Source organism: Lathyrus oleraceus, chromosome 3, assembly GCF_024323335.1.
Source record: "Lathyrus oleraceus cultivar Zhongwan6 chromosome 3, CAAS_Psat_ZW6_1.0, whole genome shotgun sequence".
Classification (NCBI taxonomy): Eukaryota; Viridiplantae; Streptophyta; class Magnoliopsida; order Fabales; family Fabaceae; genus Lathyrus; species Lathyrus oleraceus.
Genome location: NC_066581.1, coordinates 465871997 through 465944085, shown reverse-complemented (window position 1 = coordinate 465944085; position 72089 = coordinate 465871997). Strand labels below are relative to the sequence as shown.

Below are 72089 nucleotides of genomic sequence, written 5' to 3'. Positions count from 1 at the left end.
CAGCACTTTTCCCAAACAAATCCTTACCTCTTAATGTCTTCAATTCCTTGCGCAACTCAGAAAACTGATCCTTCATTTCGTCCATTTTCTCGTAAACATCTGGACTCTCAGACGAGTCAGAGTGATGAATGGTATCCTCAACACGAGGCAAGGTGTGCACAACAAGAGGTGGCACAGACATGACCGGGCTAGATGCCGGCATGGAAGCAAAGGTAGGCGTGAAGCCTTCAGGCATGAAGTTGGACGGTACTCCCCACGAGAATCCGGAAGACATAGCAGGCTCAAAGTGAGCGGAAACAACAGGCATGGTAGAGGTAGCCACCTCTAAAATAACCGTCCTCTGAGGAGGAGTTGCAGGCGTTGGAGAAGATTGGCTCTGAGCAGCCAACACTGACTCCGTCATGGCAGTCAGTCGGGAAATCTCGTCCTTCAGTTCTCTTTTCTCTTGCTCGAAATGTTCCATGATTCTGAGATGATTAGCGTGGGTGTTGTACCGATGAGTCAGCTTGGCTTAAGCACAAAAGAACACCAATGAGACATTTGGCAAAAGAGAAACCTACTTATGCAAATGATGCATGAAATGCAATGCTTGTTTATTTATTTTTATTTTCAAGGAACTTACTATATCATTTGCAAATACACATATTTATAAATAATTGCAACAATTTGATATGACGAAAAATCTCTTTTATTTATATAATTTGGAAGGATTACACTAAGTCCAATTTCAGAAACCAAATGAAAAATACAAGAGAAAAGGAGACTAGTCATCCTAAGGATCCCTAACAACAATGTCAGAAGATCTGGCTGAAGGCGCGTAATTCCTTCCAATGCGTCGAATCTCGGTCTTGGAAGAAGCCTTCATCTGAGTCTTCTCGAGGACAAGCTGATCAACAATCTTCTTCCAAGCAACGGAAGGTTGAGGCATGCTAGAGGAAGATGAAACCTCCGACATTCTCTTTCTCTTTGTCACTCGGTCTTCAAGTAGCTCAATAAGTGCATCTTTGTCCTTAGCCTCCAAATGTAACTCTTCATGCCTTTTGCCTAAAGCACGAAAACACTCTTCCCACATATCCTTCTCTTGCTTCATCTTGGTGAGTGTGTCTTCCAACTCCTCTACATCTTGGTTAGGAAGAGTTAATTTCTCAACCACAACCATATACATGGGTCTTTCACAAGGATAAGGCATCTTCAACTCCAAATCTCCCTTCTTCACCTATAGAGTGTAAGCTTTCAAAGCTACACAATTGCACGGACCAAGCTCGAATCTTCCTTTCCTATGCACATTATGCCAAGCATGCACAATCTTCTACTTCAAATGTTGGGGATCTTTACCCTCATGATAGAAAAGACCTTCTAACAAAGTGTTATTAGGTTTGTCTCTCAAGGGGAACCCAAGTTGACGACGAGCCAAAGAATGGTTGTAGTTAATTCTTCCTTGTGTACCAATGAGAGGCACATTAGAGAATTCACCACAACAATCAATAATGTCCAAACGGCCCAAAGAAGGATGATACCAAACTATATCATCATTAGTGAGAGACATAAGTCTCTGAGACCATTGTAGACATTGTTTGTTCTCCACAAAAGTAGGCGTCTGAGACAAGTTCGAAATAAACCACTTGTACAAAAGAGGAATGCAACAGACAATAGTCCCTCCACCCTTAGAATTCCTTAGATGCAAAGGGAAATACAGATCACCCAACAAAGTAGGCACAGGATTCCCAATCAAGAAAAGTCTAATGGCGTTAGCATCAACAAACCGTCAATGTTAGGGAACAAAGCTAATCCATAAATGAGCAACACAAAGATAGCTTCAAAAGCATCCACACTACCGACCTGAGAAAAAGAAGTAGCGTCCTTGATGAGGAAATCAGATGGAAACCCAAATAATCCTCCTTTCTTCACCCAATGAGCCTATATCTTAGACTTCTTAAAGTGAAGAGTTTCAGCAATAAGATGAGATCTGGGAATCTCTTCCAATCAACTAAAAGGTACTCTACTAGAAACAGGTATCCCCAAGATATGAGAATACTCCTCCAATGTAGGCACAAGCTGAAAATCTGAAAAAAGTGAAGCAACGGTAGAGAGGATCATAAAACTGCACTAGTACACTCAAAAGTCCTTCAACCACATCAGCAGACAAGATAGACAGAAGCTTCCCATGGTGTTGTTTAAAGTCCAAGGGATCTAATACAAAAGATGCTAGCTTCCTTAACTCTTTCAAGTCGGGACATCTGAAACTGTACTTCTTAATGTTCCTTCGTCCATAATCCATGGTTTGAAAATATTTGCAAATAATACCTCAGTTCCTTGAAATTTTCGTGTGATGAATGTTATGATGCGCATGAACGCATGAATGCAACAATCACAAATAAGGGGTCACACACAAGGCAAATAAGAGATAGTAATGCCTAACCACAAATACTTGTGTGACATTTCCAAATCCAAAAGGGTCTCCACTGAGTAGATGGATCTCAAGCCAACATGTTAAGGACTACTCCATACAAGTCGAACATGACTATACCATCCTCTTATCTTAATTGCACTCAAGTTCGGGTTAGAACTTATCTCACCAGTCAGAGATCACCAAGCACAACTAGAAAATTATATCACACAAATATACATACATCACATATATATAATTATATACACACAAAAAAGTAGGCTAAACCCACTAGAGACTACTCCCCAGCAGAGTCGCCACTTAATTTCTGTCGCGGTAAATTCATGATCATCAAGCTATGGATAAGCTAGATGTCAAATAACAAGATTCGCCACCGGTCTTTTATTGTTTCCAAGGGGAAAGGGAAAAGCATGAACAAAACCCAAAAGTAAGAAGTTTTCAAATCAAAACTAATAAAAGACCAGAGATTACAGGTAAGGGGGTTGGTTACACAGAGGGAAGGTGTTAGCACCCAAAATATCCTAGGTACTCCTAGGGAGCCCGTTTTTTTGTGCATATGTATTTTATATAAAAATGATGTTTACAAACAAATAGAGCAAGGGGATGAGAAGAGAATTCATTAATTATATTTTTGTATTTGCCAAGACCTTCGGACTTGTGCCTACGTACCAACATAAAAATGAGGGATCAAAACCTCGTAGTTCGTGATGCAAATTTAAAAGTGGATGCATTACTTTTAACAAAATTAAGTTTGGAAGGCACAAAGGCCTAAAAATGGTTTGAATGAGTTAGTCCTTTTTTTGGCTTTTTAAATGTTTAGGTCAAGTATAGTTAAGCCCATTTATAAATTTGATTAAGAAAAAAAGTTTGAAAATGCAATGGCATAAGGCCAAAGTTTCTATTTTGCAAAGTGGTCAAAGTTTTTAACAAAACTAGTTCAATCAAAGAAGATTTTTAAAAAAGGGGGGAGAGATTTTGAAATTAAAGAAATGGGGAGGAGATGAAGAGACTAATCCTATGCACAAAATTAAAAGTTAAGAGTTGAAAAGATCTAACCGATGGGTAGCAATCCAATAGGCAAGAATACCATATAGAAATCCCAAATTCCCTTGGATGTTAGAATCAAGCAACAAACAATGCATACAATATTAACTTTAGGAGCAAGGCGTCAAATAAAGATCGCCACATCCAAGCTTAGCCACTCCATGATCTTCTTCAAATTAATCCCATGTAACAGATGAATTCCACAAGTCACAGGTTCAAAATAACAGCTTCACAATGATTATGTTGCAGATGAACTCAAAGGGATCTTGAATGATGTCTCAAATGAAGTTTCAAATTGCAATCACTTGGTTTCACAAAAGTTGGCATTGGTCAAGTTCTTTAGCATAATGAGGTTGCTTAAATTATAAGTCCAATTTGTCCAAGATCAAGTCAATAGTCCGCACAAAAGTTTTTTAGGGTTTTTGTTCTTATTATGTACAGTAATGGTCCAAGACCGCTGTAGCAGAAAATTCATGATCATCAAGCTATTGACAAGCTATAGATCAATTAACAAGAGTCGCCACCGCGCTTTTATTATTTCCAAGGGAAAAGGGAAAAAGTACGAACAAAACCCAAATAGTAAGAAGTTTTCAAATATAAACTAATAAAAGTCAGAGATCACAAGTAAGGGAGTTGGTTACACAGAGGGAAGGTGTTAGAACCCAAAGTGTCCTAGGTACTCCTAGGGAGCCCTTTTTGCGTGCATATGTCTTTTGTATAAAATGATGTTTACAAACAAATAAAATGGGGGGATGAGAAAAGAATTCATTAATTATATTTTTGTGTTTGATAAGACCTTCAGTCTCGTGCCTACGTACCAACATATAAATGAGGGATCAAAACCTCATAGTTCATGCTATAAATTTCAAAATAAGTGTGTTGGTTTTTAACAAAATTTAAGTTTGAAAGGCACAAAGGCCTAAAATGGTGTGAATGAGTTACTTCTTTTTGGCTTTTTGAAAGTTTAATTCAAGTATAGTTAAATTCAATTACAAGTTTTATTTAAGAAAATAAGTTTAAAAATGCAATGACATAAGGCCAAAGTTTCTACCTTTTTGTAAAAGTGGTCTGAGTTTAGAATAAAAGTAGTTCACACAAAGTAGTTTTTGAAAATGGAGGGAGAGATTTTGAAATTAAAGAGATGGGGAGAAGATGAAGAGACTAACCTAGAAACAAGAAATTTAAAAGTTTAAAGTTGAAAAGATCTGACCAAATGGGAGCAATCCAATAGACAAGTATGTCAATAGAAACCCAGAATTCCCTTGGATTTTTTAGAATCAAGCAACACACATATGCACAATTGCACGGACCAAGCTCGAATCTTCCTTTCCTATGAACATTATGCCAAGCATGCACAATCTTTTACTTCAAATGTTGGGGATCTTTACCCTCTTGATAGAAAAAACCTTCTAACAAAGTGTTATTAGGTTTGTCTCTCAAGGGGAACCCAAGTTGACGACGAGCCAAAGAATGGTTGTAGTTAATTCTTCCTTGTGTACCAATGAGAGGCACATTAGAGAATTCACCACAACAATCAATAATGTCCAAACGGCCCAAAGAAGGATGATACCAAACTATATCATCATTAGTGAGAGACATAAGTCTCTAAGACCACTGTAGACATTGTTTGTTCTCCACAAAAGTAGGCGTCTGAGACAAGTTCGAAATAAACCACTTGTACAAAAGAGGAATGCAACAGACAATAGTCCCTCCACCCTTAGAATTCCTTAGATGCAAAGGGAAATACAGATCACCCAACAAAGTAGGCACAAGATTCCCAATCAAGAAAAGTCTAATGGCGTTAGCATCAACAAACCGTCAATGTTAGGGAACAAAGCTAATCCATAAATGAGCAACACAAAGATAGCTTCAAAAGCATCCACACTACCGACCTGAGAAAAAGAAGTAGCTTCCTTGATGAGGAAATCAGATGGAAACCCAAATAATCCTCCTTTCTTCACCCAATGAGCCTATATCTTAGACTTCTTAAAGTGAAGAGCTTCAGCAATAAGATGAGATCTGGGAATCTCTTCCAATCAACTAAAAGGTACTCTACTAGAAACAGGTATCCCCAAGATATGAGAATACTCCTCCAATGTAGGCACAAGCTGAAAATCTGAAAAAAGTGAAGCAACGGTAGAGAGGATCATAAAACTGCACTAGTACACTCAAAAGTCCTTCAACCCCATCAGCAGACAAGATAGATAGAAGCTTCCCATGGTGTTGTTTAAAGTCCAAGGGATCTAATACAAAAGATGCTAGCTTCCTTAACTCTTTCAAGTCGGGACATCTGAAACTGTACTTCTTAATGTTCCTTCGTCCATAATCCATGGTTTGAAAATATTTGCAAATAATACCTCAGTTCCTTGAAATTTTCGTGTGATGAATGTTATGATGCGCATGAATGCATGAATGCAACAATCACAAATAAGGGGTCACACACAAGGCAAATTAGAGATAGTAATGCCTAACCACAAATACTTGTGTGACATTTCCAAATCCAAAAGGGTCTCCACTGAGTAGATGGATCTCAAGCGAACATGTTAAGGACTACTCCATACAAGTCGAACATGACTATACCATCCTCCTATCTTAATTGCACTCAAGTTCGGGTTAGAACTTATCTCACCAGTCAGAGATCACCAAGCACAACAAGCAAATTATATCACACAAATATACATACATCACATATATATAATTATATACACACAAAAAAGTAGGCTAAACCCACTAGAGACTACTCCCCAGCAGAGTCGCCACTTAATTTCTGTCGCGGTAAATTCATGATCATCAAGCTATGGATAAGCTAGACATCAAATAACAAGATTCGCCACCGGTCTTTTATTGTTTCCAAGGGGAAAGGGAAAAGCATGAACAAAACCCAAAAGTAAGAAGTTTTCAAATCAAAACTAATAAAAGACCAGAGATTACAGGTAAGGGGGTTGGTTACACAGAGGGAAGGTGTTAGCACCCAAAATATCCTAGGTACTCCTAGGGAGCCCGTTTTTTTGTGCATATGTATTTTATATAAAAATGATGTTTACAAACAAATAGAGTGAGGGGATGAGAAGAGAATTCATTAATTATATTTTTGTATTTGAAAAGACCTTCGGACTTGTGCCTACGTACCAACATAAAAATGAGGGATCAAAACCTCGTAGTTCGTGATGCAAATTTAAAAGTGGATGCATTACTTTTAACAAAATTAATTTTGGAAGGCACAAAGGCCTGAAAATGGTTTGAATGAGTTAGTCCTTTTTTTGGCTTTTTAAATGTTTAGGTCAAGTATAGTTAAGTCCATTTATAAATTTGATTAAGAAAAAAAGTTTGAAAATGCAATGTAATAAGGCCAAAGTTTCTATTTTGCAAAGTGGTCAAAGTTTTTAACAAAACTAGTTCAATCAAAGAAGATTTTTAAAAAAGGGGGAGAGATTTTGAAATTAAAGAAATGGGGAGGAGATGAAGAGACTAATCCTATGCACAAAATTAAAAGTTAAGAGTTGAAAAGATCTAACCGATGGGTAGAAATCCAATAGGCAAGAATACCATATAAAAATCCCAAATTCCCTTGGATGTTAGAATCAAGCAACAAACAATGCATACAATATTAACTTTAGGATCAAGGCGTCAAATAAAGATCGCCACATCCAAGCTTAGCCACTCCATGATCTTCTTCAAATTAATCCCATGTAACAGATGAATTCCACAAGTCACAGGTTCAAAATAACAGCTTCACAATGATTATGTTGCAGATGAACTCAAAGGGATCTTGAATGATGTCTCAGATGAAGTTTCAAATTGCAATCACTTGGTTTCACAAAAGTTGGCATTGGTCAAGTTCTTTAGCATAGGGAGGTTGCTTAAATTATAAGTCCAATTTGTCCAAGATCAAGTCAATAGTCCGCACAAAAGTTTTTTAGGGTTTTTGTTCTTATTATGTACATTAATGGTCCAAGACCGCTGTAGCAGAAAATCCATGATCATCAAGCTATTGACAAGCTATAGATCAATTAACAAGAGTCGCCACCGCGCTTTTATTATTTCCAAGGGAAAAGGGAAAAAGTACGTACAAAACCCAAATAGTAAGAAGTTTTCAGATATAAACTAATAAAAGTCAGAGATCACAAGTAAGGGAGTTGGTTACACAGAGGGAAGGTGTTAGCACCCAAAGTGTCCTAGGTACTCCTAGGGAGCCCTTTTTGCGTGCATATGTCTTTTGTATAAAATGATGTTTACAAACAAATAGAATGGGGGGATGAGAAAAGAATTCATTAATTATATTTTTGTGTTTGATAAGACCTTCGGTCTCGTGCCTACGTACCAACATATAAATGAGGGATCAAAACCTCATAGTTCATGCTATAAATTTCAAAATAAGTGTGTTGGTTTTTAACAAAATTTAAGTTTGAAAGGCACAAAGGCCTAAAATGGTGTGAATGAGTTACTTCTTTTTGGCTTTTTGAAAGTTTAAGTCAAGTATAGTTAAATTCAATTACAAGTTTTATTTAAGAAAATAAGTTTGAAAATGCAATGACATAAAGCCAAAGTTTCTACCTTTTTGTAAAAGTGGTCTGAGTTTAGAATAAAAGTAGTTCACACAAAGAAGTTTTTGAAAATGGAGGGAGAGATTTTGAAATTAAAGAGACGGGGAGAAGATGAAGAGACTAACCTAGAAACAAGAAATTTAAAAGTTTAAAGTTGAAAAGATCTGACCAAATGGGAGCAATCCATAAGACAAGTATGTCAATAGAAACCCAGAATTCCCTTGGACTTTTTAGAATCAAGCAACACACATATGCACAATTGCACGGACCAAGCTCGAATCTTCCTTTCCTATGCACATTATGCCAAGCATGCACAATCTTCTACTTCAAATGTTGGGGATCTTTACCCTCATGATAGAAAAGACCTTCTAACAAAGTGTTATTAGGTTTGTCTCTCAAGGGGAACCCAAGTTGACGACGAGCCAAAGAATGGTTGTAGTTAATTCTTCCTTGTGTACCAATGAGAGGCACATTAGAGAATTCACCACAACAATCAATAATGTTCAAACGGCCCAAAGAAGGATGATACCAAACTATATCATCATTAGTGAGAGACATAAGTCTCTGAGACCACTGTAGACATTGTTTGTTCTTCACAAAAGTAGGCGTCTAAGACAAGTTCGAAATTAACCACTTGTACAAAAGAGGAATGCAACAGACAATAGTCCCTCCACCCTTAGAATTCCTTAGATGCAAAGGGAAATACAGATCACCCAACAAAGTAGGCACAGGATTCCCAATCAAGAAAAGTCTAATGGCGTTAGCATCAACAAACCGTCAATGTTAGGGAACAAAGCTAATCCATAAATGAGCAACACAAAGATAGCTTCAAAAGCATCCACACTACAGACCTGAGAAAAAGAAGTAGCTTCCTTGATGAGGAAATCAGATGGAAACCCAAATAATCCTCCTTTCTTCACCCAATGAGCCTATATCTTAGACTTCTTAAAGTGAAGAGCTTCAGCAATAAGATGAGATCTGGGAATCTCTTCCAATCAACTAAAAGGTACTCTACTAGAAACAGGTATCCCCAAGATATGAGAATACTCCTCCAATGTAGGCACAAGCTGAAAATCTGAAAAAAGTGAAGCAACGGTAGAGAGGATCATAAAACTGCACTGGTACACTCAAAAGTCCTTCAACCACATCTGCAGACAAGATAGACAAAAGCTTCCCATGGTGTTGTTTAAAGTCCAAGGTATCTAATACAAAAGATGCTAGCTTCCTTAACTCTTTCAAGTCGGGACATCTGAAACTGTACTTCTTAATGTTCCTTCGTCCATAATCCATGGTTTGAAAATATTTGCAAATAATACCTCAGTTCCTTGAAATTTTCGTGTGATGAATGTTATGATGCGCATGAATGCATGAATGCAACAATCACAAATAAGGGGTCACACACAAGGCAAATTAGAGATAGTAATGCCTAACCACAAATACTTGTGTGACATTTCTAAATCCAAAAGGATCTCCACTGAGTAGATGGATCTCAAGCCAACATGTTAAGGACTACTCCATACAAGTCGAACATGACTATACCATCCTCCTATCTTAATTGCACTCAAGTTCGGGTTAGAACTTATCTCACCAGTCAGAGATCACCAAGCACAACAAGCAAATTATATCACACAAATATACATACATCACATATATATAATTATATACACACAAAAAAGTAGGCTAAACCCACTAGAGACTACTCCCCAGCAGAGTCGCCACTTAATTTTTGTCGCGGTAAATTCATGATCATCAAGCTATGGATAAGCTAGACATCAAATAACAAGATTCGCCACCGGTCTTTTATTGTTTCCAAGGGGAAAGGGAAAAGCATGAACAAAACCCAAAAGTAAGAAGTTTTCAAATCAAAACTAATAAAAGACCAGAGATTACAGGTAAGGGGGTTGGTTACACAGAGGGAAGGTGTTAGCACCCAAAATATCCTAGGTACTCCTAGGGAGCCCGTTTTTTTGTGCATATGTATTTTATATAAAAATGATGTTTACAAACAAATAGAGCGAGGGGATGAGAAGAGAATTCATTAATTATATTTTTGTATTTGACAAGACCTTCGGACTTGTGCCTACGTACCAATATAAAAATGAGGGATCAAAACCTCGTAGTTCGTGATTCAAATTTAAAAGTGGATGCATTACTTTTAACAAAATTAAGTTTGGAAGGCACAAAGGCCTGAAAATGGTTTGAATGAGTTAGTCCTTTTTTTGGCTTTTTAAATGTTTAGGTCAAGTATAGTTAAGTCCATTTATAAATTTGATTAAGAAAAAATGTTTGAAAATGCAATGGCATAAGGCCAAAGTTTCTATTTTGCAAAGTGGTCAAAGTTTTTAACAGAACTAGTTCAATCAAAGAAGATTTTTAAAAAAGGGGGGAGAGATTTTGAAATTAAAGAAATGGGGAGGAGATGAAGAGACTAATCCTATGCACAAAATTAAAAGTTAAGAGTTGAAAAGATCTAACCGATGGGTAGCAATCCAATAGGCAAGAATACCATATAGAAATCCCAAATTCCCTTGGATGTTAGAATCAAGCAACAAACAATGCATACAATATTAACTTTAGGAGCAAGGCGTCAAATAAAGATCGCCACATCCAAGCTTAGCCACTCCATGATCTTCTTCAAATTAATCCCATGTAACAGATGAACTCCACAAGTCACAGGTTCAAAATAACAACTTCACAATGATTATGTTGCAGATGAACTCAAAGGGATCTTGAATGATGTCTCAGATGAAGTTCCAAATTGCAATCACTTGGTTTCACAAAAGTTGGCATTGGTCAAGTTCTTTAGCATAGGGAGGTTGCTTAAATTATAAGTCCAATTTGTTCAAGATCAAGTCAATAGTCCGCACAAAAGTTTTTTAGGGTTTTTGTTCTTATTATGTACATTAATGGCCCAAGACCGCCGTAGCGGAAAATTCATGATCATCAAGCTATTGACAAGCTATAGATCAATTAACAAGAGTCGCCACCGCGCTTTTATTATTTCCAAGGGAAAAGGGAAAAAGTACGAACAAAACCCAAATAGTAAGAAGTTTTCAAATATAAACTAATAAAAGTCAGAGATCACAAGTAAGGGAGTTGGTTACACAGAGGGAAGGTGTTAGCAGCCAAAGTGTCCTAGGTACTCCTAGGGAGCCCTTTTTGCGTGCATATGTATTTTGTATAAAATGATGTTTACAAACAAATAGAATGGGGGGATGAGAAAAGAATTCATTAATTATATTTTTGTGTCTGATAAGACCTTCGGTCTCGTCCCTACGTACCAACATATAAATGAGGGATCAAAACCTCGTAGTTCATGCTATAAATTTCAAAATAAGTGTGTTGGTTTTTAACAAAATTTAAGTTTGAAAGGCACAAAGGCCTAAAATGGTGTGAATGAGTTAGTTCTTTTTGGCTTTTTGAAAGTTTAAGTCAAGTATAGTTAAATTCAATTACAAGTTTTATTTAAGAAAATAAGTTTGAAAATGCAATGACATAAGGCCAAAGTTTCTACCTTTTTGTAAAAGTGGTCTGAGCTTAGAATAAAAGTAGTTCACATAAAGAAGTTTTTGAAAATGGAGGGAGAAATTTTGAAATTAAAGAGATGGGGAGAAGATGAAGAGACTAACCTAGAAACAAGAAATTTAAAAGTTTAAAGTTGAAAAGGTCTGACCAAATGGGAGCAATCCAATAGACAAGTATGTCAATAGAAACCCAGAATTCCCTTGGACTTTTTAGAATCAAGCAACACACATATGCACAATTGCACGGACCAAGCTCGAATCTTCCTTTCCTATGCACATTATGCCAAGCATGCACAATCTTCTACTTCTAATGTTGGGGATCTTTTCCCTCTTGATAGAAAATACCTTCTAACAAAGTGTTATTAGGTTTGTCTCTCAAGGGGAACCCAAGTTGACGACGAGCCAAAGAATGGTTGTAGTTAATTCTTCCTTATGTACCAATGAGAGGCACATTAGAGAATTCACCATAACAATCAATAATGTCCAAACGGCCCAAAGAAGGATGATACCAAACTATATCATCATTAGTGAGAGACATAAGTCTCTGAGACCACTGTAGACATTGTTTGTTCTCCACAAAAGTAGGCGTCTGAGACATGTTCGAAATAAACCACTTGTACAAAAGAGGAATGCAACAGACAATAGTCCCTCCACCCTTAGAATTCCTTAGATGCAAAGGGAAATACAGATCACCCAACAAAGTAGGCACAGGATTCCCAATCAAGAAAAGTCTAATGGCGTTAGCATCAACAAACCGTCAATGTTAGGGAACAAAGTTAATCCATAAATGAGCAACACAAAGATAGCTTCAAAAGCATCCACACTACCGACCTGAGAAAAAGAAGTAGCTTCCTTGATGAGGAAATCAGATGGAAACCCAAATAATCCTCCTTTCTTCACCCAATGAGCCTATATCTTAGACTTCTTAAAGTGAAGAGCTTCAGCAATAAGATGAGATCTGGGAATCTCTTCCAATCAACTAAAAGGTACTCTACTAGAAACAGGTATCCCCAAGATATGAGAATACTCCTCCAATGTAGGCACAAGCTGAAAATCTGAAAAAAGTGAAGCAACGATAGAGAGGATCATATAACTGCACTAGTACACTCAAAAGTCCTTCAACCACATCAGCAGACAAGATAGACAGAAGCTTCCCATGGTGTTGTTTAAAGTCCAAGGGATCTAATACAAAAGATGCTAGCTTCCTTAACTCTTTCAAGTCGGGACATCTGAAACTGTACTTCTTAATGTTCCTTCGTCCATAATCCATGGTTTGAAAATATTTGCAAATAATACCTCAGTTCCTTGAAATTTTCGTGTGATGAATGTTATGATGCGCATGAATGCATGAATGCAACAATCACAAATAAGGGGTCACACACAAGGCAAATTAGAGATAGTAATGCCTAACCACAAATACTTGTGTGACATTTCCAAATCCAAAAGGGTCTCCACTGAGTAGATGGATCTCAAGCCAACATGTTAAGGACTACTCCATACAAGTCGAACATGACTATACCATCCTCCTATCTTAATTGCACTCAAGTTCGGGTTAGAACTTATCTCACCAGTCAGAGATCACCAAGCACAACAAGAAAATTATATCACACAAATATACATTCATCACATATATATAATTATAAACACACAAAAAAGTAGGCTAAACCCACTAGAGACTACTCCCCAGCAGAGTCGCCACTTAATTTCTGTCACGGTAAATTCATGATCATCAAGCTATGGATAAGCTAGACATCAAATAACAAGATTCGCCACCGGTCTTTTATTGTTTCCAAGGGGAAAGGGAAAAGCATGAACAAAACCCAAAAGTAAGAAGTTATCAAATCAAAACTAATAAAAGACCAGAGATACAGGTATGGGGTTTGGTTACACAGAGGGAAGGTGTTAGCACCCAAAATATCCTAGGTACTCCTAGGGAGCCCGTTTTTTTGTGCATATGTATTTTATATAAAAATGATGTTTACAAACAAATAGAGCGAGGGGATGAGAAGAGAATTCATTAATTATATTTTTGTATTTGACAAGACCTTCGGACTTGTGCCTACGTACCAACATAAAAATGAGGGATCAAAACCTCGTAGTTCGTGATGCAAATTTAAAAGTGGATGCATTACTTTTAACAAAATTAAGTTTGAAAGGCACAAAGGCCTGAAAATGGTTTGAATGAGTTAGTCCTTTTTTTGGCTTTTTAAATGTTTAGGTCAAGTATAGTTAAGTCCATTTATAAATTTGATTAAGAAAAAAAGTTTGAAAATGCAATGGCATAAGGCCAAAGTTTCTATTTTGCAAAGTGGTCAAAGTTTTTAACAAAACTAGTTCAATCAAAGAAGATTTTTAAAAAAGGGGGGAGAGATTTTGAAATTAAATAAATGGGGAGGAGATGAAGAGACTAATCCTATGCACAAAATTAAAAGTTAAGAGTTGAAAAGATCTAACTGATGGGTAGCAATCCAATAAGCAAGAATACCATATAGAAATCCCAAATTCCCTTGGATGTTAGAATCAAGCAACAAACAATGCATACAATTTTAACTTTAGGAGCAAGGCGTCAAATAAAGATCGCCACATCCAAGCTTAGCCACTCCATGATCTTCTTCAAATTAAGCCCATGTAACAGATGAATTCCACAAGTCACAGGTTCAAAATAACAGCTTCACAATGATTATGTTGCAGATGAACTCAAAGGGATCTTGAATGATATCTCAGATGAAGTTTCAAATTGCAATCACTTGGTTTCACAAAAGTTGGCATTGGTCAAGTTCTTTAGCATAGGGAGGTTGCTTAAATTATAAGTCCAATTTGTTCAAGATCAAGTCAATAGTCCGCACAAAAGTTTTTTAGGGTTTTTGTTCTTATTATGTACATTAATGGTCCAAGACCGCTGTAGCGGAAAATTCATGATCATCAAGCTATTGACAAGCTATAGATCAATTAACAAGAGTCGCCACCGTGCTTTTATTATTTCCAAGGGAAAAGGGAAAAAGTACGAACAAAACCCAAATAGTAAGAAGTTTTCAAATATAAACTAATAAAAGTCAGAGATCACAAGTAAGGGAGTTGGTTACACAGAGGGAAGGTGTTAGCACCCAAAGTGTCCTAGGTATTCCTAGAGAGCCCTTTTTGCGTGCATATGTATTTTGTATAAAATGATGTTTACAAACAAATAGAATGGGGGGATGAGAAAAGAATTCATTAATTATATTTTTGTGTCTGATAAGACCTTCGGTCTCGTGCCTACGTACCAACATATAAATGAGGGATCAAAACTTCGTAGTCCATGCTATAAATTTCAAAATAAGTGTGTTGGTTTTTAACAAAATTTAAGTTTGAAAGGCACAAAGGCCTAAAATGGTGTGAATGAGTTAGTTCTTTTTGGCTTTTTGAAAGTTTAAGTCAAGTATAGTTAAATTCAATTACAAGTTTTATTTAAGAAAATAAGAAAGTTTCTACCTTTTTGTAAAAGTGGTCTAAGTTTAGAATAAAAGTAGTTCACACAAAGAAGTTTTTGAAGATGGAGGGAGAGATTTTGAATATTAAAGAGATGGGGAGAAGATGAAGAGACTAACCTAGAAACAAGAAATTTAAAAGTTTAAAGTTGAAAAGATCTGACCAAATGGGAGCAATCCAATAGACAAGTATGTCAATAGAAACCCAGAATTCCCTTGGACTTTTTAGAATCAAGCAACACACATATGCACAATTAATGAATCTTGAAGAGCAAAGGCATCAAATAAAGATTGGCTCTTCCAAGCTTATCCACTTCATGATCTTTCTTCAAAATAGTCTATGTAGCAGATGAATTCCACAAGTCTCAGGTTCAACATAACAACTTAATAGTGATCAATGTTGCAGACGACTCTGGGGAGATCTAGAATTATGTATCAGATGAATTCAAACTTGCAAGCTCTTGGTTCTTCAATAAATTGGCATTGGCCAAGTCCATTAGCAAAGGAATATTGCCTAAATTCTAAGTCCAATTGGGGAGATCAAAACAACAGTCCACTTAAAAGTCTTTTAGGGTTTTTGTTATTATTATGTGCATTAATGGTCAAAGACCAATCAAACAAACAAGGCAACAAAGCATATCACACAATATGTTCCAAGTGGACAAAGGGAAAAATGCATAAACATAAACAATTAGAATGATATGTACAATGACAAATGATAATAGAACAATAAAAGTAAATTGCATTAAAACTAAAAGCTTGAAAGTAAAAGTTAATGGTTAGTAAGTTAATAGTTAGTTTTGTTTTGCTTTTTAATTTCAAGACATTCTTTGGAGAACACTTAACCCACTTGCCACAAGCATGGATCCTTGAACATCTTCCACACAATACCATGGAAGGGGGGAGACTTACAATCTCAATAACTAGAATGCATATGCCTTTTGTGTCATAAATTTAGTGCTACGTTAAGAAATCATAATTGGACTTATGTAAAAGTCAGAACTATTTGAGGTCGGGAAATAAACTTTTGGTGTTAATGCATGTTGGAGACATAGTATTAAGAACTATGCTCATTAAACATACCATACACAAATATATACAAAGGTGTGGCCTAATCTCATCCATACTCATATTAATCTTTCAATCAACTAGCATTAGGACTTTGAGATATCATTGGCCAATTGAAATGAATGGATGAAGAAGGGGAATTAGATGAAGAGGGAAAGGGATGAATGAGATCACAAATTGGTCAAAGGAGGACCTTTACCAAATTAATATTATTCATTCATTTTGGGAGATGGAATGTACATTCCATCAATCCCCTAAATCCAATAATAATAACTTGACAAAGTCAAATCAACCTTGACCAAGGTCCAACAACAAATGAGTAACTCAAATAAGTCAACCCAAATGGCCAACACAATTAAAATGGCATTTATTCAATTAAATATTTTAAATTTAGCATTAAATTCAAATATGTTTTGTCCAAATCCTAAAATCATATCAAAACACCAAATAAATGGCCATGTGATTTATCATAGGTCAAACAAGTTCAAAGGACATTGGATAAAAAATTTCATAATTTTTGGACACTTAAAAATATTTTTAAATAATTAAAAACAAATGAAAAATCAATTAATTCATGAAAAATATTAATAATGATCCAAAAATAATTTTAATTCAGAATATGAAAGAGAAAAATATTTGAAAATATTTGGTGAAAGTCTCATATTTTTTGGATCAATATTAAATTTATTATGAATTATTGAAGAAAATGGAATTAAATGAAAAATCAGAAAATGCTAAAATACGTGGACCATCAGATCTCCCTCATTAATTCAGGTGGTAGATCTGATGATCCATAGCGCGCGTTCCACCAACACGTGAGTCAACTGCGCTGCAAACATGTTAATCACAATTCACGGCTAAGATTAGAACATGGGAGTTGGATCACACGGTTTAGACAAAAGACAACTCATCACCGGAGCCAGAGCTCTGGTTGTCTTCTCCGGCGAGCCTCGCCGGACTGGTCATCATGAACCATCACCAAAATTTCAAATAGGGACATGATTTTAAAGAGAAAACATCATTGAGCACGAATATCACCTCCATTTCTTCCAATTCCAACTATATTGAGAGATATGTGGAATTGAAAAATGAGGTTCATGATCTGAGTTGCTTCGATTCAGCCTCAAAGCAACTCAAACACCTTTCCTACATTGATAGACTTCATCCAACAAGGAGAATCGAAGAGATCAAATTTTTTGCAAATTACCTTCAATGGAGGTCTGAGCTTGCTAGATCTTGATCTGAATCGTGCTTTGCTTCACTTCAATTGCTTGCAGAAGAGGAATGGAAAGGCTTAGAATCAATGGACTCTTGGAGAATTGAATTCCAAAACAATGGAGATTCAAGCTCAAATTCAACTGAATTTCTCAGGTTTATCCTCTTGGTATGAAGGGTTTTCTGTGGGGAATCAAAGCTGGCGCAGTGTGTCTGTTATTTCTGAGCATGAGGGCTTCAATTTATAGAGAATTCAAATGATAATTGCACACTCTTTCAACTTTCCAATTTTGGCAAAATGATGTAAGCAAGCTTCATGGGCGCGCATAGGCCCATGAAATGATTGTCCAAAAGTCCAAAATGAAGTTCAGATGCTTTTGAGCATTGTCATTTGAAGTTTGACCCATGCCACATGATACCAACCTGTTTAAGCCATGCACAACCTATGAATTTCTCATCCAAAATGCATGAATTTTAGCTCTTTGGAAAGGTGAGATCAAGAGGAACAAGTTTGATGTAGAAAACTTTTTCATTTGGAATTCGGAACTTAGAGATATTTGATGTGGAAGTTTGGAAAAATTTGACATATCAAAATTTTTCTAAGTGTCAAGCCATATGTCTCAATATTCCACCTTGCTTAACTTTTTATAAGAGCTTCAAATGATAAAAGTGTATTCATCAAAGTTGTATCTCTCTCAAAGATCTTCAAAATGGTCACCAATTTCATGTCATTTTAATTTGAAATGATAGAGTTATGCATTTTTGAAGTTTGGCAAAATCACTTGATCAATGGTATAGGTCAAAAGTGACCTATAATGTAGCATCATATCACATGTGCAAAGAAGTTGAATTAGTTCTCACTCCAAACATAAAATTTTAAGTATAAACATTGAATTTTATTTTGCAACTTGGAAATCTTTCATATCATAAAAATTGAGCAAGTTATGGCCTTGGAAAGTTGGCTTTCAAATTAGGGTTTAGACAAAATGACCTATAATGTTCAACATAGAAAATGATTTTCCTAGCAAAACTAGCTCTAGGTCTCAACATGAAAGTTATTTACAATGTCATTTAGAGTAAGTTTACTCTTGCGATCATTTTCATATGGTGAAAATTGTAGGAGATAGGGTCTAGAAAGACCCAGTTTTTATCAGATGAATTTATCTAGCCAACTACCATCAACCAACTTGCTAATTTCATATTCTCTTGACTTTCTTGGCTCATGGTAGATAATATATGAATAAGATGATGAATTTTGATGTGCCCCTTGAGAAATTTGATCAATTGGTGAGATAACTTGTTGGAGAAGTTACTCAAGATACCCAATCAAACTAGGGTTTCCAAGGCAAATCACCCTCAAACTCTTGAAGCAAACTTGATCAATATAGCATGTATAGAACATTGGGACTCATATATGATCCTCATAACCATTCTTGAATCAATTCTTGATTGTGCTCTTTGTTCATGAGGGTCTCAAACCCTAGATGTGATCAATGAATCAAGGAAATCATGTCCCTTACCTACAAAAGAGTTAGATAGATACAAAGACATATTTTTGGTATTTTGGTTTGTAAAATGATAATATACAAGTATGGTATAATCACAAAGTGCTTGGTGATCTCTCCCAAAACAAACCCAATGGAAATGGGTAAGGAGGATGCCAAGGTATGATCCCAATGCTAATGCTTATGATGAAATTGCATGAGGGATCTTTAGGTCAAAATTAGGGTCTTACAGCTGCCCCTATTTAAGGACATTCTAACTGAGGAGGCGAAGGTTAAAATCTTCATGTCGACTTAGTAGAATGGGCTTAAATAACAACATAGGGAAAAAAAATTTGGTCCCTAAGAGATCTCATGATACATATGATATGAATGCAAAGGTTAATGCTTTGTGGGGAAATGTTGCCACAAAGGAAAAGAAATCAGAGAGACCGAAAATCCGCAGGAGTATAATGCATTCCATAAGGAAAACTCATTGAGGAGATAGAGACTCTGAGGGGATAAAAAGGAGTTATGCGTAGGCTAGGCTACGACTTAGAACTACTGGGGGACTCGAGGGGATCCATATAAAATGGAAAGACTTAGTCGAGGAAAAAACTAACAACACCTGCAGGGGATACGAATAAGTCAGGATAAAACTGAAATATTCGACTCATGCAGGGGAACAATGATTTCACTAAGGAAATGCACACTCGACTCGACTGGGGAAACGTTAAACTTCAACACAAGAGGAGCATAAATTTACTACCTACTACTTGTTACAAGGTAAAGAGATAATAAAAATCTGACAGGGAGAACATATGTCATCTGTTAAGATGAACATATCAAGGATGACTCGCTGGGAACCACCAGGAGGGAGTATTCATTACCGGTTACTGGGTAAGAATAACCTTGCTGGGGAAAACTGTAGAAAATAGGATTTACAACTACCAGTTACTGGGTAGAAGACTAAGGGTGAGAGTATCTGTCATCGGTTAGGATGAACATATCAAGGATAAACTCGACAACGAAGAAAATATGTCACCGGTTAAGATGAACATATCAAGGATAAACTTGCCTGGGGATGTCAAGGAGGACACCCGTCATCGTTTAGGATGAACATATCAAGGATATACCAACTGAACAACAAAGGGGAATTACATCTATCGAAAACTGGATAGAAAACCGTCGGAGAGAGAATCTGTCACCGGTTAGGATAAACATATCAAGGATTAACTTTGCGAGGGGACAAAGTAGGATTTACAACTACCGGTTACTGAGTAGAAGACCAATCAAAGAGAAAATCCGTCACCGATTAAAGTGAACATATCAAGGATAGACTCTGAAAGGGGAGAAAGTAGGGATTACATCTATCAGTTACTGGATAGAATACCAAAGAAGAGAAAATCCGTCACTGATTAAAGTGAACATATCAAGGATAAACTCCGCTGAAGGGGAACAATAGGATTTACAACTACCGGTTACTAGGGAGAAGACCAAAGAAGAGAAAAATTGTCACTGGTTAAAGTGAACATATCAAGGATTAATTCTCTAGGGAACAAAAGAGTAGGAATTACAACTACCTTTTTACTGGGTAGAATACCAAAGGAGAGAAAATCTGTCACTGGTTAGAGTGAACATATCAAGGATAGACTCTTGCGGGGAAAAGAAATATATCTGTCACCTGGTTAAGATGAACATATCAAGGATATACTTCTGGAGACTCCACTGGGGAGAAAAGGGGTACTTTTGTCGGGTATTGGGCAAGAAGTAACAAACCATAAACTAAGAAGAATATTACCAGTTACTGGGTAATAGGCTCTTAGGGGACCAAAATATCCATCTAGGTGAGAGCTAGAAAGGAAACGGTCAATCAAGACTCAACCCAATGAGGACATAACTCAAGGGGAGTAATTCCGTCCAGAAAGTTTGCTGGAGAGTAAACCGAAATAACAATCATCCACGAGGAAACAAGCTCAGTGGGGAAACAGAGAAAGGTTAAAGTCTTTTCTGCTTAGGGGCTGACACTCTACAATTGAAAGAGGACAAACACCAAATAAAGTAGCGTCATAACAGAGAATGAAAGTCTCAAACAAATAAAATATGGAAATGCAGGATATGCAAATCATGAATTCATATGAATCTATATGCGTATGTATATACGATGATTATGCTGACAATACGATCACGAAGGATACAGAGGTGTCGCAAAGAAATTGAACCACCGGTACACTCCTCGGGTAATCCACAAAAATGATGGAGACAAACTGCTGGAGAATAGAGAGATCAACATCCCAAAGGCAACCCTAGTTGGGGAAGGAGGAGATCTGTAGAGGATAAAACATCCAAACCGTAGGGAATTTTAGGTCAACACCATAGAAATGGGAGCTAACCCTACTGGGGAAGAATCAAAAAGTTGCTCAGAAATCAGGAGGAAACTCTGACTGGGAGCAAAGATGCGACGATTGGTGGAGACACCAAAGCAATCTATTGGGGAGATCAAACATCTTCTGATGATGGTCTACCTGCTGAGGAAAAATGAACTCCGCTGGGAGGGCCAAAATTTTATTGGGGGCAAGGACACGCCATTGGGGATTTGAATCAATCAACTCAGCTGGAAAAAGAAATAAGCTCTATCGGGGATCAAATACTCCGCCGAGGAACTGAAACAATATTGATGCCTAGAGATACCCGAAGAGTTACTGCTTGGGGAGACCCCGAATGCTTCACACTTAAGAACTTGCTATTCACTAAAATGCTGTTGATATTACTGTTACTTGCTTAGGAAAAGTTTTTTGCTTATATATATTAAAGAAAACTTGATTTGGTTTAAAAATTTAATTTCAAAATGATCATAATAAAATTTAAAACTATTGGTTAAAGTAAATAAGAGTAGAAACAATTGGATAAAAGCTTAACTTTATTTAATAGAATGGTAGTCTGTAAATGACAAGACTCCATAGATTTTACAAAGTTGAAAATGGTAATTTTCATAGAAAAGGGTTACATTGAATACAAATGATCCTTAATCCTTCTACCAAATCTTGATATCCACTGTGCTTTTGACCGCTGCTAGAGATGAACTGACGTCAACACTTGTGCTCAAACAAGCCTTCAAAAATCACTGAAGATCAGCAGAATGCAGTTACTTGCCATAATCCCTAATTTTTTCATAAGTTGCCCCAGGGTAGGGTACTCAACTTATCGGGAAATCATTTTTGTTTTTATGTCTCTAATTTTTGCCTGGATCGCCCTTTCGGGTTTTCAATCCACCGAGACGCTCATTTTTGCCTAAGCCGCCCTTTCGGGTTTTCAACTTAGCGAGTTGTTCTTTTCTTTTTAGGCGAAGTATTTCTTGACTGCATCTGCATTCACAGGATGAGTGAACTCTTCACCATCCATAGTTGTAAGAATCAAGGCACTGCCTGAAAAGGCTCTCTTGACAACATATGGGCCTTCATAATTAGAAGTCCATTTTCCTCTGGAATCTGGCTTGAAAGATAGAATATTCTTAAGCACAAGGTCACCTTCTCTGAATACACGAGGTTTGACCTTTTTATCAAAAGCTTTCTTCACCCTCTGCTGATACAACTGACCATGACACATGGCAGTTAATCTCTTCTCTTCAATTAAGTTCAATTGGTCAAACCTAGTTTGACACCATTCAGCTTCAGTAAACTTGGCTTCCATGAGCACACACAACGAAGGAATCTCAACCTCTACGGGGAGCACTGCTTCCATACCATATACAAGTGAGAAAGGGGTTGCCCCTGTTGAAGTACGGACAAATGTACGATACCCATGTAAAGCAAATGGGAGCATCTCATGCCAATCCTTATACGTGACAACCATCTTCTGGATAATCTTATTAATGTTCTTATTTGCAGCTTCAACAACCCCATTCATCTTGGGTCTATAGGGAGAAGAATTATGATGTGCAATCTTGAAGTCTTTGCAAAGAGCTTCCACCATATTGTTATTCAAGTTCGACCCATTATCAATAACGATCTTACTCGGCACACCAAAACGGCATATGATCTGATTCTTGATAAATCTTACCACAACTTGCTTGGTTACATTTGCATACTATGCCGCTTCAACCCATTTTGTGAAGCAGTCAATTGCCATCAAAATGAAACGATGTCCATTCGAAGCTTTGGGCTCAATCATCCCAATCATATCAATTCCCCACATGGAGAAGGGCCATGGGGAAGAGATAACATTCAATAGTGTCGGAGGAACATGAATCTTATCAGCATAGATTTGACACTTATGGCACTTCTTCACAAACTTGCAACAGTCAGATTCCATTGTCAGCCAATAGTAACCTGCTCGCAACATCTTCTTCGCCATTGCATGTCCATTGGAATGACTACCAAAGGAACCTTCATGCACTTCGTGTCTATCCACGCATCTGAGCAAAACCATGTTGAAGTTTCTCTTGTATAGTATGTAACCATTCAAGTAGAATTTATCGGCTAATCTTCTCAAAGTCTTCTTATCTTTCAAAGATGCCCCAAGTGGGTAAATCTGACTTTGGAGGAAACATTTGATGTCAAAATACCACGGCTTTTCATCTTTGATCTCTTCAACAGCAAACACATGAGCTGGCCTATCAAGATGCATCCCAGATAAATTGGGAACTTCATTCCAATATTTCACTACAATCTTCGATGCCAATGTTGCAAGAGCGTCTGCCATCCAGTTTTCATCTCGAGGGATATGATGAAATTCAACCTTTATAAAGAAAGTTGAAATCCTCCTCGCATAATCTCTATATGGTATCAAACCGGGTTGATTTGTCTCCCATTCTCCTTTGATCTGATTCACAACCAAAGCCGAATCACTGAAGACATCTAAATACTTGATTCTGAGATTCATGGCCTCTTCAAGCCCTATAATGTAAGCTTCATATTCTGCCATGTTGTTTGTACACTTGAAAGTAAATCTAGCTGTAAATGGTAGATGCGTGCCTTGAGGAGTAATGATTACTACCCCAATACCATTTCCATATTGATTAACAGCTCCATCGAATACCATACCCCAACGGGAACCAGGTTCTGGCCCTTCTTCTAGCAATGGTTCATCACAATCCTTCATTTTCAAGTACAAAATCTCTTCATCAGGAAAATCATATTGTACTGACTAGTAATCTTCAATTGGTTGGTGAGCCAAATTGTCAGCCTAGATACTACCTTTGATCGCTTTCTAAGATCGGTATTCGATATCATACTCTAACAACAACATTTGCCAACGGGCAATCCTCCCAGTTAAAGTAGGCTTCTCAAATACATACTTGATTGGATCCATTTTGGATATCAAACAAGTGGTATGATTCAACATATACTGACGCACACGCTTAGCAGCCCAAGCCAATGCGCAACAAGATTTCTCAAGCATAGAATACCGAGTCTCACAGTCGGTGAATTTCTTACTGAGGTAATAAATTGCAAATTCTTTCTTCCCAGTCTCATCTTCCTGACTAAGAACACAACCCATACTATCTTCGAGCCCAGTCAAATACATGATCAACGATCTTCCTTCAACAGGTGGAGACAAAATCGGAGGCTCAAGCAGATACTCCTTGAAACTATCAAATGCTTTCTGGTAGTCTTTGGTCCAATCACAAGACTGATCTTTCCCAAGAAGCTTGAATATAGGCGCACATGTGGTAGTCATATGGGAAATGAATCTGGAAATATAATTCATGCGGCCGAGAAAACCTCTGACTTGCTTCTCAGTCTTGGGCGCAGGCATCTCTTGTATTGCTTTGACCTTGGCAGGATCAACTTCAATACCCTTCTCACTGACAATATATCCCAACAACTTACCAAAACAAACACCAAAAGTACACTTATTGGGATTCAAGCGGAGTTTATATTTCCTCAAACGCTGGAATAACTTCAACAAATGCTCAACATGTTCCTCTTTATCAATTGATTTAGAAATCATGTCATCGACATAAACTTCAATCTCTTTGTGCATCATATCATGGAAAAGAGTAGTCATTGCTCTCTGGTAAGTTGCACCAACATTCTTTAAACCGAAAGGCATCACTCTATAACAGAATGTTCCCCAGGGTGTAATGAATGTGGTCTTCTCCATATCCTAGGGTGCCATCTTAATCTGATTATTTTCGGAAAATCCATCCATAAATGAAAAGACTTTGAATTTAGCAGTATTGTCCACCAACATATCAATGTGTGGCAGATGGAAATCATCTTTCAGACATGCTCTATTCAAATCTCTATAATCAACACACATGCAGACTTTTCCATCTTTCTTCAGCACTGGCACAATATTGGCCACCCATTACGGATACTCAACAGTCACAAGGAAACCGACATCAATCTGCTTCTGGACTTCCTCTTTGATCTTCACAGCCATATCAGGATGCATTCTTCTCAACTTCTGCTTGACTGGCGGGCATTCTGGCTTCAACGACAATTTATGCTCCACAATCTCAGAATCCAAACCAGGCATGTCTTGATAGGACCAAGCAAACACATTTGAATATTCCCGAAGAAGATCAATCAACCCCTTCTTAGCATCTGGACACAAACGAGACCCAATCTTGACTTCCTTCATATCATCTTCGGAATTCAAGTTGACAAGCTCAATCTGCTCTTCAAATGACTGAATAATCTTCTTATCTTGCTCAAGAAGACGTGACAATTCCTCACTCACTTCTACATCACTTTCCTCCTCGGCCTCAAACACAGGGAATTCAAAATTTGGAGAAGGAGAAGGATCATTGTATTTAATGGGGTTAGGAACCAACCTGCATAATAATTTGATATTTTGATTTTAGAGAAGTGAATTTGTGACCATATATTATGCAAATGGACAATTATATTGTTTATTTATGTTTTTTGTGATTACCATTTTCAAAAATAAGCAAAAAGTAAAAATAAACATCAAAGATGTGGATGAATAGAATTAATTTTATTGATGATCAATTTAAAATGCCCAAACAATGTTCACTTCTCCCTTAGGCGTAGGAGAAGAATTTTAAAATATAAAAGCAATTACTTAGATCGATGCAAAATAACAGGAATATCAACAACAATCCAATTGTTGCATGTTTGTCTGTGCGTCACAAAGTTGGTGCAGTCTTCCTCTTCATTATCCTCCAGCACGACAGCTAAGTGTTGTTCATTCCCATGAATGAATCCTCCACTACGAAAGCTGAGTTGCATCTCTTCAGATATAATGGTTGACAAGCCCTTATGGAATCCCAAACCAGTTCTTCGTTTGTTCTCGACGACCTCTACCACACGCCCCCACTGATCAACAGGACCTTCTTCCACGATCTTCTGTGCATCTTTCAGAGAGGACATAGGTGCCCCAACTCTCTTCTCAGCAGCAATAGATAAGGCTCGGAACGGAGTTCCAACCTCATCCTCAGCTTCCATATATGAAAAAGATGACAGATGGCTAACCAAAAGTACTTTCTCACCTCCCACAATCACCAACTTGCCATTCTTGACAAATTTGAGTTTCTGGTGCAGAGTGGAAGTAACAGCTCCTGCTTCATGAATCCACGGCCTTCCCAATAAACAACTGTAGGCCGGGTGAATATCCATTACCTGGAAAGTAATCTGAAAATCACTCGGACCTATCTTGACTGGAAGGTCCACTTCTCCAATGACAGTCTTGCGCGAGCCATCAAAGGCTTTGACAATTACTCCAATATACCTCATGGGAGCTCCTTGATAAGATAACTTTGACAATGTTGACTTTGGAAGCACATTGAGTGACGACCCAGTGTCAACTAGCACATTTGACAAAGCATCTTCCTTGCGATTCATCGAGATGTGCAAAGCCAAATTGTGATTTCTTCCCTCTTCAGGGAGTTCTTCATCACAAAAGCTCAAATTGTTGCATGAAGTGATGTTGGCTACAATATGATCAAATTGAGCCACAGTAACATCTTGCTCCATATATGCCTGTTCAAGAACTCTCTAGAGTGCTTCTCTGTACGCTTCAGAATTTAAAAGCAGAGACAACACGGAATCTTTGAGGGAGTCTGGAGCAACTGCTCAACCACATTGAATTCACTCCTCTTGATCAATCGGAGTACCTCATCATCATCAATATTGGCCTTCAAATTGCTGGATTCACCAGACTTATCTCTTGAACAACCATTAGGATCTATACTAGGCACCTCTGCCTTCTTACCAATAATCAATTTTTCTTTACCCTCCGGGACAACTAGCCCAAAAAACACGACCACTACGGGTCACCTTTGTAACATCTACAATGCTCACTACTGAACTGGTCGTAGGCAACGATACCTCTTGACCATTCTCCATCATCGTAGCATTGTATTGATATGGTACAGCTTTATCAGATGCATACGGGACTGGGCCCGCTAACCGTATTACCAACGGCGAAACCGATTTATTGCTGACGTTCTTGCTATTGCTGATATCATATTGAATCACCAACCGCTCTGGTTGCTTGAAAACGGGAACAATGACATTAACATCGTCATCTACATGACGAGATTGAACAATCTAGATCATGCCTTCATCCATCAGACGCTGGATGTCCCTTTTCACTATAACACACCCCTTGGGTTCACACTACAAATATCACAACCTTCGTGATCATGTTCATAGTCACTCACCATACAGATGTCCTTGTGTATCTGCACCAAGGATCCACGGATAAACTGGACATCGAAAACCTGGAATTCACCTGGAAAGTCGTCCACTATATTTACTGAAGAATTCCCATGAGCGGGCAAAGGATTAACTTTCACAGTAGGCGCGCGGTCTTCAAAAGACACCATGCCACTCTTCATAAGCTTTTTCACCTCATATTTCAGCGGATAACAATTCTCAATATCGTTCCCAGGTGCACCCTGGTGAAAATCACAATGATATTCGGGTTTATACCACCAAGGAAGTGGTTCTGGTATCTACGGTGGATTCCTCGGTTGAATCAAATTCTTGAGGACTAAAGATGGGTACAATTCGGCATATGACATAGGAATCGGGTCGAAAGAGACCTTCTTCCTCTCAAAATTGTTGTTGGTGATGATTGTTGTTGGAATTGTTGTTGTTGTAGGTGTTTGCTCTTTGTTGCAGTTGTTGTTGTTGTCGTTGATTTTGATACTGGTGTTGTTGTTGTTAAATTGGTGTTGTTGGTTGATTGGAGAATACTGGAATGACAGATGATACTTGATGATGATGATGTTGACGGGATGGTAAATTTCTTCTGGTTTGAGGCATCCCCTGCCTCCCACTGCTTATTGCGTTTGTCTCATTATCCTTCCTTTTACTGAAATTTCTCCCATACTTCTTGCTAGTTGACGCCTCCTCTTTCGACAATCATCCTTCACGGACCCCTTCTTCAAGTCTCATCCCCATATTTACCATTTCAGTAAAATCACTGGGGGCATTGGCAATCATGCGTTCATAGTAAAATGAACTCAGGGTTTTGAGAAAGATTTTTGTCATCTCCTTCTCCTCCAAAGGAGGAGTGATCTGGGCAGCCAACTCCCTCCAACGATGGGCATACTCTTTGAGTGTCTCCTTATCTTTCTGAGACATGGACCTCAGTTGGTCCGTATCTGGCGCCATATCCATATTATACTTGTACTGTTTCATGAAAGCCTCTCCTAGATCATTGAAAGTGCGGATGCTTGCACTATCTAACCCCATATACTAACGGAGCGCAGCACCTGTCAGGCTATCCTGGAAATAGTGAATCAGTAGTTGATCATTATCTGTCTGGGTTGACATCTTGCGGGCATACATCACAAGATGACTGAGTGGACAAGAGTTTCCCTTATACTTCTCAAAGTTAGGCACTTTAAATTTCACTGGGATTTTCACGTTGAGCACTAAGCACAGTTCAACAGCACTCATCCCAAATAGGTCTTTGCCTCTCAGCGTTTTTAGTTCCTTGCGCAACTCAAGGAATTGATCCTTCATCTCATCCATCTTCTCATAGACGTCCGGGCCCTCAGATGGCTCAGAGTGATAGATGGTGTCTTCTACACGAGGCAAAGTGTGCACAACTCGAGGTGGCACAGACATGATCGGGCTAGATGCCGGCATGGAAGCAAAAGTGGGAGCAAAACCATATGGCACAAAATTAGGTGGCATTCCCCAAGGGAATCCAGCAGGCAGGTTCGGAGTGAAGTGAGCGGTGGCAGCAGGCACAGTAGAGGTAACCACTTCAGAGATGACCTTCCTCGCGGGAGGAGTTGCATGCGTTGGAGAAGCTTGGCTCTGGGCAGCAAGAACTGACTCCATCATGGCAGTCAGTCGGGCAATCTCTTCTTTCAAGTCTCTGTTCTCTTGCTCAAGGTGTTCCATGATCTTTAGACGATTAGCTCGAGTATTGTACCGGTGAGTCAGCTTGGCTAAAGCACAGAAGAACACCAGTCAGACACCTGACAAAAACCTGCTTACGCAAAAGATGCATGAAATGTAATGCTTGATTATTTTTATTTCCAAGGAACTTACTATATCATTAGCAAATATATAAAAATTGAAATGGCAATTGCAATAAATCTCGATCTCAAAAGAAGCCTTCATCTGAGTCTTCTCGAGGACAAGCTGGTCAATAATCTTCTTCCAAGCAACGGAAGGCTGAGGCATGCTAGAAGATGAAACCTCTGGCTCTCTCTGTCTCTTCGTCACTCGGTCTTCAAGTAGCTCAATCAGTGCATCTTTGTCCTTAGACTCCAATAGCAACTCTTCATGCTTCTTGCTCAAAGCATGGAAACATTCTTCACACATATCCTTGTCTTGCTTCATCTTGATGAGCGTGTCTTCCAACTCCTCTATATCTTGGTTTGGGAGAGTTAATGGCTCGACCATAACCATAGACATAGGTCTTTCACAAGGATAATGCATCTTCAACTACATATCTCTCTTCTTCACCCAAAGAGTGTAAGCTTCCAAAGCTACACAGTTATGCAGACCAAGCTCGGATCTTCCTTTCCTATGCACATTATGCCAAGCGTGCACAATATTCTGCTTCAAATGTTGGGGATCTTTACCCTCTTGATAGAAAAGACCTTCTAACAACATGTTATTAGGCTTGTCTCTCAAGGGGAACCCAAGTTTGACGACGAGCCAAAGAAGGGATGTAGATAATTCCTCCTTATGTACCAATGAGAGGTACATTAGAGAATTCACCACAACTATCAATAATCTCCAAACTGCTTAAGGACGAATCATACCAAACTATATCATCATTAGTGAGGGACATAAGTCTCTGAGACCACCTTAGACATTATTTGTTCTCCACAAAAGCAGGCGTCTGAGGCAAGTGCGAAATAAACCACTTGTACAGAAGAGGAATGCAACAGACAATAGTTCCACCACCCTTAGAATTCCTTAGATGCAAAGAGAAATACATATCACCCAATAGAGTAGGCACAGGATTCCCAATCAAGAAAAGTCTAATGGCGTTAACATCAACAAAACCGTCAATAATAGGGAACAAAGCTAATCCATAGATGAGCAACACAAAGATAGCTTCAAAAGCATTCACACTACCAGCTTGAGCAAAAGTGGTAGCTTCCTTGATGAGGAAAACAGATGGCAGTCCAAATAACCCTCCTTTCTTCACCCAATGAGCCTCTATCTCAGACTTCTTTAAGTGAAGAGCTTCAACAATAATACTAGACCGGGGAATCTCGTCTAATCCACTAAAGGATACTCTACTAGAAACAGGTACCCCTAAAAGATGAGAATACTCCTCCAGTGTAGGCACAAGCTGAAAATTTGGAAAAGTGAAACAATGGTAGAGAGGATCATAGAACTGCACCAATACACTCAACAATCCTTCCATTACATCAGCAGACAAGATGGACAAAAGCTTCCCATGACCTTCTTTGAATTCCAAGGGATCTAATACAAAAGATGCTAGCTTCCTTAACTCTATCAAGTCGGGACATTTGAAACTGTACTTCATAGTGTTCCTTCATCCACAATCCATGGTCTGAATCTTTTTGCAAATGATACCTTAGTTCCTTGAAATTTTGTGTGATGAATGTTATGATGCGCATGAAATGCATGAATGCAAAAATCACAAGCAAGGGATCATACACAAGGAAAACAAAGGTCAAGGGATGAATCAAGTCATTGTCAAGATCAATCATCCATTTTGGTGGATTATGGTTTACACCTTATCAACACCCAAGTTCCATTGATATTGACAAGACTTGAATGGATCAACTAAGAATCAACGGTTTATTGTAAGTCACGAGCATAGAGTCTGGGTAAGAACCATCCCAAAGGAGTGAACTAAGGATAAAAACCTGTAGATCATGTTCTAAAAATTTCCCGGAGTCTTAATTCCGTCTATCAGATATTACAGGTTAAGATGACTGACTCATCGACCCATAATATTCTCAAGAGAAACTCGTCTGAGCATAGTATCACGTAACAACTATTATCAAGTCTACACTTGAATAGTTTTCGCACTACGTCCTAAATAGGCCAAGATGGGTTAGGTGTTCTAAAGTCCTCAGCTTCTCAGACCCAATTAGAAATAGTAATGCCGAAACACAAATACTTGTGTGACATTTCCAAATCCAAAGGAGTCTCCACTTAGCAGATGGATCTCAAGCCAACTTGTTAAGGACTACTCCACACAAGTCGAACATGACTCTACCATCCTCCTATCTTAATTGCATTCAAGTTCGGGTTAGAACTTATCTCACCACTCAAAGATCACCAAGCACAACAAGCAGATTATATCACACATACATATATACAAATATCACATATATACAAATATATTCACACAAAAAGTAGGCTAAACCCACTGGAGACTACTCCCCAGCAGAGTCGCCACTTAATTTCTGTAGCGGGAAATTCATGATCGTCAAGCTATTGACAAGCTAAAGATCAATTAACAAGAGTCGCCACCGCGCTTTTATTATTTCCAAGGGAAAATGGAAAAAGTACGAACAAAACCAAAATAGTAAGAAGTTTTCAAACAAAACCTAATAAAAGTCAGATATCACAGGTAAGGGGGTTGGTTACATAGAGGGAAGATGTTAGCACCCAAAGTGTCCTAGGTACTCCTAGGGAGCCCTTTTTGTGTGCATATGTATTTTGTACAAAATGATGTTTACAAACAAATAGAATGGGGGGATGAGAAAATAATTCATTAATTATACTTTTGTGTTTGACAAGACCTTCGGTCTCGTGCCTACGTACCAACATATAAATGAGGGATCAAAACCTCGTAGTTCATGCTATAAATTTCAAAATGATTGTGTTGGTTTTTAACAAAATTTAAGTTTGAATGGCACAAAGACCTAAAATGGTTTAAATGAGTTAGTTCTTTTTGGCTTTTAGAAAATTTAAGCCAAGTATAGTTAAATTCATTTACAAGTTTGATTTAGGAAAATAAGTTTGAAAATGCAATGACATAAGGCCAAAGTTTCTACCTTTTTGTAAAAGTGGTTTGAGTTTAGAATAAAAGTAGTTCACACAAAGAAGTTTTTGAAAATGGAGGGAGAGATTTTGAAATTAAAGAGATGGTGAGTGATCGCGACTTTATGAGTCGAATTGGGGTACTAACTGCAAGTGCACAGTTCTATCGTGTAGTTTTAAAAGATATCGATCCCACAGGGACTTATGAATCGATATACCGCTTTCTAAGGTTACTTCGTAAAGCTAAGGCGGATGATACTTTGATAGTTTGGGGGAAAAGTAAAACTAAAATTAGATCTAAATTAAATATTAATTAAGCGGATATCGGTATGTAGTTCGTCGTAATTAGGGAATCAAATCTTCGTTGGTTTCTTGGTTTTAAAATAAATCTTTTCAGTAGACACTATTGATTAAAAGCCTTTTCTCAAACTCTCGCTCGGTTGAATAGACCATGACTTTATATTAACGTAGTTGTCACTCATTAGTTAAGTCCAAAATCACTTTTTGAAAACAAAAGAATCTACAGAAACTCTTTTTATTAAAATAATAATCGTTTAAACACCCTCGTCTCAAACTCTCGCTCTGTTGACTTAGATTATATAATTAAACTTAAATGCTTAACTCTCGTCCTCACATTTAACCTTTAGAAATACTTTTTGAAAAAGATTAGAATTTAATTAACTCTAAAAATTGCTTTCGCCTTGATTTAGAATTAATGTCCAATTTACACTGTCCAGTTAAAAACTCAAACTTTCGTTCTATTGATTTTAACTTCTTTATGTCTTTTACTCTCGTACAAAAACTTTGGGATTAACCCTGTAAATTGAGACTATAAAAAGAGTGATTTATTTTTAAATGAAATTAAACCAACTTAGTTTTTGATTCCTTATTCCGCTTACTTTACATACCGATATCTAAATTAATTAGCCGGACATGCTAAACAGGTCTAAACAATTATCATGCTTAAATAAAACCATATCAGGCAAACAATATAAATAAACAGTAATGTAGGGCATATATAAATTAAAACAATAAATTAAAGAACCTGAATAATTAATAGCAATCTTGAACACTCCACCACAGACCGGTTGGATTTGTTCTTGAACTCTTCAATCGGACAGGAAAATAAAAGCGAAGGAATAAAATACTATGATCTAACGTAAGGTTAGATCTAGTAAAAGATACACAATAGTTTCCGGTGTAGAAACTATTGTGTGAAAAATTAATTAAGTGCTTGAAAATTGACTGGAAAAGAAAAGGAAATAAAAGTTGCTATGGAGGTAGAATGTTGAAAAAAAAATAGGAAGTAGTAACAATAAAGCTATGCCAAAAACTGGAAAAATTCTGAACTCCTTAGGGTTCCATAATTGGTCCTATTTATACCAATCCAATAAGTGACCGTTTCCTTCAAAGCCCATTCCATTTCCTTCAACGCTCGTAACACTTAGCAGGGGGCGTGACGCTCGTCACGCCTTGTGTTGCGTTCGTCGCAGGTTCAACGCTCCTGGCTTGTAATTGTGGGCTGGGCTTTTGCTTTCCTCATCTTTTTGCACCCCCTTTTCTTCTTTTTTCACTTTTGCTTCAAATAAATTACCTGAGATAAATAGAAGGAAAAATACCAAGTAATCTCGAATAAAATGAAATAAATCGAAACAAATAATAATATAATTTAATTAAATCGGGTCCAAAAATGTGATATTATTTCATGTTATCAAACTCCCCCATACTTAGACCTTTGCTTGTCCTCAAGCAAGATACAGTATAGAAATCGTTTTAAAAATTTTTGCCAGATGAAATTTCAAAACACATATCAATTCGTACTAGGTTGCAAGTAAATCTTGTTTAGAAGTAACTTGAGTTAAATCTTGACATCAACAACTACCGTTACAACCTCAGATAACCTCACCTTATGCAAACCAGTTTGAGTCATGCTATTATAACTAGCCTAGTTCCTTTACTCTTATTTCACCCGTTTTCATTCTAGCGAAATCACATTAAGCCCTTTATCGTTTCGCGCACATAGTGGAGTGACCGGTTAGTGATTCTGATCCCCTTTTAGCTTGAAGTTCTGGTACATAAGTTGGATAACTTCGTTATTTAGTCCATTGCAAATTGCGGGGGATCAGACCGTAGTCCGCCCTACCAAGTTCAGTACCAGATACCTGCTGAACCAATTCATAATGGATCTTTTGTATGATCTGCAACCTTTAGATTAAATGATCTGGTAAGGATCACCTAACTTACTTAGTGCATTTCCTGATATATATATATATATTTTTTATTTTGGGAATCATTCACTTATATTCATCGGCTCTCCACGTAGTTTGCTATTAAGATGGTGCTGACTTCTTATATAAACTACTTGGGGTTACTATAAAACTAAAAGTTCAAGGGGTTGGTATAATAGGTACTTTCTGATCTAACATGTTGAGGTTTGTTTAGAGGGTTGGTATGGTAATAATTTTGTCTTGATTTCACTCAAGTTTGATAAAATAAGCAACCTTTATATTTATTGATTGTGTTAAATTTTTGTTATGGATCAAGAAAATTGAGGGGAATAGATAATAGAAATTTTTCACACTAGGGACTTAACTTAAAATATTATAATAAATATATATATATATATATATATATATATATATATATATATATATATATATATATATATATATATATTTTAAATAATAATAAGGAAGGGAAATAACAATGAAAGGGAAAATAACATACTTGAAGAGGGAAGGTTGAAAGAACAAGGTTTTCCCCCCCAAACTTATAGGAAACATTGTCCCCAATGTTCCAAAGAAAACAAAAGAAATAGAAAAAAGAAAAAAGAAACTAAAGTCAATGCTGCCTGCCGCCTCTTGTTCTTGGACCTGGTGATCGTTGACGTACTTCTAAGTCGTCAAACCTGCTAAGCAACTCAGTGAACCGCTGGTCGGTTATGGCATTTCTCGCTTCCTGTTGTTGTTGCATCTGGCGCATCATTTGCATCACTTCGAGATTCTGCGCTTGCATACCATCAATAGCATCCATGATGTCATCATTGTTTGCTGGCCTTCTTCGTCGACGACGTCGTGAGGATAGACCAGCTGCGTTATCGGAAGGGTTGAGCGGGGCTGCTTGTTATGCAGGAACCTGATCACCTTGCTCCATTTCTTCAAACTCGTCTGGAGTCAGGTTTGCGTGTGAAGGCTCGGTAACTTCGGGAGCAGTCAGATCGTAGATGAAGCGGTTGGGGTTGGTGACATCTGTGAGGGCAATGTTGGGAAGAACAACGCTTGGGACTTCTTGGTTGTTTACCATAAGATAGTACCCTCCGCCTACCCTGTTTTTGATTAGGCGGCTGGAGCGACAGTAACTGGTATCCATAGATAGGGGTGGCAAAGATTCTAAATTTTGGAGTCGGTCCCCTAGATTTAAACCAAGTGCTATGGAGGTTATTAATCCTCCAATCACGAAAGGTTGGCGGCCTCTAGCACATAGGGTGCGGATATGATGAAATAAGAAAGAAGCAGCATTTACCTTTGTATCCATTGCAAAGACGCAGTGGAGGAAGAATAATTCCTTGGCGTTGACTTTGTTGTTGTTCGGTCTTCCAAAAACTGTGTTTTGCAGGATGCGGATAAAGTACCAGATGGTTGGGTTATGTATATGGGAAGCAAGTAGTACATCCCAGTTGTTGGTTTCCACACCGGATATTTTCCTAAAGAGGTCGAAGGCGTTTATTTGCCACTGGGAGTTCGGAGGGATTCTTGGGTGGACTTGGTCTCCTACAGGGAACTGTAGCATGGCACTCAGCTAATCCTGGGATAGTGAGTATTCGGTGTTGAATATGCGGAAGGTTGCGGTACCGGTTAAGTACTCGTCTTCACCGGTGGGAGTGTTGTACGAATAAGAACTTAAAAATTCTAAGGTGAGAGATGGGTAGCTAGGTTGATTATGAGTGCATAGAAAGGTTAAATCAGCAAGGCGGAGCATCCATTGTATACCTTGAAGTAATCCTAATTCTTGTAAACAATTTAAATCAGGATACCTTGTAGATACGATACCTCGCTGTTGGAAACGCTCGAACTGCTCCCTTTGATAATTATCATCTTCGGATCGGAAGATGATATTTCCGAATGCTTGGTTTCCCGCCATACTGATAAGTGGGTTGAAAGAAGTAAAAGGTAAGAAAATGAAAGGTATTTTATAGAATGGTTTGTGGTGTATGAAGAAAGGTATGGTGGGTATTTATAGGAAAAAAAATTTGGAAGTTGGAAAGGGAGTGGGTGAAAAATAAATAAATGTGGGTAAGTGTGAGTAAATGGGTGAATGAATGGGGAAGGTAAAAAGTGGGTGGTGTAACGGTCGTGTCTCCAACGGTTACTAACGTTCACCTAGTCTGAAGGTGTCACGCTCGTGACAGAGGTGTTACGGGCGTCACAGGCACTTGGTGTGACGACCGTGATGGAGTGTGTAACGCTCGTCACACAGTAAGTTTGCAACGGTCACTGCTTGCGTTCTGCCTAATTTGTTTTTTTACTATTATATTTTATTGTATTTTTTTGTATTTTGTTTTGCTTATGCTTATTTTATTTTGCTATTGTAATGCTTTTAAATTTCCTTGCATGCTATTCTACTACCATAATATATGTATTTCTTTAACAGGCATAGCATATAGTGGATATCATTACTTGTAATTATAGAAATGGCATAGATCAAAATAAAATAAACCAATAATGCAATAGCTTCATAAAATAATCATAATGTAACATTGGAAGACCAAAGGCAAACATGCGAAAGAAAAACAAATACTAACATTAAAAATAATGTGAAACAAAATTAATAAATAGCCTAAACTAAAACTAAGTAACTAAGAAAAACAACTTCTAGCCACTTGCATGATCTCTGGCTGGAGGAGCAAAGGAGTTAACACGGTTTAGCAACTCGTGGAATTGATTTGTCATACTGCTCATGTATCCCAGAAATTCTTGTCCCATGTTAGCTAACTCTTCTCTGAAGGCGTTTTGTTCTGACATCAAGGCTTGAGTGATGGTGTTATAATTATCTCCGAGCATATGATGTCTAGGATCGGGTATTGCCGACTCTTCGGTCGGGACGGGTTGAGGAGGAGGGTCAATATTATAATAACCAGATGGTGTCTGAGGGTCAGACTCAGCATAAGGAATCTGGTCGTCACAAATCTCATAGTTCTGGATGGATTCAGTAGATCTAGCATGAGAGGGCATTCCGTTCAGATTGTAGAGCCAGTTATTGCGGTTATGAACACTAGTCCTCGGACTAGGCAAGGTGAATAGGCAAAGAACTTGGTTGTTAATTATAAGCTCAAACTCTTTAGGCCCGAGGTTTGCTATAAACATAATGTTGAAGAGGAAGGGTATACTCATAGTCGCAATGCCACAGAAAGGGCTTAGGTCAAGCATAGGTTGACGTAATCCGATAGCATTACCAATCATGGTTATCAATCCGCCTATTTGAATTGGTGCTCGTTCATCTTGGATAAGGCAGTCAAAGTTCGCCAACATAAAAGTGGCACCATTCACAGGACGGTTATGGGAAGCACAAAACATGATGAAGAGTTCATCACGTGATACTGTAGTACTATTTGACTTCTTCCCAAAAAGGGTGTGGGCCAGAATCTTATGGAAATAACGAAAGGCCGGATTATGTATGTTTCCAGAAAGAAACTCATGTTCCTCGAGGTCGTCATTTTCAGTCAAATTTCCCCAAAAATGTTCAAGTTCTCTATATTCAAAAAGGTCTTCTTGGCTCACTGTGAATGTATCAAAAGAGGTAGGGAAACCTAAAAGGTTGGTAAAATCTTGAATGTTAAATTGATACTCCATGTTGAACATTCTGAATTGAATGAAACCTCTGCTTATTCCTTTTCCATGGTTGGGTAGATAGATCAGGGAGCTAAGGAATTCTAGCGTTAGTCTCCGGTAAGTGACGAATTGTCTTCGGATAGGAGTGGTTTCCCACCCTATTTGACTCAGCAAATACAGGACACTCTCTCTTAGTCCAAGGGCAGCCATTGCCCAATCATCAGCATACAAACTAGGTAGCATCTCTCTCTCTGCTAGTTCCTCAAACTTTTGTTTCTGAGCTTTCCCTCTGAATTTGATACCCATACGATCAATTTGTCCCATCAGGTTAGTGTTAGCTAGAGAAAAGAAAAACAAGAGTTTTAGTCAGGATTTGGCCAAATGCCGAAAGAAGAAAACAAGAAAAAAATTTATAAGTTAAAATAAGAATGAATACTAAATAAAATTTAAAAGAATAATTAAAGAAGAAGAAATAAAAATAAAAATATTTGTGGGTTGTCTCCCACGAAGCGCTTTGTTTAATGTCGCAAGCTCGACATAAAAACTATCAAATATAATCTATAACTTCTGAAGGCATTACGTCTAAATGCAGGACTTGCAAATCTTCATTGTTCTCTGCATCGTGATAATGTTTTAGATGCTGCCCGTTTACGATAAATGGTTCCATAGATTTGCCTTTAATTTCCACAGCTCCACTTGGAAAGACATTGGTGATTTGGAAAGGGCCTGACCATCTAGAACGTAGTTTTCCTGGGAATAACTTAAGTCTAGAGTTGAACAAAAGGACTATATCGCCTTGTTTGAAGATTTTTCTTGATATACGTTTATCATGCCATTTCTTCGTTCTTTCTTTGTAGATTCTGGCATTTTCGTAGGCGTCTTGTCGAAGTTCCTCTAATTCGTTTATGTCAAGAATTCGCTTTTCACCAGCGGACTTATAGTTTAAATTTAGATTTTTAATAGCCCAGTAGGCCTTATGTTCTAATTCTACTGGGAGGTGGCAAGATTTTCCATAAATAAGCTTAAATGGGGTTGTCCCTATGGGAGCTTTGTAAGCGGTTCGATATGCCCATAAAGCTTCCGGTAGTTTCGATGACCAGTCTTTCCTTGAGGTGGCGACTGTTTTTTCCAATATTTGTTTGATTTCTCTGTTAGACACCTCCACTTGTCCACTGGTTTGAGGATGGTAAGGTGTCGCTACTCTATGTCTCACACCATACTTAAACAGTAGTTTTTCGAGTATCTTAGATATGAAATGCGATCCACCATCACTGACTACTATTCTTGGGACACCAAATCTCGGAAATATTATATTCTTAAAGAGTCTAGTTACTACTCGTGTGTCGTTTGTTGGAGAAGCTATAGCTTCAATCCATTTTGATACGTAGTCAACTGCTACGAGTATGTACTTGTTACCGAAAGAAGGTGGAAAAGGTCCCATGAAATCTATTCCCCACATGTCGAAAATCTCTACTTCCAAAATGCCCTTTTCTGGCATCTCGTCACGTCTAGATATGTTTCCTGTGCGTTGACATCTATCACATTTCTTGATAGCCGCATGCACATCCTTCCATATGTTTGGCCAATAAAGACAGGCTTGTAGGATTTTGAAGCAGGTCTTGGATGTACTTGCATGTCCACCATAAGGAGCGGAGTGACAGTGTTGGATTATATTTTCTATCTCTTCTTCAGGTATACACCGACGGAAAATACCATCGGGGCCTCTTTTGAAAAGTAAAGGGTCATCCCAGTAATAATGTTTTATGTCATGGAAGAATCGTTTCTTTTGTTGGTAAGATAAATTAGGTGGAACTATTTCGGCAGCTAAATAATTGACGAAGTCAGCGTACCATGGTGTAACACATATAGCTAAGGTGGTCTCTACCTGTTTATCAGCTTTATTTTCTTCCAAAGTAGCTATAAGTTTATCGTACGAGAAATCATCGTTGATCGATGTTCTTTCTGGTTCCAGGTTTTCGAGTCTAGAGAGGTGATCTGCTACTACGTTTTCAGTTCCTTTCTTATCTTTGATTTCCAGATCGAATTCTTGTAGCAACAAGATCCACCTTAGGAGTCTAGGTTTAGCATCCTTTTTTGTTAAGAGGTACTTAATGGCGGCGTGGTCAGTGTAAACGATTATTTTAGCTCCGACCAAGTAAGAACGAAATTTATCTAGTGCAAATACTACTGCTAAGAGTTCTTTCTCGGTTGTGGCGTAATTCATTTGTGCTTCATCTAGAGTTCTACTTGCGTAATATATGACGTGAAGCTTTTTATCCTTTCGTTGTCCTAAAACAGCGCCCACGGCGTAATCACTTGTGTCACACATTATTTCGAATGGTTCATTCCAATCCGGGGTCTGCATTATGGGCGCAGAGATCAATGCTTGTTTAAGCGTTTGAAACGCTTCTAAACATTTATTGTCAAAGATGAATTCAACATCTTTCATTAATAATCCGGTCAAAGGTTTAGTTATTTTAGAGAAGTCTTTAATGAATCGTCGGTAAAAACCGGCGTGTCCTAAGAAGCTTCGTACTTCTCTCACAGTTTTCGGAGGTTGAAGGTTTTCGATTACTTCTATTTTGGCTTTGTCTACTTCAATTCCTCTATTTGATATGATGTGTCCTAAAACAATTCCTTTTTGTACCATAAAGTGACATTTTTCCCAATTAAGTACTAGGTTCACTTTTACACATCGCTCTAGAACTCTTTCTAGGTTTTCAAGACATTCTTCAAAGCTTTGTCCGCATACGGAAAAATCGTCCATAAATACTTCCATGATATTTTCGAGAAAATCGGCGAATATTGCCATCATGCACCTTTGGAAGGTTGCGGGAGCATTGCACAAGCCAAACGGCATTCGTCGATAAGCAAATGTACCAAAAGTACATGTGAATGTTGTCTTTTCTTGGTCATCAGGATGAATTGGTATTTGAAAGAAGCCTGAGTAACCGTCTAGATAGCAGAAATGAGAATGTTTTGCTAATCGTTCTAACATCTGGTCTATGAATGGTAAAGGGAAATGATCTTTTCGGGTTGCTTTGTTTAGTTTCCTATAGTCAATGCACATTCTCCATCCCGATTCGATTCGTTTGGTTATAGTTTCTCCTTTTTCATTTTCAATAACTGTTATACCTCCTTTCTTTGGTACTACGTGTACAGGACTAACCCATTTGCTATCAGATATAGGATATATGATACCTGCCTCTAATAACTTTGTTACTTCCTTCTTCACTACCTCAATTAGGATCGGGTTTAGTCTCCTCTGATGTTCCCTAGAGGTTTTACAGTCTTCTTCTAGCATGATGCGGTGCATACAAATAGAAGGACTTATTCCTTTAAGATCGGTGATGTTGTATCATAGTGCGGTTGGATATTTTCTTAAGATATGTAGGAGTTTTTCGGTTTCGATCTTTCCTAGGTCTGCATTAACTATTACTGGTCGTTCAAGTTCTAAGTCTAGGAATTCATATCTCAGATTTTTGGGAAGTGTTTTCAGGTCGAGGTTTGGTTTCTTAAGGCATTGCGCAGGATCCGATGTCATTGCTAAACATTGGTTAAGTTCGTCTTCTACACGATAGTCAAACAATTTGTCATTTTCTAACTCTGTTTCTTTTATGCATTCATCGATGATATCCATAAAGTAACATGTGTCATCTATTGCAGGTGCTTTCAAAAATTGGGAAAGAATGAACTCAATTTTCTCTTCTCCTACTTCGAAAGTGAGTCGTCCTCGTTTTACGTCTGTGATCGCACCGGCGGTTGCTAAGAATGGTCTTCCCAATATAATGGGTGTAACTTCATCTTCTCTAATGTCCATAATTATAAAATCGGTTGGAATGTAGAATTGTCCTATGCGCACGGGAACGTTTTCAAGAATTCCTACAGGATATCTAACGGAACGATCTGCTAATTGCACAGACAATTTAGTTGGTCTTAATTCTCCCATTTCCAGTTTCTTGCATATGGATAAAGGCATAACACTGATACCGGCTCCTAAATCGTATAGAGCTTTATCTATGACAAATTTTCCTATGTGACAGGGTATAGAGAAACTACCAGGATCCTTAAGTTTTGGAGGCATATTCTGGATTATGGCGCTACATTCAGCAGTGAGTGTAACGGTTTCGCTATCTTCAAGTTTCCTTTTATTAGAAAGAATTTCTTTTAAGAACTTAGCATATGAGGGCATCTGCGTAATAGCTTCTGTAAACGGAATTGTGACGTTTAATTGTTTCAGTAGGTCAACAAATTTTTTAAATTGGCCCGCATCTTTGGTTTTAATAAGCCTTTGAGGGTAAGGGATAGGTGGCTTATAAGGTGGTGGAGGTACATAAGGTTCTTTCTTTTCTACGGTTTCCTTATTACTCTCTTCCTTTTCCTTAGGTTTACTTTCTTCCTCGGTTGACTTTTTAGAGTTTTGGTTTTCCATCCTTGGATCAGACGGTCCTTCTACTTCCGTTCCACTTCTTAATATGATTGCATGAGCGTGGCTTTTCGGGTTAGGTTGGGGCTGTCCAGGAAATGTACCAGTTGGGGCAGCAGTAGGCGCTTGTTGTTGAGCTACTTGTGAGATTTGTATTTCCAGCATTTTGTTATGGGTGGCCAGGGCATCTACTTTACTTGCTAGTTGTTTAATTTGTTCGCTAGTGTGTACATTCTGGTTTAAGAAATCTTTATTGGTTTGCTGTTGAGAAGCTATGAAGTTCTCCATCATGATTTCCAAGTTGGATTTCCTAGGAACGTTATTGTTAGGTGTAGATGGGATCAGCTTTTGATATCCCGGAGGTATAGCTGGGGCTTGACTTGGAGCTTGTCCTGGTGCGTATAAAGCATTATTACTCTTATATGAAAAATTAGGATGGTTCTTCCAGTTAGAGTTATAGGTATGCGAGTAGGGATTTCCTTGAGCATAATTTACTTGCTCTGCTTGGATTCCTGTTAGGAGTTGACAATCTGCAGGAGTGTGACCTTGGATTCCACAGACTTCGCAATTCTGAGTTGCGGCAACCACGGTGGTTGGAGGTGATACATTTAAACTTTCAATTTTCTGGGCCAGAGCACCCACTTTTGCATTAACATGATCAAGGCTACTTATCTCGTACATGCCACTTTTCATTTGAGGTTTCTCTACCATTGTTCGATCGCTTCCCCACTGATAATGGTTTTGGGCCATGCTTTCGATAAGTTGATAAGCATCGGCATAAGGTTTATCCATAAGTGCACCACCTGCGACGGCGTCTATTGTTAACCTTGTGTTGTATAAGAGACCATTATAGAAGGTATGTATTACTAACTAGTCCTCTAAACCATGGTGTGTACTAAGTCTCATCATGTCTTTGTATCTTTCCCATGCTTCGAAAAGAGACTCGTTATCTTTCTGTTTAAATCCATTTATCTGGGCTCTCAACATAGCTGTTTTGCTTGGAGGAAAATATCGGGCAAGGAAGATTTTCTTCAACTCATTCCATGTGGTGACTGAGTTGGAAGGTAGAGACTGAAGCCATCTTCTAGCTTTATCTCTTAACGAGAAAGGAAAGAGACGAAGTCGAATTGCCTCTGATGTGACACCATTAGCTTTAACAGTATCAGCGTATTGGACAAATACGGATAAATGAAGGTTTGGATCCTCGGTAGGATTTCCAGAGAATTGATTTTGTTGCACTGCTTGTAGCAACGAAGGCTTAAGTTCGAAGTTGTTTGCTTCGATTGCGGGTGGAGCAATACTCGAATGCGGCTCATCTTGCGATGGAGCGGCGTAATCTCGAAGAGCACGAGCTGGTTCTGCCATCTCGGGTATCGGCGAAGGAAGAAGATTTTTGAGGTCGGGCACTTCGATAGGAGGGAGATTGTTTGCAGCACGATATTCCTGAATTCGTCGTAAGACTCGGAGATATAGTTCAATGTCGTTGATTCGTAAGTAAAACGGCTCGCCTTGTGAGCGAGTGTGTCGCATACAAATCAACGAAAGAAAAAAATGAAAAATAAAAATTGCCTTAGTCTCTACAGCGTAACAGGAGAGTTACGATATCGACTAAATAAAAGTCCCCGACAACGGGGCCAAAAACTTGATCGCGACTTTATGAGTCGAATTGGGGTACTAACTGCAAGTGCACAGTTCTATCACGTAATTTTAAAAGATATCGATCCCACAGGGACTTATGAACCGATATACCGCTTTCTAAGGTTACTTTGTAAAGCTAAGGCGGATGATACTTTGATTGTTTGGGGGAAAAGTAAAACTAAAATTAGATCTAAATTAAATATTAATTAAGCGGATATCGGTATGTAGTTCGTCGTAATTAGGGAATCAAATCTTCGTTGGTTTCTTGGTTTTAAAATAAATCTTTTTAGTTGACACTATTGATTAAAAGCCTTTTCTCAAACTCTCGCTCTGTTGAATAGACCATGACTTTATATTAACGTAGCTGTCACTCATTAGTTAAGTCCAAAATCACTTTTCGAAAACAATAGAATCTACAGAAACTCTTTTTATTAAAATAATAACCGTTTAAACACCCTCGTCTCAAACTCTCGCTCTGTTGACTTAGATTATATATTTAAACTTAAATGCTTAACTCTCGTCCTCACATTTAACCTTTAAAAATACTTTTTGAAAAAGATTAGAATTTAATTAACTCTAAAAATTGCTTTCGCCCTGATTTAGAATTAATGTCCAATTTACACTGTCCAGTTAAAAACTCAAACTTTCGTTCTATTGATTTTAACTTCTTTATGTCTTTTACTCTCGTACAAAAACTTTGGGATTAACCCTGTAAATTGAGACTATAAAAAGAGTGATTTATTTTTAAATGAAATTAAACCAACTTAGTTTTTGATTCTTTATTCCGCTTAATTTACATACCGATATCTAAATTAATTAGCCGGACATGCTAAACAGGTCTAAACAATTATCATGCTTAAATAAAACCATATCAGGCAAACAATATAAATAAATAGTAATGCAGGGCATATATAAATTAAAATAATAAATTAAAGAACCTGAATAATTAATAGCAATCTTGAACACTCCAGCACAGACCGGTTGGATTTGTTCTTGAACTCTTCAATCGGACAGGAAAATAAAAGCGAAGGAATAAAATACTATGATCTAACGTAAGGTTAGATCTAGTAAAAGATACACAATAGTTTCCGGTGTAGAAACTATTGTGTGAAAAATTAATTAAGTGCTTGAAAATTGACTGGAAAAGAAAAGGAAATAAAAGTTGCTATGGAGGTAGAATGTTGAAAAAAAATAGAAAGTAGTAACATTAAAGCTATGCCAAAAACTGAAAAAATAGGAATGGGGGTGTGATGGTCGTCACACCTTGTGTTACGCTCGTAACACTTAGTAGGGGGCGTGACGCTCGTCACGCCTTGTGTTGCGTTCGTCACAGGTTCAGCGCTCCTGGCTTGTAATTGTGGGCTGGGCTTTTGCTTTCCTCATCTTTTTGCACCCCCTTTTCTTCTTTTTTCACTTTTGCTTCAAATAAATTACCTGAGATAAATAGAAGGAAAAATACCAAGTAATCTCGAATAAAATGAAATAAATCGAAACAAATAATAATATAATTTAATTAAATCGAGTCCAAAAATGTGATATTATTTCATGTTATCAGTGAGAAGATGAAGAGACTACCCTAGATACAAGAACTTTAAAAGTTTAAAGTTGAAAAGATCTGACCAAAATGGAGCAATCCAATAGACAAGTATGACAATAGAAACCCAGAATTCCCTTGGACTTTTTAGAATCAACCAACACACATATGCACAATTATATCAATCTTGAAGAGCAAAGGCATCAACTAAAGATAGCCTCTTCCAAGCTTATCCACTTCATGATCTTTCTTCAAAATAACCTATGTAGCAGATGAATTCCACAAGTCTCAGGTTCAACATAACAGCTTAACAGTGATCAATGTTACAGATGACTCTGGAGAGATCTAGAATGATGTATCAGATGAATTCAAGCTTGCAAGCTTTTAGTTCTTCAACAAATTGGCATTGGCCAAGTCCATTGGCAAAGGAATGTTGCCTAAATTCTAAGTCCAATTGGGGAGATTAAAACAACAGTCCACTCAAAAGACTTTTTGGGTTTTTGTTATTATTATGTGCATTAATGGTCAAAGACCAATTAAACAAACAAGGCAACAAAGCATATCACACAATATGGTCCAAGTGGACAAAGGGAAAATTGCATTAACATATACAATTAGAATGATATGTACAATGACAAATGATAATAGAACAATAAAAGTAAATTGCATTAAAAGTAAAAGCTTGAAAGTAAAAGTTAATGGTTAGTAAGTTAATAGTTAGTTTTGTTTTGCTTTTTTATTTCAAGACATTCTTTGGAGAACACTTAACCCACTTGCCACAAGCATGGATCCTTGAACCAAAACATCTTCCAAAGAAAGGAAATAAGGCCAAGTTTCCACACAATACCATGGAAGGGGGGAGACTTACAATCTCACTAACTAGAATGCTTATGCCTTTTGTGTCATAAGTTTAGCGCTATGTTAAGCAATCGTAATTGGACTTATGTAGAAGTCACAACTATTTAACGCCAGGCAATAAACTTTTGGTGTTAATGCATGTTGGAGACATAGTATTAAGAACTATGCTCATTAAACATACCACACACAAAAATATGCAAAGGCGTGGCCTAATTTCATTCATACTCATGTTAATCTTTCAATCAACTAGCATTAGGACTTTGAGATATCATTGGCCAATTGAAATGAATGGATGAAGGAGAATTAGATGAAGGGGGAAATGGATGAATGAGATCACAAATTGGTCAAAGGAGGACTTTTACCAAATTAATATTATTCATTCATTTTGGGAGATGGAATGTACATTCCATCAATCCCCTAAATCGAATAATATTAACTTGACAAAGTCAAATCAACCTTGACCAAGGCCCAACAACTAATGAGAAACTCAAATAAGTCAATCCAAATGATCAACACAATTAAAATGACATTTGTTCAATTAAATATATTATAATAATGCATTAAATTCAATTATGTTTTGTCCAAATCCTAAAATCACATCAAAACACCAAATAAATGGCCATGTGATTTATCATAGGTCAAACAAGGTCAAAGGACCTTGGATAAAAAAAATCATAATTTTTGGACACTTAAAAATATTTTTAAACAATTAGAAATATTTTCAAACAATTAAAAACAAAAGAAAAATCAATTAATTAATGAAAAATATTAATAATGATCCAAAAAATAATTTTAATTCAGAATATGAAAGAGAAAAATATTTGAAATTTTTTGGTGAAAGTCCCATATTTTTTGGATCAATATTAAATTTATTATGAATTATTGAAGAAAATGGAATTAAATGAAAAATCAGAAAATGCTAAAATACGTGGACCATCAGATCTCCCTCATTAATTGAGGTGGCAGATCTGATGATCCACAACGTGCGTTCCACCAACACGTGAGTCAACTGCGCTGCAAACATGTTAATCACAATGCACGGCTAAGATTGGAACATGGGAGTTAGATCACACGGTTTAGACCAAAGACAACTCATCACCGGAGCCAGAGCTCCGGTTGTCTTCTCCAGCGAGCCTCGCCGGACTCGTCATCATGAACCATCACCAAAATTTCAAACAGGGACATGATTTTAAAGAGAAAACATCACTGAGCACGAATATCACCTCCATTTCTTCCAATTCCAACTATATTGAGAGATATGTGGAATTGAAAAACGAGGTTCATGATCTGAGTTGCTTCGATTTAGCCTCAAATAAACTCAAACACCTTGCCTACATTGGTAGGACTTCAGTCAACACAATAATCAGTAGAATTGAGCAAGAAACAAGGAGAATCGAAGAGATTAAATTTTCTGCAAATTACCTTCAATGGAGGTCTGAGCTTTCTAGATCTTGATCTGAATCGTGCTTTGCTTCACTTCAATTTCTTGCAGAAGAGGAATGGAAAGGCTTAGAATCAATGGACTCCTGGAGAATTGAATTCCAAAACAGTGGAGATTCAAGCTCAAATTCAACTGAATTTCTCAAGTTTATACTCTTGGTATGAAGGGTTTTCTGTGGGGAATCAAAGTTGGCGCAGTGTGTCTGTTATTTCTGAGCATGAGGGCTTCAATTTATAGAAAATTCAAATGATAATTGTACACTCTTTCAACTTTCTAATTTTGGCAAAATGATGTAAGCAAGCTGCATGGGCGCGCATAGGCCCATGAAATGATTGTCCAAAAGTCCAAAATGAAGTTCAGATGCTTTGGAGATGGATTGGATTGTAAGGCAATTGAGCATTGTCATTCAAAGTTTGATCCATGCCACATTATACCAGCCTGTTTAAGCCACGCGCAGCCTATGCATTTCTCATCCAAAATGCATGAAATTTAGCTCTTTGGAAAGGTAAGATCAAGAGTAACAAGTTTGATGTTGAACACTTTTTCATTTGGAATTTGGAACTTGGAGATATTTGAGGTGGATGTTTGGAAATATTTGACATACCAAAAATTTTCTAAGTGTCAAGCCATATGTCTCAATATTCCACCTTGCTTAACTTTTATTAGGAGCTTCAAATGAGAAAAGTGTCTTCATCAAAGTTGTAGCTCTCTCAAAGACCTTCAAAATGGTCACCAACTTTCCATGGTATAGGTAAAAAGTGACCTATAATGTAGCCTCATATCACATGTGCAAAGAAGTTGAATTAGTTCTCACTCCAAACATCAAAGCTGAAGTAGACACATTTAATTGGATTGTGCAACATGGAAATCTTTCATATCATAAAAATTGAGAAAGTTATGGCCTTGGGCAGTTGACTTTCAAATTAGGGTTTAGAGAAAATGACCTATAATGTTTCAACATAGAAAATGACTTTTCAAGCAAAACTAGCTCTAGGTATCAACATGAAAAGTTGTTTATAATGTCATTTAGAGTAAGTTAGCTCTTGGGCTCATTTTCATATGGTGAAAATTGTAGGAGATAGGGTCTAGGGAGACCCAGTTTTGATCAGATGAATTCATCTGGCCAACCATCATCAACCAACTTGCTAATTTCATATTCTCTTGACTTTCTTGGCAAATGGTAGATCATATATGCATAAGATGATGAATTTTGATGTGCCCCTTGAGAAATTTGATCAATTGGTGGGATAGCTTGTTGGAGAAGTTACTCAATATACCCAGTCATACTAGGGTTTCCAAGGCAAATCACCCTCAAACTCTTGAAGCAAACTTGATCAATATAGCATGTAGAGAACATTGGGACTCATATATGATGCTTATAACCACTCTTGAATCAATTCTTGATTGTGCTCTTTGTTCATGAGGGTCTCAAACCCTAGATGTGATCAATGAATAAGGGAAATCATGTCCCTTACCTACAAAAGAGTTAGATAGATACAAAGACATATTTTTGGTATTTTGGTTAGTAAAATGATAATATAGAAGTATGGTATAATCAAAAAGTTAGTATTGTTTTGCTTTTGCTTTTCATTTTAAGTCATTCTTTGGAGAACACTCAACCCGCTTATCACAAGCATGGATCCTTGAGCTAAGACATCTTCCAAAGGAAGGAAAAAAGGCCAAGTTTTCACACAATACCATGAAAGAGGGGAGACTTACAATCTCACTAACTAGAATGCTATACCTTTTTGTGTCAAAAATTTAGCGCTATGTTAAGCAATCGTAATTGGACTTATGTAGAAGTCACAACTATTTGAGGTCGGGCAATAGAATTTTGGTGTTAATGCATGCTAGAGACATAGTATAATGGACTATGCTCATAAAACATACCACACACAAAAAGAATATGCAAAAGAGGTGGCCTAATCTCATCCATACTTATGTTGATTTTGCAATCAACTAGCCTTAGGACTTAGAGATATTATAGGCCAAATGAGATGAATGCATAAAGAAGGGGAATGAGATGAAGAGGGAAGGGAATGGATCAAAACTCAAATTGATCAAAGGAGGACTTTTACCAAATTAATATCATTCATTCATTTTTGGAGATGGAATGTACATTCCGTCAATCCCCTAAATCCAATTCTATTAACTTAACAAAGTCAAATCAACCTTGACCAAGGCCCAACAACATGAGTCAAACTTACACAAATCATCACAATAGGTCAACACAACTATTTGGCATTTATTAAAATTAAAAATACTAAAATGAGGCATTTAAATTAAATATGGTTTGTCAAATTCCTAAAACCTCATCAAAGCACCAAAGAAATAGCCATTCGATTTATCATAGGTCAAACAAGGTCAAAGGACCTTGGAGAAAAAAATTCAGAATTTTTAAAGACTTAAAAGTATTTTTAAACAATTAAAAATAATCACAAAATCATGAAAAATATTAATAATGATCCAAAAAATAATTTTAATTCAAAATATGAAAGAGGAAACTATTTGAAATTTTTTTGTGAAACTCTCATATTTTTTGGATCAATATTAAAATTAATATAAATTAATGAAAATCAAAGGAATAAAAATTAAAATCAAAAAATCAAAAACCGTGAGCCACTTGATCTCCCTCATTAATTGAGATTTCATATCAAGTGGACACAAACGTGCGTTCCATGATGAAACCTAGTCAGCGCGCCACACACGTGGTAATCAAAACCAACGCCTTAGATTAAAACAAATTGAATGGATCATGTGGTTGGGAGACGTGCCAACGCACCGCCGGAGCCAGAGCTCCGGTCTTCTTCTCATAGGCCGGGTGGATATCCATTACATGAAAATAGGCCAGGTGGATATCCATTACTTGAAAAGTAATCTGGAAGTCACTCAGACCTATCTTCACCAGAAGGTCCACTTCGCCAATCACAATTTTGCGCGAATCGTCAAAAGCTTTGACGATCATGCCACTATATCTCATAGGCGCTCCTTGATATGACAACTTGGACAATGTTGACTTTGGAAGCACATTCAACGAAGATCCAATGTCAACTAGCACATTTGATAAAGCGTTGTAACACCTCAAAATTTGCCCTCCTCTTCTTGGGACTAGTTTGGCATATTGCATTTCATGTTTTAGGACATTAGGCATTTGCATATTGCATATCATGTGGAAATAAGGAAGTCATCCTCCAAGGTCTTTTTCAGAAGAGGGAGATGGTACATGGTTCAAGCTTGAGGGTTTCTATGGTCTGGTTGTCAACCATCTGAGGGTGTGTATTTCAATTAGGGTTTTCCTGATCCTTCAAAGGTCTTGTGCATTATCTTATTGCAAGGATATGTCACCATCATCAGGGTTGTGTCATCATCCAGGGTTTCATTGTGCATGCTTCAGTCCCTTTGGATTAGGGTTTTGACCTCTGGTCAACTCTAATCAATGACTTCTGTTCCAGCCAGGGATTTTCAAGGAGATGAAGTATTCTATTGAGATGGGGGTCACATGATCATCCTATTGGGCTTGTATAAGCTAGGGTTTCATTTCTGAGCCAATTCCTCAAGTGGTTAAGGCTCAAGCTGATCAGAGCATGTCAAGGTCATCTGAGGACCTATACAATCAACTGTGTAAGAGCTGAGGGCTAGGAGGGGGAGAAATGGTTTGAGACACTTCATTCATGTCCCAAAGAGGTTTATTCATCATGTCAAACACATACCTTGAAGAATTTGAAGCCAAATCAAAAGTTTCCCAAAATGGAAAGTGACCTGTAATTTCAAGTTTCCAAAAATGGCAAGTTTATGGATCACCTTCAACTTGACTTTCCAACATCAAATAAGCTTCAAATGAAATTTTGTCCAACATGAAAGTTGAATATATTTCTCTCCCATTTCTAAAAAGTCCAAGATCATGAGCATCTGATGAATGGTTGAGGAGTTATGAGAAAATGATCCTCAAGTGTGCATGAAACTTCAAAGTGCCATAACTTTTGATCCAAAACTCCAAATGAAGTCACTCTTTTTGCATATTGCTTCTCATGACCAATATTTTCCAAATCCATCATTGCATTGCATGAAATAACATCACATGACCATTGGTGCATACATGTGCTTTTTGGAGGGAAAATCCATAATTTGAAATTGGTTGATGCTACAAGCTTTTTGATCATTCCATCATGTTCATAAGTTGATTTTAAGTGTAATTGAACCATGCATGTTCACTGTTCACGTCCATTTTGCCATGCATAAGGTGAATTTACCAATTGTGCATAACATCTCATGTCTCATTAAATTTTCATTAGCCAAGCCTAATTATCATTAGCAAAGTAATTAACCTGTCATATAAAAGCCTAATTGTAACAGAATTGTTCATTCTTACACATTCTAGATCTAGAAAATTTTCTTTCCCTCCAAATTTTCTCTCAATTGAAACTTCAAATTTTTGCACATAACACATCAAGATCCTTGCATATTCTGGATTATTGAGCATTGTTGATGAAGGATCAAGATGTGGATTGAAGATTTTGGCCAAGAATCAAGCAAGTTGAGCTCATGAAGATGAACATGGAACTTGAAGATTAAGCTAGAACCAAGCCTTTTCAAGCATCAATTCGTGTACCAGACTTCATAGCAAGGTTGAGGAAGGAAATCTGGAGCTGGAGGAAGCTTGAATCCACTGTTTCAACTCACTGTTCTTCAAGGAGGTTAGAAATCGAATCTCACCATTTGCTATTTTGTTGACATGTTTAGATAGGCCTTGCTGCACTGAGAATTCTGATGTGAATTTTATTAAAAATGGATGAGTATTGCATGAGATATGTTGAGTTGAATTTTTTGATGTACATGATGTTTTGGATCGATCCATGTTTGTTAGTGAGAATTAGTTTTAATGAATGTTAGATCCTTGTTCTACGCACTGAGACGGTTCCAATGATATATGCCATGCGTAAATCTGAAAAAAAATGTTGAATGCTCGCCGGAAATCCATCGGAGAAGACGGCTGAGCCCCGCCATCCTCCGCCGTCTGATGCAAGCGCTAGGGTTTCTACCTTGTCACTGCTTGCATGGCTCCTACGTAGCGAAACCATTGGCCTTGATCTGTTCCACGCGTACCACTGGCTCTGAGTTGGCATGCCAACTCAATTATTGAAACGCGGCGTTTTGTACAAAACGCGCTGGAGCCTTTCCTTGCTACATGGTTCGATTCCTGGCTCCATACAATTGAGATTTTATTTCTTCAGCGCCTCTGTTTTCATGTGTACATGGTTCGATTCCTCACTACATGCATATTTTCAAATTTATTTCAACCTTTTCTATTTCCCTCCATTTCTCATACATTATTCATATCACTTCCAATTTTTTGCTACATGTTCATTTGAATGTCTTTTATTTTGTGATGTGAATTTCTTGATTTGTGCCTTGCTGGAATTTGGATTGTGCTGGCTTATTTGAACATGATGCAAAATATGACATGTTGAATTCATTTGCTTGTGAAATGCACATACATTGTCCAATTGCCATGAAATTTAACATGCTTATTCCTAACATGTTGCACGATTTTTGAGGCTTGGTTGCGCATTTTTATCATTTTCCATCTCTGTTTTAGACACATGAAATGTATGGTGTGACAATGTGTGTCACACATTTTGATGTTGATCTTGTTCATTTTCATATACATGTCAATTAAGCTTTTCTGATTCCAATTTTTTGCATGATGCTTGTGTTTAACATGTTGTATGCACATAAAATTTTTTATGATCATTGGATTCATTTCTGTTTTAATATGGTCTTTTCTCATTTGAATGTCCAATTATGGTCACCATTGTGTGCCTTTGCCTTATCTTGTTCATTAGATGGATTTGGCTTAGGATTTGGGTTAGGTCCTTTTTATGACATATTCTTACTTGAATAAATGTGCTTCATGTTGAATATCAACTTCTGTTTCTTTGTCTTTGACCCTAGTCTTGGTACTAGTGGTTTGTACTCACCTTTTGAGCTTTGTATTTCAGGTTCAAGCTTCTAGTCCTAGTGGTTGGTGTTGATCTCATGACTTGAGATGCAAATTACTTTGTGCACTAACCTTGATTGTGTTGTAGGTCCTTGGGTGATGAACTCACTTGAGTTGTTTACACATAGGACTTGCCTTGTGTACATATTGGTTGTAACACTGTTGTTGACTGTTTGGTTTGTCTGAATACTATATTGACTTGTTTGACTTTTGCACAGGTACTTTAGTCGCTTTTAGCTCTTGCTTGAGCTTTGCTTTGGCTGTGGTTAGCATACCACCTAGGTAATCATCCTCTAACTCCATGTAGTCTGGAAGCCCTGTCGTTTTCTTTTGGCAGGCATTTGGCTGAAGTCCTCCTTAAGAGGCAATGTTTGTGATTTGTTTAATTTTGTGCTAAAGACCTCCTTGTTGAGGCATGGATACATGTTAAGACCTCCTAAGTGAAGAAGCAATTGGCAGATAGAAGGGATTTGCAATCAATCCCCTGCTATTCAGTTGAGTCTTTCATCATGCTCGCACTACGTGCTGATGCTTTTGAATAAACACCCAAAATCTTGTATAGAGTCAGTCAGGTGGAATAGGGTCCCTCATTCTGGACCCCCACACATTCTTTGTCTTAAGCTCACCCAGGCCAGGGTTAAGAGCTATGAGGTCTAACCCTCATTACCTTTCATCTGCTCACCCTAACTCTCAATGTTAGAGGTTAAGAGCTCCAGATTACCATTGCATTCAGGCTTGTTTGTCGAGGTTGACATGACCCCTTGACTAAAGCCCACCCTTGTGTGAAGCCTCTTGTTTGTATATAGAGTGTGATGTTTACTTTTGATATGTTTATCTGCTTTCCACTTCTCATCTCCTTTTCTGTAGGAGTCGTATGGTCAACTTCCAAGGAAGTTGAACGTATGTAGAGATAGACTTGAGTTGACTCACTTCCTGTGTGAGTCAAACTCTTGTTAGAGACCTCAACTTAGGGTTATAATTTGCATGACGACTATTAGGCTCGAGTCAGTCTCCTTTTTAGTTCGTTATTCCCTTGGTCTCTGGTTATGAGAGTTTCTCCCCTGTTAAGGGGAACTACGTCGCCCTGATCCTCATACCAGATGAGGTACGTAGGCAGGAGATCGTGTGAGATCTCTCCGGGCAACCTTTTTGTTTTTGCGTGTGTTTTGTTCAACCCTTTTTTTTTTTTTTGTGTGTTTGACAGCTATTAGGTCCGAGTTCCCGACTCCCTTTTAGTCTGTGTGTTCAACCTCTTTGTTTCTTTTGACGTCTCAGCGTCCTCTTGGTGTTTGCTTGACAACTACTAGGCTCGAGTTCCAGACTCCCTTTTAGTTTGTCAGTTGGAGAACCTTTGGTGTTCGCTGGTTAGCGATTGTTTATTTGTTTGGAGTCGGATGTAAGCCCATTTATTGGCCTTCTCTTTCCTGTTTGCTTTTGTCTGGAGTCGGATGTAAGCCCAGCTATTGGCATTCTGTTTCCTGTTTGCTTTGTTTGGAGTCGGATGTAAGCCCAGCTATTGGCATTCTGTTTCCTTGTTGAGTTTCTTTTGACGTCTCAGCGTCTCTGTGTTGTGTTCTGTTTCGGCGTGCGTTAGCCGAACTACGACAGCTCTGATGCTCATTCCAGATGAGATATGTAGGCATAGGATGCGATATCCTAGCGAGCCCGTTCCCCATTTCCCCGAACTACGTTGACTCTGATGTTTGTTTCTGACAAACTACGTAGGCCCAGGATGCGACATCCTGCCGAGTCCCCTTCCTCCGTCTTCTTCCACCTGTTTATTCCAGTGTGTGTGCATTCTTTGAGCAGTTTATCAGCAACTTTTTCCTATCCTGTTGAGCGTGGATCCCGTCGAGTACGACGAACGTGAGGGGTGCTAATACCTTCCCCTTGCATAATCGACTCCCGTACCTTGATATCTCTGGTCGCAAGACCATTTCTTTCCCTTTTCAGGTTTACTTCGAGCGTTTCCTTTCCCTCCTTTGGGATAAATAACGCACGTCGGCGGCTCTGTGTCTTTTCCCACCGGTTGTTTTTCGCGTATGCGATAGCTGGCGACTCTGTTGGGGAAACAAAGAAGTTGACCTCTGGCTGGTCCATCTTCCCTAAGCGAGTCAATCCTAGCACTCTCTAGGATAGTTTTGGTTGCTTTTGCTGTTTTATTTATGACATTTATGATTATTGTACTGTATATATATTTGCATATATGTTTGCATGCATCATATTATCATTGTGCTGGATTCTGTACAGGTTTGGTTCCTTTGATTTGGGGTGGGTGTTCGGAGTGGGGCTAAAACCCAGGCCCGAGTATACACCTAGGATTAGTGTGGTCTCACGTTCCTCACATGTTGGTTGGGCATGTTGTTGTGACGTGACATACCACAAGCCGGACGAGGTTCTTTTGAGAGAGCTTTTCCATAGTGGAGTTTCCATTATGGTTGGGTTACCTCTTCTGAGCTATTGACTTCGGTGACCGTTCTTTCCCGGATCTTTGGTTTAGATGATCTTATGAGAGCTACAACGGCACACCCGCAAGGGCAAACCCGTTGAGTATCTTGTCCGATTGTCGAGACCATTATCCGCCTTAGGATGACCTTATTAGAATTCACCTGTGAGGGGAGGGTTTGATTCCTACAGATGCATGTTCTGGTGGTGACTTTCTAATGGTGACTAATGGTTCAGTTCTCGATCTGAGTTCTATTTTTGAGGTGGATTTATGGATATTTATTGCTGAGACGCCGGAGTTCTGTCCGTGGTATTTATCAGTGGGGATCCGTTTATTTCAAGATTCCCTGGGTTGGTACAGATGATTTTCTTGCTATCAGTTCAACGATTTTCCTGTGGTGATGGTGGTATATCCTCAGGTTCCGTTTATTTCGGAACTCTCAAGTTGGATTTATGGGTACTTATTCCCTCATATGGTTGTGATCAGTCCAGAGACCCGAATGTCCGTACAATTGATGTTCAAATGACTTGGAGGATGGCACAGTGACTTGCATTCATGCATCAGCATCATTCCCATTTTGCATTCATCCGCATCTAACTCATGTTTATCCCTACTCAGGGTACATTCTCGATTGAGATTCCGGTTGAGAGACATCCTGATGTCAGAATGTTATTGTCAAGTTATTATCCGTCTCGATGAAGCCAGAATCAAAGGACAGAATGTTCCTCATACGGATAGACATTGCATTCATGCATGAATCATAATAACTTGTCTTCTATTTTGCAGGTGTCAGTTTCTAACGTGTTTGATTGTTTCAGGAATCATTGCTCGCGCACGTAGAATCATTCCTTTGCACGTAGCACATCCGCACAGATACCCTACCAGGCGCAACAAATCCAAACTGATGGATACATCTAACGCAGATATTCTCGAGCTGAAAGAGAAGATGGGAGAGCTGATCAATGTTATGCAAGGGTTCGCCTTGGGGCAGAAGGCATTGGTTGAGAAAGTGGAGAAGCTTGAGCGGGCTTCTGCTGCCAACAGTGGTAATAACCTAGAGGGGGTCTCCAACAACGGTCTCGGCGGTTCTAGGGATGGTGGTGATCCCAGAAAGAAGACGACTACTTCTGGTGTGGTAATCAACAACGGTGGAGGTTTTGGTTTCGCCGCGGGCGGTGGATTAGGTCCTGCAGGCAATGAATTGAAGGATAATCAGTTTCCTCCTTTCTTTGAAGCCCTGGAAGATAAAGAAGCGGATCAGTTCTCCATACTAAATGAGCAATTTGGTCAGTACGGTGTTCCGCCGCCAAACAAAGAAATTCAGGTGCTGGCAGAGAAGATCGGGGCTCTGGAAAGCCATGCTACTCCTGGGGCTATCAATATGACAGACATGGGGCTAGTTGAGGGGATTGTGATTCCACAGAAGTTTAAAGTGCCCATGTTTGATAAATATAATGGGAGTTCTTGCCCGGAAACTCATCTCCAGGCTTTTGTCCAGAAAATTTCTGCCTATACAATGGACCAGAAGCTATGGATGTACTTCTTCCAGGACAGTTTGTCTGGTGGGTCTCTGGAATGGTATACCAAGTTGAGGTCTTCAAATATCAAGAGCTGGCAGGATTTGGGGGATGCCTTCTTTAAACAATATCAATTCAATGCTGACATGGCTCCTAGTCGTACCCAGTTGTAGGGTATGTCTCAAAAGCCGAATGAAGGGTTTAAAGAATATGCATAAAGGTGGAGGAAGTTGGCTACCAGAGTTCAACCACCGTTAGAGGATCGGGAGATGTCTGATCTGTTCATGGGTACCCTACAGGGGATTTTTGCTGAAAGGATGGTGGGTTGTCCCGTCACTGGCTTCGTAGACATAGTAGTGGCTGGTGAGAGAATTGAAAGCTGGCTGAGAATGGGGAAAATACAGGGAAATGCTCTGTCATCTGGAGTAAAGAAGCTATTCGGGAATGGTCAGCGCAAGAATGAGGGTGAACCGAGTGCTGTGTATGCCCAGAGAGGACACGGTAGGGATTGTTACTACCAGCCCACCGCTGCGGTAGCAATTCCTGCTGGTAATCAATCGGTACAACAGCAACATCAGCCACCTCAGCAGAGAGCACAGAGAGCGGGGTACCAAGTGAAAGGAAAGGGGACTGATCGTCAGTTTGATAGGCCACCCGTGACATATGCTTTTCTGTTTAAGAAGTTGATGGATCTTGGGTTGGTTCAGCCGAGGACGATGGCTCTGATAAGACCAGATCAGAGGCCTCCTAACTATGATGAGAATGCCAAGTGTGAATTCCATTCTGGTACACCAGGGCATAACATTGAGGGTTGTAGAGCTTTTAAGCATGTTGTCCAAGACATGGTAGACTCCAAGGCCATCAATTTTGCACCATCTCCGAATGTTAATGTTAACCCCATGCCGACGCATGGTCAGGTGATGGTGGGTGTAATTGCTGAAGATTCAGGTCACGTTTGTGCGGTGGGGGAAGAGACTGCCAGTGACTGCGAGCTCGATGGTTGGATAAAACCGTGCGTACCAAGGATGGAAGTCCAGAACTGGAAGGCCGAAAAGATCATCACTGTCACTCTACGTGAAGAGTAATATTTCTGTTTTTCAATTCGGTTTGCATGAAAGCCATACGTTTTGCCCGAAACGTAATGGTTCATTGTAAGGGTCACCTCATGTGTTTCATTTTGCAACATTTTGCATCATTAATAAATGGATGTTTTTCACATTAAAAGCGGTGTTCCCTGTTTTTCATTTATATTTGCAGTTTAAAAAAATAAAAATGGAAATGTTTGTTTTCATTTTCCTTCCTTTTGATTTGTCTCGTTCCAACCTCAAAAGCAATGCATGAATCAATATTCATACAGATGCGATCAGTCTCCGGATCTCATTGATAACAATTCTGTTACACCCATATATGATTTCGACAATCCGATCTATCATGCCGAAGAAGAAGGCGAAGAAGATTGTGAACTGCCGGGAGAATTAGCCAGGTTGTTAAAACAAGAGGAGAAGGTGATTCAGCCGCACGAAGAGCAGGTTGAGGATGTCAATCCAGGCACCGAGGAGGTCTGAAAGGAAGTAAAGGTTGGGGATGCCTTGGAGGCGAGTGTCAAGAGCGGAGGTGATGCCATTCGGTCTCAAGAATACCGGTGCCACATATCAAAGGGCTATGGTGACTTTGTTTCATGATATGATTCATCATGAAATCGAATGCTATGTTGATGACATGATAGAAAAGTCCCAAACAGAAGAGGGGCATTCAGTAGACTTGGCCAAGCTGTTTGACTAGTCGAGACAATTCAAACTGAGGTTGAATCCGAGTAAGTGCACTTTCGGAGTGCGGTCTGGTAAGTTGCTGGGGGTGTATTGTAAGTGAAAGAGGAATCGAGGTTGATCCTGCTAAAGTAAAAGCAATACGAGAGATGCCTGAACCGAGAACAGAGAAAGAGGTTCGTGGTTTCTTAGGTAGATTGAACTGCATCTCACGGTTCATATCTCATCTAACAGCCACGAGTGAACCCATATTCAAGTTGATTGAGAAAAGATCAAACGGTCAGGTGGAATAATGATTGCCAAGCGGCATTTGAAAAGATAAAAGAATATTTGCAGGAGCCTCCGATTCTGATGCCTCCTGTGGAGGGACGACCGTTAACCCCGTACTTGACGGTCCTCGAGGGGTCTATGGGGTGTGTACTGGGGCAGCATGACGAGTCTGGTAAAAAAGAGCATGCAATTTACCTTAGCAAAAAGTTTACCGACTGTGAAACAAAATATTCACTGCTCGAGAAAACTTGTTGTGCTTTGGCATAGGCTGCTCGTCGACTGAGACAGTATATGCTGGTTCATACCACTTTGTTGATTTCCAAGATGGATCCGATCAAGTATATGTTTGAGAAGCCAGCATTGACCGGACGGGTTGCGAGATGGCAAATGATTTTGACTGAGTACGATATCCAGTACACCTCTCAAAAAGCAATAAAGGGGAGTGTATTGTCTGATTACCTCGCCCAGCAACCCATTGAGGATTATCAACCGATGAAGTTTGAATTCCCTGATGAGGGCATCATGGTTCTCTAATAGAAAGATTGTGAGGAACCAATCCCAGAGGAGGGGCCTGACCCTGAATCCGAATGGATTCTGATGTTTGATGGGGCCGTTAACGTGAATGGTAGTGGAGTTGGTGCTATTTTGGTTACGCCAAAAGGATCCCACATTCCTTTTGCTGCCCGGCTAACAATTGAATGTACCAACGATGTGGCTGAACATGAAGATTGCATGGGTATCGAACCTCGGTGCGTACATCTACTGGGGCAACGCCTTTTTCACTTGTGTATGGGATGGAAGTCGTGCTACCGGTTGAGGTTCAGATTCCGTCGTTGAGAGTCCTGATGGACGTGAAATTGAAAGAAGCTGAATGGGTAAGGACTCGGTACGAAGAGTTGAGCCTGATTGAGGACAAGAGGCTGGCGTCCATTTGTCATGGGCAGTTGTACCAGTAGAAAATGAAGCGTGCTTTTGACCGAAAGGTGCGACCTCGTGTGTATCATGTGGGAGATATGGTGCTGAAAAGGATCCTTCCTCCTCAGAACGATCGTAGGGGCAAGTGGACACCCAATTATGAAGGTCCATTCGTGGTCAAAAAGGTTTTCTCTGGCGGAGCCTTGTTGTTGACGACCATGGATGGTGAGAATTTTCCATCCCCTGTGAATGCGGACGCAGTTAAAAAATACTTCGTATAAGAGACCTGCTGGGCGAAAAGAATAAAATAGTCCATGCAAAAATGGGCATCCCAGCGAACCAGAAAAATGAAAAAAGGTTCGGGCAAAAATTAGGGATAAAAAGAGAAAAAATTGTACACCCGGCAAGTCGAAAACCCCACAAGGGCGGCTTGGGAAAAAAGGGTATCCCGGTGGACTGAAAACCCGAAAGGGGGGTCCAGGCAAAAGAGGGATTGAAACGAACAACTGCGTCTAGCGTGGTCGTTTGTGCTTTGGATATGACACGTGGATAATCCCCGGCAGAGATCGGTCGGAAGCGTCTTGTTCAGAAGGCAGAAAGCACAGAGAGTCTTGAGGACATATGGGGTGTAACCGAGTTGGAACTCGATAAGATCACGGGTTCACATTGCCATTAGGATAGATTTTCCTTTTGTACACAATTACCTCTTTTCAGGAATTGCTTCCTGTGTATTGCTCAGTTTTGAGCCACCTTTTTCAATCAATAAAATGCATATTCAGTCAAATAACTTTGTTTTTGTTTTCATTACCGCTTTGATTGCAAAAACATCCAGTTATTTTTGATAAAGAATATTTGCATTTTGAGACATACATGTCCCTTCCAATGCATGTTTATAGGATTGAAAGCTTGAAATCTTATTTGGAAGGTGTAGTGACCCAAGTGTTGAAATTTTGGTACACCTGGGGCACGTTTTTGTCTAACGATCTCTTTTGCAGGAGCTGTTAGATATTTTGACTCACTTGCAGGTTGTGATATGAAGCCTTTTTGACAAAGGATCCCCGTGGAGTCCAATCAGGGACAAGGTGTAAAGACGGCGAGAAACGCGCGACGATCCTGGAGTATTAATCAAGAAGACTCTTCAAAGTATGAAGAATTGGAAAGTTTGTATGAATCCAAGGAGTTCGATCTCCGTAGAGTACGGAGGAATCGAGGGTACAAGGTGATGAATCAGAAAAGTCCAGACGAGTCTGGGAGCTCTCAAAAGTGGAAAGCTGACACTGGAGTTAGATGGTGAATACCAGGGTTCGACGAGTCGACAGGTGTTCCATGCTAGATATTCTGTATTTCCCCTAGCAGGGTCGGGATTGTTATCTCCCTAGCGGGTTCGAGATCGGTGTTGCCTCGGCAGCCAGGCCTGAAGTTTGTTATTTCCCCTAGCAGGTTTGAGATTGTTATATCCTCAGCAAGTCGGAAGGTTTTCGTTTCCCCAGTGGAGGTGTTGCTTCGGTAGCTGTTTCCCAGCGAAGACCCCAAGCGGATCAAGTTCAGTAGAGGTCATCCCTGGTGAGGGTTGTCCTTTCCCCAGCAGCAGTGCTATTCCCCAGCAGGGTGAAGATTGGAGCGATAGCGAGTTCCTCAGCAGAGTGCCTCGAGCTCCCCAGTAAAAGTCCCTTGAGGGGGATATTTGTTTATGCATTCATCATTTAGAGAAGCATAGCATATTGCATAGTTAATTGCGTAGCATTTCCATGGTTATGGAGCATTACGCTGTAAAAAAGTAATCATGCATCAGCATTGCAAGCATAAGCTAGTCTCAAGTCGTGGTTACCGTTTGAGAATTGGTTTAACTAGTTGGAAGATCAGCATCAGCATTGCAAGAATCAGCTAGCCTCAAGTCGTGGTTACCGTTTGAGGATTGGTTTCGCCGGATGGCGAAGATGTTACTCTGAGGAGTTTAGCATCATGACGTTGGAGCAACAATGTTCCCTAGTAGCACGATATTGGAGGAAAATTTTCCGTCGAGCGGAGATGGAAATAAAGATCAAAGAACGTTACGCGATCAGCGCGAAAATTGAAGAAATGGAGAAAGGGAAGTGATGGGCATTTTCTGGAGAACGGGGTTCAACTGGAGATTAGAGTTGAAGATTGTATCCGGGATGAGGTCCTTAGGATTGTCTTCTGATCATGTGTCACCTTAGACTTTGGCTGAGGCCAACAGAGGTTGTTACGGGTGTCTTCTGAGGAAGAAATGCACATGTGTCCTCTGGTGTCGTCATTAGAGTGATGTTTGGTGTTATTTCCTACGTTACCAACGGAATTATCACAAGAAAATGGAGAACGGGGTTCAAATGGAGAAAGGGAGACACGGGGTGTTTTCTGGAGAATGGGGTTCACAACAACGATCGCGAGTTATTGTCAGGCGAATGGGGGTCAAATGGAGAACGGGGTTCATTGTTTGGCAGTAGGAGTGACATGAAGTTATCGGGGTTCAAATGCGGTGATCCGGGATCATCCGCGCGAAAGAAAATATTTGTTCGGGGTTCAAGAAAAGCAAGAAACATAAATCAGAAAGTTTTGGGGTTCAAGAAAAAGCAAAAAAAATAATAATAATAATCCCCAGCGAATGCGGCATTCAGGCCATGGTTATTCCTGTGTTACCATTTATTTTGGTATCCAGGTCAACATTCTTTTCGGTATTCAGGCCAACTTTCACCGTACCAGACAGGTTTTTCTTTTAAGATCGCTTCTTTGCCGATTCTAACAGGCATTGTTAATTATTCCCCAGCAGAGCGTAAATTGTTCGTCTGTTCTTGGTATTCAATCACTCTTCGCCCTGATCATCTGAAAGCCGAGGCTGTTCATATCGATAGGTTCACAGTGGATTGAATAGGGGCAGCTGTAACACCTCAAAATTTGCCCTCCTCTTCTTGGGACTAGTTTGGCATATTGCATTTCATGTTTTAGGACATTAGGCATTTGCATATTGCATATCATGTGGAAATAAGGAAGTCATCCTCCAAGGTCTTTTTCAGAAGATAGAGATGGTACATGGTTCAAGCTTGAGGGTTTCTACGGTCTGGTTGTCAACCATCTGAGGGTGTGCATTTCAATTAGGGTTTTCCTGATCCTTCAAAGGTCTTGTGCATTATCTTATTGCAAGGATATGTCACCATCATCAGGGTTGTGTCATCATCCAGGGTTTCATTGTGCATGCTTCAGTCCCTTTGGATTAGGGTTTTGACCTCTGGTCAACCCTAATCAATGACTTCTGTTCCAGCCAGGGATTTTCAAGGAGATGAAGTATTCTATTGAGATGGGGGTCACATGATCATCATATTGGGCTTGTATAAGCTAGGGTTTCATTTCTGAGCCAGATCCTCAAGTGGTTAAGGCTCAAGCTGATCAGAGCATGTCAAGGTCATCTGAGGACCTATACAGTCAACTGTGTAAGAGCTGAGGGCTAGGAGGGGGAGAAATGGTTTGAGACACTTCATTCATGTCCCAAAGAGGTTTATTCATCATGTCAAACACATACCTTGAAGAATTTGAAGCCAAATCAAAAGTTTCCCAAAATGGAAAGTGACCTGTAATTTCAAGTTTCCAAAAATGGCAAGTTTTTGGATCACCTTCAACTTGACTTTCCAACATCAAATAAGCTTCAAATGAAATTTTGTCCAACATGAAAGTTGAAGATCTTTCTCTCCCATTTCTGAAAAGTCAAAGATCATGAGCATCTGATGAATGGTTGAGGAGTTATGAGAAAATGATCGTCAAGTGTGCATGAAACTTCAAAGTGCCATAACTTTTGATCCAAAACTCCAAATGAAGTCACTCTTTTTGCATATTGCTTCTCATGACCAATATTTTCCAAATCCATCATTGCATTGCATGAAATAACATCACATGACCATTGGTGCATACATGTGCTTTTTGGAGGGAAAATCCATAATTTGAAATTGGTTGATGCTACAAGCTTTTTGATCATTCCATCATGTTCATAAGTTGATTTTAAGTGTAATTGAACCATGCATGTGCACTGTTCACGTCCATTTTGCCATGCATAAGGTGAATTTATCAATTGTGCATAACATCTCATGTCTCATTAAATTTTCATTAGCCAAGCCTAATTATCATTAGCAAAGTAATTAACCTGTCATATAAAAGCCTAATTGTAACAGAATTGTTCATTCTTACACATTCTAGATCTAGAAAATTTTCTTTCCCTCCAAATTTTCTCTCAATTGAAACTTCAAATTTTTGCACATAACACATCAAGATCCTTGCATATTCTGGATTATTGAGCATTGTTGATGAAGGATCAAGCTGTGGATTGAAGATTTTGGCCAAGAATCAAGCAAGTTGAGCTCATGAAGATGAACATGGAACTTGAAGATTAAGCTAGAACCAAGCCTTTTCAAGCATCAATTCGTGTACCAGACTTCATAGCAAGGTTGAGGAAGGAAATCTGGAGCTGGAGGAAGCTTGAATCCACTGTTTCAACTCACTGTTCTTCAAGGAGGTTAGAAATCGAATCTCACCATTTGCTATTTTGTTGACATGTTTAGATAGGCCTTGCTGCATTGAGAATTCTGATGTGAATTTTATTAAAAATGGATGAGTATTGCATGAGATATGTTGAGTTGAATTTTTTGATGTACATGATGTTTTGGATCGATCCGTGTTAGTTAGTGAGAATTAGTTTTAATGAATGTTAGATCCTTGTTCTACGCACTGAGACGGTTCCAATGATATATGCCATGCGTAAATCTGGAAAAAAATGTTGAATGCTCGCCGGAAATCCATCGGAGAAGACGGCTGAGCCCCGCCGTCCTCCGCCGTTTGATGCAAGCACTAGGGTTTCTACCTTGTCACTACTTGCATGGCTCCTACATAGCAAAACCATTGGCCTTGATCTGTTCCACGCGTACCACTGGCTCTGAGTTGGCATGCCAACTCAATTATTGAAACGCGGCGTTTTGTACAAAACGCGCTGGAGCCGTTCCTTGCTACATGGTTCGATTCCTGGCTCCACACAATTGTGATTTTATTTCTTCAGCGCCTTTGTTTTCATGTGTACATGGTTCGATTCCTCACTGCATGCATATTTTCAAATTTATTTCAACCTTTTCTATTTCCCTCCATTTCTCATACATTATTCGTATCATTTCAATTTTATTTCATCCAACTTCCAAAAATCATAACAAATAGAAAATTAATCCAAATCACTTCCAATTTTTTGCTACATGTTCATTTGAATGTCTTTTATTTTGTGATGTGAATTTCTTGATTTGTGCCTTGCTGGAATTTGGATTGTGCTGGCTTATTTGAACATGATGCAAAATATGACATGTTGAATTCATTTGCTTGTGAAATGCACATACATTGTCCAATTGCCATGAAATTTAACATGCTTATTCCTAACATGTTGCATGATTTTTAAGGCTTGGTTGCGCATTTTTATCATTTTCCGTCTCTGTTTTAGACACATGAAATGTATGGTGTGACAATGTGTGTCACACATTTTGATGTTGATCTTGTTCATTTTCATATACATGTCAATTGAGCTTTTCAGATTCCAATTTTTTGCATGATGCTTGTGTTTAACATGTTGTATGCACATAAATATTTTCATGATCATTGGATTCATTTCTGTTTGAATATGGTTTTTCTCATTTGAATGTCCAATTGTGATCACCATTGTGTGCCTTTGCCTTATCTTGTTCATTAGATGGATTTGCCTTAGGATTTGGGTTTGGTCCTTTTTAGGACATGTTCTTACTTGAATAAATGTGCTTCATGTTGAATATCAACTTCTGTTTTGACTTTTTGCTTTGTCTTTGACCCTAGTCTTGGTACTAGTGGTTTGTACTCACCTTTTGAGCTTTGTAATTCAGGTTCAAGCTTCTAGTCCTAGTGGTTGGTGATGATCTCATGACTTGAGATGCAAATTACTTTGTGCACTAACCTTAATTGTGTTGTAGGTCCTTGGGTGATGAACTCACTTGAGTTGTTTACACATAGGACTTGCCTTGTGTACATATTGGTTGTAACACTGTTGTTGACTGTTTGGTTTGTCTGAATACTATATTGACTTGTTGAGCGTGGATCCCGTCGAGTACGACGGACGTGAGGGGTGCTAATACCTTTCCCTTGCGTAACCAACTCCCGTACCTTGCAACCTCTGGTGGCAAGACCATTCCTTTCCCTTTTCAGGTTTACTTCGAGCGTTTCCTTTCCCTCCTTTGGGATAAATAACGCACGGTGGCGGCTCTGTGTCTTTTCCCTCTGGTTGTTTTTCGCGTTGCGACAAGCGTCATCTTTGTAGTTCATGAAGATATGCAAAGCCAAGTTATGATTCCTACCCTCCTCAGGGAGTTCTTCATCGCAGAAACTGAGATTATTGCAGGAAGTGACGTTATCCATAATATGATCGATTTCGAGGGGGTTTGGAGCAGCTGCTCCACCATATTGAACACACTCTTCTTAATCAGCCTGAGTACCTCATCGTCTTCATTAGGCTTCAAGTCACTGGATTCACCAGACTGACACCTTGGAGCCCTGACCGATTCTACAACAGGCACATCCACCTTCTTACCGACAGTCAAATCTTCTACATTCTTTGGGAACACTGGCCCAAACACATAACCACTGCGGCTCACCTTAGTAACATCAGCAATGCTTACGACAGAACTGGTCATCGATAAAGGAACCTCTTAACCATCTTTCACCATAGTTGCATTATACTGATAAGGAACAAATTTATCGAATGCGTACGGGACTCGACCCTCCAACCATATAACCAACGGCGATACCAATCTCTTACTGACACTGTTATTGCTATTGTTGTCATACTGAATAACCATTCCCTCAGGTTTTCTTGAAAATCGGTACTATAACATTGACATCATCATCTATGTGACAGGATTGAACGATCTGGATCAAGCCTTCATCCATCAACCGCTGGATGTCTCTCTTCACAATCATACAACCTCTAGGGTTGACACTGCAGATAGCAGAACCATCATGGTCATGCTCACAATCACTAAACAAGCAAATGTCCTTGTGTATCCTCACCAAGGACCTCCTAATGAAACGTACATTGAATACCTTGAACTCCCCTAGACAACTGTCTACCATATTAACAAATGAATTTCCATGGGTAGGCAGTGGGTTAGCTTTAAAATTCGGTGCACGGTCCTCAAAGGACACCATTCCACTCTTAACCAGCTTCTGAACTTCATACTTGAGGGGGTAACAGTTCTCTATACATGCCCGGGAGCTCCTTGATGAAAAGCACAACGGAGTTCTGGTTTGTACCACCAGGGAAGTGGTTCGAGGATTTGCGGAGGATTTCTTGGTTGTAATAGGTTCTTGAGAACCAAAGAGGGATATAGTTCTGCATATGTCATCGGAATATGGTCGAAAGAGAACTTCTTCCCCTCAAAAGTTTGTTGCTGATGATTTTTGGTATTGTTGTTGTTGTAGGTGTTTGTTCGTTGTTGTGGTTGTTGTTGTTGACGTTGTTGTTGTAGAATTGGTGTTGATTGATTTCCTGAAAATACAGGAATGACTGGAGATACTTGATGATGATGTTGACTTGGTGGTTGATTTCTTCTAATCTGAGGCCTTCTTTGCCTCTAACTGGAAACTGCATTAGCTTTATTGTCCTTTTTCTTACTGAAATTGTTGCCATATCTCTTGCTGGATGACATCTCCTCTCTAGACATCCGCCCTTCTCAGACACCTTCCTTTAGCCTCATCCCCATGTTTACCATTTCGGTAAAGTCACTAGGGGCACTGGCAATCATCCGCTCATAATAAAATGAGCTCAGGGTCTTCAGAAAAATCTTCGCCATCTCCTTTTCCTCTAAAGGAGGGGTGATCTGAGAAGCAAGCTCTCTCCATCTCTACACATACTCCTTGACTGTCTCATTGTCCTTCTGAGACAATGATCTCAACTGATCTCTATCAGGAGCCATATCAACATTGTATTTATACTTCTTTACAAAAGCTTCACCCAAATCATTGAATGTGCAGATGCTCGCACTATCCAACCCCATGTACCACCTCAGAGCGGCACCAGTTAGACTGTCTTGAAAATAATGGATCAACAGCCGATCATTATTCGGTTCAGTAGACATCTTTCGGGCATACATCACCAAATGACTGAGTGAACATGAATTCCCTTTGTATTTTTCAAAGTCAGGCACTTTGAATTTCACCGGAATCTTCACATTTGGGGCCAAACACAGTTCTGCAACACTCTTCCCAAACAAGTCTTTACCCCTCAAAGTTTTCAACTCCTTACGCAGCTCAAGGAATTGATCTTTCATCTCATCCATCTTCTCATACACATACGGGCCCTCAGACGGCTCAGAATGATAGATGGAATCTTCTACACAAGGCATGGCATGTACAACAGGCGGCGACACAGACATGACGGGGCTAGATGCCGGCATAGAAGAAAACGTAGGCACAAAGCCATCAGGTACGAAGTTCGGCGACATTCCCCACGAGAATTCGGCAGGCATGTGAGGTGCAAAATGAGTAACAGTTGCAGGAATAATAGAGGTATCCACCTCTGAGATGACGGTCCTTTGAGGAGGAGGAGTTGCAAGCGTTGGAGAAGACTGGCTCTGAGCATCTAATACTGACCCCATCATGGCAGTCAGACGGGAGATCTCTTCTTTCAAGTCTATATTCTCTTTCTCAAGATGTTCCATGATTCTGGAGTGCTTGGCGTGAGTATTGTATCGATGAGTTAGCTTGGCTGAAGCACAGAAGAAACACCAATGAGACATCTGGCGAAAGAGAAACATGCTTCTGCAAATGATGCATGAAATGCAATGCTTGATTATTTTTATTTTCAAGGAACTTACTATATTATTTGCAAATATATATATATATATATATATATATATATATATATATATATATATATATATATATATATATATATATATATATATATATATATATATATATATATATATATATATATATATATATATATATATATATATATAAAAAACAATAATTGCAACAATTTGATATGACCATAAAAATCTCTTTTATTTATAGAATTGGAAGGATTACACTGAGTATAATTTCATAAACTAAATGAAAAATACAAGAGAAAAGGAGACTAGTCATCCTAAGGATCCCAAACAACAATGTTAGAAGATCTGGCTGTAGGCGCGTACTTCCTTCGAATGCGTTGGATCTCGGTCTCAAAAGAAGCCTTCATCTGAGTCTTCTCGAGGACAAGCTGATCAACAATCCTCTTCCAAGCAACGGAAGGATGATGCATACTAGAGGAAGATGAAACCTCTGACTCTCTCTGTCTCTTTGTCACCCGGTCTTCAAGTAGCTCAATGAATGCATTTTTGTCCTTAAACTCAAGTTGTAACTCTTTATGCTTTCTGCTCAAAGCATGGAAACGCTCTTCCCACATGTCCTTCTCTTGTTTCATCTTGGTGAGAGCGTCTTCCAACTCCTCTACATCCTGGTTAGGGAGAGTTAAAGGCTCAATCACAACCATATACATAGGTCTTTCACAAGGATAAGGCATCTTCAACTCCAAATCTCTCTTCTTCACCCAAAGAGTGTAAGCTTCCAAAGCTACACAATTGCACGGACCAAGCTCGGATCTTCCCTTCCTATGTACATTATGCCACGCATGCACAATCTTCTTCCTCAAATGTTAGGGATCTTTACCCTCTTGCTTCAGCTATAAGCTGAGATCTGGAAATCTCTTCCAATCCACTAAAAGGCACTTTGTTATAAACAGGTATCCCCAAGAGATGGGCATACTCCTCCAATGTAGGCACAAGTTGATAATCAGGAAAAGTGAAGCAACGGTAGAGAGGGTCATAAAACTGAACCAACACACTATAGAGTCCTTCAACCACATCAGCAGACAAGATAGAAAGAAGTTTCCCATGACATTGTTTGAAGTCCAAGGGATCTAATACAAAAGATGCTAACTTCCTTAACTCTTTCAAGTCGGGACATCTGAAATTGTACTTCTTACTGTTCCTTCATTAGCGGACTTGATATAGTTCCTAGCATTGTGAATCCCATTGGTCTCTATTGTGATAACAATGGTGCTATCGCACAAGCTAAGGAGCCTAGATCTCACCAAAGATCCAAACACATACTTAGACGTTATCACATCATTCAAGAGATAATAGATAGAGGAGATGTGAAAATATATAGAGTACCTACACTTGACAATATTGCTGACCCACTGACAAAGCCTCTTGTGTAAGTTGTAAATGCGCCTAAGAGGGGGGGGGGGGTGAATTAGGTGGTAAAAAAAATTTCTTCGATCTTGTTTCCGGTTCTTGGTTATTTTTCGTTTAAATGCGGAAAAATAAATTGCGGAAAGTAAAAAGACACCGGAATTTATAGTGGTTCGCTTCACACTCCGAAGGTACTCCACTCCCCTTTCGTCTCGAAGGAGATTTCACTATAGTTAGAATTATTGTACAGCCTACTCACACCAATGGTGATGCTTACTATCTAACCTATAGATAATCAAGTGTGCAAGAACAATCCTCTTGCAACACCAACCCTTGTGTCCAACAATCCTGGATCACAAGTCAAACAGAAATCTGAACTTAATTAAAAAGTTGATGATGAAACTTGAATATATTAATCACTTGGATTAATCTTCCCCTTTCGATATCAATCACTCAATATAGTATACAAGTGTTCAAACCGAATGATATGTATTCTTTTCAATGTATATGAAGGTTTAATGCAAAGAATACTTTAAGAAAGTTTTTGGACACTTGATAAAAATCTGAGTTTTTATAAGAGTGATTTATTTGAAAGTTTTTGCAAGAAAGGAGGTGTTTGTAAAAAATGGGTAATGATGTTTATATATTGCTACAAACACCTTTTTTGAAAGAGTATGATGAATGAAAAGATTCCATGATTCAAAGAAAGAAGTGCAAAGAAAACATTTGAATGAAGAAATGCACCAATTTGCCAAAATTTGTCAGCGGTAACCGGTTACTACTCGGTGGGTAACCGGTTACTTGCTTCCAACGACCAAAAAAAAATTTAAAAATAGCAGTGGTAACCGGTTACTACCCAGTGGGTAACCGGTTACTGAAGCCCAGTTTTGAAAAATAGAATTTGGCAGAATGTGAAAAATGAAATGCAATACATCCTAATTTTCTATATGGACCAAGATATCATGGAATAAATATTTGAACACTTGTATATCATATTAGTGAAGGTTAGATATACCAAAGATGATACTTGATCCTTTGAAATGATATAC

The 72089-nt window shown here is 38.7% G+C and overlaps 1 non-coding gene across 1 annotated transcript; it reads left to right on the top strand.

Moving 5' to 3' along the window:
- The first annotated feature begins 43293 nt into the window (after positions 1-43293).
- Positions 43294-43400, top strand: LOC127134122 (small nucleolar RNA R71). The gene has a single exon (XR_007807890.1). It is a non-coding gene; the product is annotated as a small nucleolar RNA R71 (small nucleolar RNA).
- The last annotated feature ends 28689 nt before the right edge of the window (positions 43401-72089 follow it).